General features: G+C 48.7%; 1 long non-coding RNA gene across 1 annotated transcript; it reads right to left on the minus strand.

Moving 5' to 3' along the window:
* Positions 1–3,502: 3,502 nt before the first annotated feature.
* LOC109488393 lies at positions 3,503–30,224 on the minus strand. The gene is made up of 3 exons (XR_002141366.2): positions 29,897–30,224; positions 5,327–5,593; positions 3,503–4,658 (listed from the first exon to the last, which is right to left on the minus strand). It is a non-coding gene; the product is annotated as an uncharacterized LOC109488393 (long non-coding RNA).
* Positions 30,225–72,089: the final 41,865 nt, after the last annotated feature.

The raw sequence follows: 72,089 nt of genomic DNA on the forward strand, positions 1-72,089 counted from the left end.
GTGTGTGTAGCCCTCTGCATCTTTGGTACTATATCTGGCAAACTCTGGCCACTGCGGTCTTCTTGGACTCTCAGCTCCACCCCCTGAACTCAGGGAGTTTTCTGGGCTCTATCTGGGTTCCCCTTTACACTATAGCCTGGAGAACTTCTCACGTCAATAAGAGTGAAAATTGTAGGACTCACCTCATCTGTTTCCCATCTCAGGGATCACTGTCCTTCATCGCCTGGTGTCTAGTATTTTGAAAACCATCATTTTATATATTTTGTATTTTTTTTGTTTATTTCTTTCAGGTAAATCTAGTCCCTGTTCCTCTGTCTTGAATGGAAGTGGAGTCCTCCTCAATGGAGTCTGAAGGACACAAACATCTATATGATACCATTACGGAGTGATTCAAGATTGCAGAACATGAATTTTCTGAACCCAGACTGTCAAGGGATGTTTTTCTTCTGATTTAAAAAACTACAATTCATGAAGACTCACAAAGTAATACAAACTATAAGGCAACTCAAAAAAAAAAAAAAGCAATGAAATCCCTGGAAACTGGAAATGTCACTGAGTATCCAGGATGGAGGGACCTGTGGCTAGAGAATTTCCTCTAGTGCACAATCAGTGTGGGCTGGAGGATGTGAGGCAGGCTGCAGAGAGGGGAGCCCCCAGACTAAGGCAGGATCCCATGACATGCTGTCATAGTATCCCAGTCCTGCCTTCAGAGTGCTTATGAAGACTGTCATCAAATACTTGTTCATTTACTTGGTTATTATCTATTTATCTTCCAGACTACAGGCTCTGTGAGGGCAGGGTCTTTTGGCACTGTATCTTTAGTATTTGTCACAGTGCCTGACACATAATAGGAGCTCAACAAATATCCATTAAATAGATGAACGTATAAGCACATGAATAACTATAAGCAGAAGGAGAAGAGTCCAGCCTCCAGGCAGAGATGAGAGGAGCCCACCCTAATCAGAGCCAGAGAATGGCAGTGATGGTGACCTTGAGGGCAGACAGGGGCCATGATTCATGCTGGACTCCTGCAGTGACAGTGACAGGTTCATTATATGTTTGTGGAATACGTGATGTTGATGATGGTGGCAATAGTGATGCCCAGTTTTATATAAGCCATGAAGAGAAAATGGATCTGAATTTGGTAGAAAACTTACTACTGTTTTATGGGGTTTTCTTGTTGCAAATGTTTTTCTTCCACCACAGCAGAGGCTGCTCTAAGACAATGGTGATTAGAGCAAGGGGTCCTCCCAGGAAACCAGGGACCTAAGGGCTTTAGGGTGTGAATCCCAGTTCTGTTTTGTACAGGCAGGGTGAATTTGTATGCCTTACTCCACTTCTTCAAGACTCAGTCTCTCTTCTATAAAATGGGGTTGATAATCCCTGTTACTGTGGGGCTTAGTGAGAATACTCAAAAACTTCTAAGCAGCCTCAGGCACAGAGCAGGTACTCAGTGAGTGACGCTTATTACTTCCGTAAGACATTTTATATTTACCCCTGAAATGACTTGACAGGAGAAGAGCGCAGATAATCATCCAGGAGGCAAGTGAGAAGCAGGGGCAGGGGAAAACAGGTGGTTGTGGGCTAAGGGCACTGGAGAGGGACATGAGGAGCCACTGCTGGAAGCAGCTCTGACTTGGCCCAGCAAGGAACCAAGTTCTTCTAGGGCCACCTACTCTCTCTAAGCCCAGTCTCTTTCTCCCGCCAGGCAGAGCTGGTGGGAGGATTAACAAGGTGAGCTGGCCACTTAATGTGCAGAAGTTCCTGGCCCAGGTTCTGGCCCTTAGGAGGTACTCTGGGCTCCTGCACGGAGCCCCTCTCCACAGGAGGGCACGCATGTTCTTCCTGGATGCCACTAGATGGCGCTGTGGGACCGCCGTTGGGACCCAGACCCTGGTGCATCTGGTCCTCCCCAGCACAAAGCCCTGGGGTGCCTTTCCCCTCCCCTGCCAACCCCTCCATGGTCAGCATCTCTGGAAAGGCAGAGCGTGTCCTCCCCTTTCATGCAGCTTTTTGGTTCCTTCTTCACCAGCCCCGGCCCCGCTGACAGCCAAAGAGGCAGGGGATATCACAGGATGCAGGGGCTGTGGGGAGCAGAAGGCAGACAATAGGGGGAGAGAGAGTGACCTTGCTGCAAAGACCCCATCTACATCCTAAAAGCCAACAGCCCACGTCCAGGCATGCAAACTCCTCTTTCTAATTCTGGAATTGATGATAAAGCTCTGCAAACCCTGTCTTTGATGGGGTTTTTCTAAAAGGGTTTAACAGAGTCAGAAAGCCGAGTCGCCGTCCCATCTGGTACTTAGGAACCCCACTTTTGCCTGCAGGCCTTTACTGTGGAATTTTCAATGTGGGTAGAGGAGAGAGCATGAGTCAGGAAATGTCAGACCTGGAAGCAAGCCCAGCTTTCACAAATGGGGATTTAGAATCAGTCTGCAGGTAACTTCTCTGAGGCTTATCTGCAAAGCGGGGCAAGTGACCCCTGCTTTGTAGGGTTCCATAAGGAATACGTGAGTGTATATTGTGAATATGCTTTGTCTGTTGGAAAGTTCTAGGCACCTGTGAGATGTGATTATCACAAAAAGATAACAAACTTGGACAGTCTTGGGACATCTACAAAATGGCAGATGTGGGCAGGGCCGGGGAGCCTAGAGGAGGGTGGAAGGGAGAGACAGACCTTGAGCCAGGCCAACAGGATTATGGGTGGAGGGGGAGTGGGTTCACAGGAGCACGGGGGCTGGAAAGCGTGAGGTCAGAGGAGCCTGGGGCACAAGCTGGAAGGAAAGGACAGAGGCAGATGGGGGAGGAGGACTTAAGTGGCTGGCTGCTGAATCTGAACCCAGTACCACAGCCATCAGGGAACTGCTACCCACCAGGGGCAGCCCTGGGAGAGATCCTTCTGGCAGCAGTGGGAATGGCACAGTGAGAAGTCAGCCTGGAGGCTGTCGTAATCCGTATGCATTTTAGCCTGTTGCTGTTTTGTTTTGTTTTGTTTTTTTTAAGATGTTTAAACAGCAACTATTTAATTACTTCTCACAATTTTGTGAGTTAGGCATTCAAGTAGGGCTCATCTGGGTGATCCTTCTATTCTGTATGGCATCAATGGAGATTCCTTGTGGTATTCAGCTGGCGCATAAGCTGGGTCTCATGGATACAAGACGACTTCACTTACATGCTGGCACCCTGGAGGGGATGGCCAGGCAGCTGGGCTTAGCTGTTGATCAACACACGTACATGTAGCCTTGTCATGGTGGCGGTTCACCTGTTCTTAACCGTGAGTCTGGAAGGCTATTCTTTCTCTCACTTGTCCTGACTGTTGAAATGGGCTTGAGAGTGGAGGCTCTCTTGTCCTTTCTGTTTCAGGAGGACAGGACCGTCTAGCTCACAGCACATGTGCACGTGTGCATGCACACACACACATACAATGTGTTCCCATCTGTGCTGATACCACAAACTGTGTCTCTGAGGCTTCACCCCCCCTTCCCCCCCGCCCCGCCCCGGCTTCCCAGCAAGGCAAGGAGCCCAGCCGAGGTCCGTCTGAGCTGTCTCAAGGAGAGAAGCTGGTTACGGCACCCAGCGCAGCACGACCCCCCAACACACACACCCACAGATACACTTGAGGAATGGAATGCGTGGGGGCCAGGACCACCTCTGCTCTGAAGGAAAGCTGCGCAAACCACATGGCAACATGGTGTGCTGATGGGACTGAACCCCACTGCCACACACCAGAAGAGTGGTTGCTGCGGCTGGAGGCCCCTCCCACGCAGTGTGGCATCTCCCCCAACAGTGACCTGATCGCCAAGCCTTGGGACTGTCGGCCAGGAGACTTTGGCTGGCCAGAGGAATGGGGCAGGGGCTCTTCCGTTAGGGAGTAAAGCAGGACCCCAAATTGCTTCCTCTTCTCTGCCCGTGGCCGATAATCTTTCTGCAATATCAGTGGACACAGTTCGCATCATTGCTGGTGGTTCTGAATGTTAACGCTGCACCCCAGCGACAGAAAGCCCACAGAAGGAGGAGGAGAGCAAGACGTGAGGAGGCGCTGACCAGTCCTAAAGACGTATGTGGGGACCACTTCTTCGGAGGAAAAGTTCAAATCTTAGTTTACTTCCATGCCTTCTGAAACTGCCTCCTTCACAGAAAAGGCAAAGGACGAAGGCAGAATCTGGGAGGACTTGGTTTGCTGGGCTCTGGCTTGGTGAGATTTATATTCTGGAATCTGGGAGCCACTCCCCGTATCACATAATTTTCCCCTCACTGTGGTGGCCCAGCGAGACCTTTGAAGCAGAGCCAGCCCTGTTCTGTGCTCCCTGGACAGCTCCCAGAATGCCTCAGGTTCAATGATTCCATCTGTAATATGGGGACAAGAGTACATGAAGGCATTTCATGGGGTTGATGTGAGGATGAATGGATCCATGTAAAGGAATTTGGAAAATGGCCACACACCATTTAGCGAAGGTGGCATTTTCCCCCCAGTGGAAAAAAGCAGCAGTATCTTCTCCGTACATACAAGTAAAACCTCAGTTCCCAGAGCCAAGTGAGTCCAAGAAATGAAGCCAAAAGCAAACCTGGAAGGCTGTAGCTGGAATTCTCAGTGACATGGCCTTTGAAGTTACGGCTCTCCCTCCCTCCGAGGGCTCCGGCAGCTCCCCCGGCTGGGCCTGATGAAAGGGAAGACAGGCTCTGTTGTGGTCTGACACATGCCCCAGATGTCAGGTTGCAACTCCGTGCAGCAATTAGCTCTCAGAGGTGGCAGCTGTGTGGAGTGGAAAGGGCCCAGGCTTGGGATCGGGGTGCAGTGCCGGTGTCGGCCACGCCCCACACAACTTCTCTGTGCCTCTGTTCCTTTCCAGGTAAAATGGGGACACCAGTCCAGGCCTCCTCTTAGGGTTGCCAAATTTAGCAAAATGAAAATAAAGGTTGCCCAGATCGATTTGATTTTCAGATAATCAACAAATAATCTTTTCCTACAAGTATATTCTAGGCAGTACTTGGGACATACTTCTACTAAAACATTATTTGATGTTTATCTGAAATTCAAATTTAACTGGGCATCTTGTGTTTTATCCGGCAACTCTATTCCCTCAGACTTTATGAGGGGTCATCTGGGTGAAAGGGTTTCAAAACTGTCCACACTTTGAAAATGCACACTGGGAGATACTCTAGAAAGATGGTAGACAGTAACCTTAGCAACCAAAATGGTCCTTCACTTTAAACCACTGAATGCCCCCCCAGTGGAATCTCTTCATCTCTCAAGGGCTCCCCTGCTCTTCCAAACCGCCCCCCGCCAGGCCTGCTCTCACACGTACCCCCTCCCCCCCACACCTACCTCCAGACTCTGGAGAGGTTCGCTTGGTTCTCAGGGGCTGCTGAAGTCACTCTCTGCTCTGGGTGCTGCCCTCCGTGGTTCATGTGGCTAAGGTTTGTTGTGGCTTTGCCTCCAACGAGCATGAACATAGTGGGAGGGTCCTGAGTCCACTCAACAGCCCTGGCTGGAGTGTGTGCCTGCTGCAGAAGCACAGCCCGCAGACAAGCTGCTCCTAGTCTCCGAGCCTTGGGCTCCTCATCTGTATAATGGCCATGATGCCGACCCTCGCTGTAAGACAGGAAAACAGCACGATACCCATAAAGTACCTAATAGGCTGCCAGGCATACAGGGGGCCCTGAGCAAGTGCACCTGCTGGTTACCACCACCATCTGTTGGGCCCGTCCTCCACCAGGCCAGGCTGGCCCACTGGCCATCACCCACGCACTATGTCTGTGGGGAAGGCACTCCCTCACTGCTGCCTCTCCGTGTTCCCACACTCTCAGGATTCCAGGCTACTGGCCTCTATAGCTTCTGGCTCCCTAGTGCCCTTCTGTCTGCCCTCCCCAAGTCTTCCTGGATGGGAAATGACAGTCAATGTCACTGTTCCCCAAATGCAGCTGAGAAACAAACAGCCCGCACTGCAGCGGTGCCCCAGTCACAGCACTGGCATATGTCCTCTCCCCAGCCGAGACCTTCCGGAAATCCAGCCACCGTGGGAAGTGCGGCAGGTCCCCCCAACATGCCTGCTGTCTCCCTTTTGGGATCCCAAGTGGCTTTCAGGAAAAAGTGTATTTGGGAGTGGGGGTGGGTAGGGAACAATAAGAAGGAGGAGGACTCTAAGGTCTTTTTGTTCTTTCAGCCCAAGAGGCAGCTGGGGGTGGGAGACGGCTGGGGCTTGGGTCCCACTGGGAAACACAGGTTAAGAGTCCAAAGCCTCTGCCTGCCTCCCCTTGGAGCTATGGGCCCCATTTCTCCTCTTGTCGAAGGAGAGGCTAACATATATGCAGATCTCCCCCCTCAAAAGAATTATTCATTCATTCATCCAACACAGGGTCTGCAAGGGGACTGGGGGACACAGACACATCCCTGCTTTTGTGAGGCTCCCAGGCAAGAGAAACAGGGGACTGAAATGAGGCAGCTACAATGCGGGCAGACACAGCAAAGTCAGAGGAAAGCTCCAATCACTTGGGATAGCATGGGGCGGGGGGCAGGCTCCCAACGGTGTGCAGACAAATAGGGTGTGAAGAACATAACATGTACGCATGCATCAGTTGATGAATGTTTGAAAAATGGTCATCTCAACTGTTGGCAATGATGTGAAACAACAGGAATGTTCACACCCTGCCAGTGGGCGGCTGATTTAATACGACTACTCAAAACACAATGTCCATTCCCTGTGACCCCTAGGAGAAATTCCACTCCCAGGTATACGCTCTGGAGAAGCACACACACGTGTGCACCAGGAGAGCGGCAGGCACGCATGCCCAGCGGCCCCGCTCTGCACAGCCCCAGCGAAGCAGCCCAGGGCTGGCGGTGCTAGCGTGCAGGACAGCACAGGGAGGCGTGTTCACACGACAAAATGCTGCACAGCAATGAAAACGCACAGCAGGCGATTACACACAGCGGCAGGACGCAGCCTGTTCAGACTCGAGAGCATGTACGTGTGAGTCCATGTCTACCAAATTTTAGAACGAGCAAAACAAAACCATGTTGCTTTAGGGATGTGTGCATGGGTGTTACAACTCTAAAAATCAAAGTCCTGACTGTCACCAAGTCACAATGGTGGTCTTCTCCACGGGCGAGCTTCGCCACTGGGGTGATTTTGCCCCCCACCAAGAGATATTTGACAGTGTCTGGAGAAGAATTTGATTGTTGCAAATATGGTGGGTAGGAGTGTGCTACTGGCCGGGGATGCTGTTGAATACCCACAAAGCACAAGACAGCCCCCCACACACTGCCCTGAGAATTATCCTGCCCCAAGTGACCCAGCGCTGCTCTTAAGACACCCTAGTCCAAGGGATAAGGGGTGTCTGCTCACACAGGGTTCCTCAGATCCTGGCGATGTACAAGGGTGGTCACTTTGTAGATATCCTATAAACTCCACATGAATGTTTTATACACTCCAAAAACAAGCATAGAGTGTGCAGTTGGGTGTTTGGGGGATCAGCAGGGAGGCCCAGGAGACGAGGTCAGCCTTGGCCACCAGCCACAAAGGGAGCCCGGGGACCAGTGCTGTTGCTGGGACAGCTCACAAGGTGTTTCAGAGACCTGGGCAGCCCGACACGTGACGTCAACAACGCCCCCCCCCATGACATTGGAACACAAAGGAGCTCCCACTGCCAAGGACGAGTGCCCTGTGCAGTGAGGTGAGTCCCCTGGGCTCTGTTCCATTGTGGATTTTTTTTTTAAAGATTTTATTTATTAATTTGACAGAGATAGAGACAGCCAGCGAGAGAGGGAACACAAGCAGGGGGAGTGGGAGAGGAAGAAGCAGGCTCATAGCGGAGGAGCCTGATGTGGGGCTCGATCCCAGAACGCCGGGATCACGCCCTGAGCTGAAGGCAGACGCTTAACTGCTGTGCCACCCAGGTGCCCCCCATTGTGGATTCTGACGGGGCCCGGGGGGTGGGGGGCAGATAGACAGATGGCCTGGCCAACTGCCTCCCCTCCTCTCTGCTCAGCAAGGCCTGGGGTCTGGGGTTTCGCTGAGGCATTTTGGAGGGTGCCAGAAAACCGATCCTTTTGGTCCTTGGGTTTTATAGGTGGGGGTAACACCGAACAAGCTGTGAGCTTTTCAACCCCAAGATGAGTAAGGAAGGGCAGCAGCAAGGTGTACTGGGAGTCAGACCAAGAAGGAGAGCTGGGTTCGAAGCCGGGCTTGCCAGCTGTAAGCGGTATGACCTCAGACGGGTTACCTGATTTTGTTGAACGTCCTTTCATCTTGTGTAGAGAATGGAAACGGTAGTGTCTCAGCCACGGTGCGGGCATGAGGAGAAGAGGCGGTCACGCAGTAAAGGCGGCCCTGCCGAGAGCGAGCCCAATACAGCAGCTGCTGAGTGACACCCGCGCGGCGGCTCCACCCACGGGCGCCGGACTCAGCCACGCAGGGCTCCGGGCAGTGGCGGCTGTGTGCCACCTGCGTGCTGCGGGACCCTTGTGTCCGTCCCCTCTGTGTGCCTACTACTGTCCCTTGGAATGCACTAATTTAAAAAAGTCTTAACCCCTGTAGGGAACCAAGGGAAGGAATTTGCCCAGGCCTGGGCTAGGCTTTGGACGAGGACTGCGCCCCCGGCGGCCAGCTCTCCTAGGCGATAGCGTGAAAGCTCGCGCATTGATGGGAAATGCGGGGCTCCTTGGCCCTGCTTCGGCCACCCGCACCTGCACCCCAGATTCTTCTGCCAGGGTCAGAGCCTCTGTTTTGTTTCACCAGATTGTGTGCTCTGTCCACTGGGATCCCCTCAAGCAAGAGGTGGCACATTCGAATTAGGAGAATTTGAAGGGGGTTTAACCAACGGACGGCTCAGACATTGTGGGCAGGTGTAGGGCGCTTTGGGACAATGCAGACTCAGAAACGGTGGGACGATGGGAGGGCTACCAGAACCCAGAAGGGAAAGCCATCCAGACAGGGCTGCCTTCAGGGGGTTATGTCCTTCAGTCCAGGGGCATGGGCGGCCTGCAGCAACACCCCGTCCTCTGCCCTCGGATCTCCTGCTGGTGCCTGCTGCTGGTGATTCTGATGGGAAGATCACAGGGCACCATCCACACAGTCCACTCCAGCCAGCCTCCCAGACACAGAGCAGGAAGGAGGGTGGGGGAGCAAACAGAGATACCCAGCACAGGCGGCTGTGAAGGGGGTATAATCCGAAGGGTGCTCCTTGTGGGGGCTCTCTCTGGTGATGGGTCCCTGCCTCATATCTGAGGGTCTTGTCAAGACTGCCTCATGTCTGAGTAATATCCCTGCAGTCAACTTTATTGAGGTATAAAGCCACTCAGTAAAAGACATCCATATTAAGTCTGTGTTTTGATGAGTCTTGACAATGTATATAACCCATGTAACCATCGCCACGATCAAGGTAAAGAACATTCTCACCTCTCTGAAGGACTCCAGGCCCCTTCCTAGTCGAGACTCCCTTCCACCTCAGGCTCTAAGCAACCACCAGTCTGTTTTCCATCATTATATATTCCACTTGGCTTTTCTAGAGATTCATATACATGGGAAATAGAATAGGCACTCTTTTGCGCCTGATTTCCTTCCCTCTGCAGGATTTTGATGTTTATCCATGCTACTGTGCTCACCAGGTGTTTGCTGACTTCAATGCTGAGTTAGTATCCCATTGCACTAATATGTCACAATGTATTCGTTCCTTCACTTGCTGATGGGCTTTGAGGTTGTTTTAGGCTTTTGCTATTATGAATAAAGCTTCTCTGAGGATTTGCATACAAGTCTTTGTGGAGATATCTGTTTTCCTTTGTCTCAGGGCAACACCTGTGGGTGGCGTCGCTGGACCACTGTGCGGGTGTTGTTTCCCTCTAGAAAGACCTGACACACAGTTTTCTAAAGTGGCTCTATGTTTTCGCAGCCCACCAGCAAAGCAGCAGTGCTCTGGTTACCCCACACCCTCACCAGCACTTGGTATTGTCAGTCTCTTTAACTTCAGCCATCCTAGTGGGGGTGCAGTGATAGCTCACGTGATTTAATCTGAATTTCTGACAAATGACACTCAGCGTTCTTCCATGTGCCTGGCTGGCCATTCAGATGTCTTCTTTTGTGAAGGAGCTACTCAAATCTTTTGCCCCTTTTTAGTTGTTAGTATCCTTTTTATTGAATATAGTACCTGCCAGTCTGTGGCTTGCCTTTCTGCTCCTTTCTTTTTATTATGTTTGGTTAGCCAACATATAGTAATTAGTTTTCGATGTAGTGTTCACCGATTCATTAGTTGCGTATAACACAACTTTCTTTCTGCTTAACAACACATTTGCGAGGTCAGAAGTTTTTGATTTCTCATTAAGGCCCTCTTAAACTCAACTACTCTGCTTCTCCCCTCAGCTTAAAACAGACACACACAAGGTGCTGCACTGGGGGCCCCTGGCTGGGCCCCCCTGCCCCAGTCCTCCTGGGTGCCAGGTCTCAGACCACGATGCTCTTCATGAGCATCTCCTCACTGAGACCTCGCAACCACCTGGGCATGGAGTCATTCTCCCCACTGGACAGGTGGGGAGGCAGGTATGAACAGGTGTCTCCCTCAGGAGAGGGAAAGCATCTTCTCGGCAGAGCCCATTTCACAGAAGCACTGAAAACCAGGAATTATAGAACTGAAAAGAGGTAGTGACACCAGGAATATGTGAAGAATTCTTACACCTCAATACTAAGAAAGCAATCCAGTTCTTTAAAATAGGCAAATGGTTTCAATAGACACTTTCAGAAAATATAGGATGAGAGTGGCCTGGTGTCCTGAGACAGCCGGGCTGTCTGAGCCAGGGAACCAGAAAAGCCGAGTCCAGGAAGCTATGCAATCTTGCTTCTCTCCTAGACACAGTGCCTCTTCTTCACCTGAAGTCTTCCCAAGGCAAGGCCTTCAAGATCCTAGATGGTTCATCTTCTAAGATGATTAGCAGCTTTCTTCTGAAACCAGCCTCTTCGTTGTAATGACCATAAGCCAGCCACCACTCACTTTACCTCTGAGTCCCTTTTTCTCAGAAGTTTGCAGAGAATGGGACCGCACCCCAGACTCAAGGGTGTCAGGAAGAGTGATGAGATGGAGAATATGGGTCGCTCTTCCCTGGCCCTGCCAACCCCCCCAGCCATCTCCAGGCAGATCCAGGCTGGGACCTATGACCCTGCCGCTCCCCCCAAATCGCTCTAATCCTCCTCTTCTGATCTTCCCCTGGGTGTACAACTGCTGAGCTGGGGTTCTCCACACATGGAATTCCTCCATGCCAGCCTCCCACTGGGAAGCCCTTGTACCCCCAAGCTCTCAGTCCCCCTGACCATCACCTTTCCTCTGTGATGAGGCTATGTCCAGTCTGATCTCTGGGCAGTGATACAGTGGGGGATTAGGGGCTCCAACTTTGGTCTCACGCAGCCATGGGTTCAAATCCTAACTGTGCCATGAGCTAGCTGGGTGAAGTTGGTCATGGCACTCAGTCTCTGTGCTTCATTGTGCTGTCAAACTGGGAGGCACTAGTATGCCCACCCCCAAGGCCTGGTAGGAGGCTGCGTGAGGCTTAGCATGACAGCTCTGGCATGATGCCAGGCGTATGGCGGGTGCTCAAGGAAGGTTCCTGTTGTAGAGTTAGCTTCAGATTTGGGGCTTCCAGGATCTCCTCTGGTCCTCTGCCCACCTCCAGGGAACAAGCACCATCTGTTTTTTTTCTACCTAGCTCTTGTAGGGATGGCCCTCCCCATCCAGCCCTGCCAGACTCTGATTCCCTGGTCTAGCCCAAGTGGCTGTGCTCTGGCTTTGGACATGAGTAGTCACTAATCCATCTCAGATACCTTGGGTCCAGGGCTCGTCCAGGTGCCTAACTGGTCAGCAGCAAATGGACAGCAGCCCCCACCCCCAAATCCATGACTAGTGAGGCTGTCAGCCTGCAGTCCCAGCTGGCTCCCCCCACATTCTGCTCCAGCATCCATGGGCAGCGGGACGTCTGCCTTTTCTGCTTTGATCAGGACGGGGGGGTGCTCAGTGGTTGGTTTGGGACCATCTCTGTGATGCATTTTGACAGCCTTGGCCAAGCAAGCATATGCTTTAAATCCTCACGAGAAAGGGTCTTTTTAAGTGGAGAGGGCGCCCACAGCAGCCTTCAAAGGGCTCTCTGGACAAATTAGGGTGTATGAAGAAGACCCCTGGCTCTGGATCACCCTGGTGCCCCATATGCAAGTTCAATGTGGCTCAAAGGAGAAGACTCTTGACCTGTCCTTCAATCTGAATGGTGACAGTGGAGTCCAGTCACAGCCTAGCTCCGTCTTCCCTCCACAGAGTTGAACATCCTGAACCATTTCTCCAGGTTTCCCAGGCCTGGCCTCCTGACAGTCCCTCTGCCCTGGCCCCCTTGGCTCTCTATTGTAAACTGCCTCAAGCAGAAGCTGCATTCCTTCTAATGGCTGCAGAAGGAAGTAGATAATTTGTACCTGACGCACCTGGAAAAACTTAATGAGACTTTAGTTCGGTACTTCTGAAAGATCAATGATATCCCGCCACGAGGACTTAGAAAGTAGACAGCACATTCCAAACAAAAAGATTTCTGCCTTTTACTCGTCTTTTGTGACTAGCCTCCCTGTTCCAGTCAATAGGAACACGTCATCTCAATGCAACTGCCACCACGGGGTCACAGCTCTCTGGCTGACAGCAGGGTCAGCCTTTCCCCTGAAAGGTGCTCACAGTCAGGCTAAGCCTACAGGAAGGCGGGGAAGGAACCTTCTCTGGAGCTGGCGTGTCCTTCTGTGTTTAATTTTCCCATAAGTCAGCTCTGATTAAGGGGGACGGCCTCATGTTTCGTGTATTCAGAGTCGAGTTCTGAGAGCACCTTGCGAGGGCGGGGGAGGCCCCCTGGCTGGCGGGTGGGGGCGGAGGGGTAGCCGCTCACCAGGTCACCCCCAGCACACGTCTGCTACCTATCAGAGCTCATTGTGGGAATGATCTGCCGGACGCTGACATCATCTGACAGTCTCCTCCTAATGAGACCCAGGGCTGCCTCCAAGCTCGCGTGGGGAGGCCGGATCGAGAAGAACCCCCAACCCCCTGGAGAAACGTCTCTCAGGGAAGAAAGATATTCCCTTCCAAGCCTGCTGTGCTGTGCGAAATGGGCGAGCCCAGCACTTGAGAGAAGCAGATAACTTCACGTGCACTCTCCACCTAGGACAGCTGACGTCAGGTCCCTTAGGGTGAAGACAGGAACTTCCAGTATGCACTCATGCCACCGGCTTCTCTGTCACTGGTTCACTGCTGATGGCTTCACACAGGTGCAGGAGGAGGCACCGTTCTGTTCTCACCTCCAAGAACTTGCAGACCTCCGAGGGAGACATGACCAGTGCCCACTGGACAAGGAGGGTCAGTGTGCCCCACAGCAAAGGGAGAGCTCTGTGCGCAGGAGTACACGTCCAACAGCATACCTCAGATGAGGCATTCCCCTGCTGAGGACTCTCTAGTGTGTCCCGTATCACCTGGGAAAATGCCCAGACTCCTCTCCAGGCACTCTCATCCCTGCCCAGCCAGGCTCCAGCCAGGGCGATTTTCTTTTGTTCTTCAAATGCTACGGACAACCCCTAAGCCTGGCCCTTGCTGTTCCTGTGCCTGGAATTCCCTTCCCCTGGATCGTCAGGCGGCTGCAACATCTCACACTGAAGTTTCAACCCAACCACCTTCCCCTCAGAGAGCCCTTACCAAACCACCGGACGCACGGGGCTCTCTCTCCAGGCACCCCTGGTGGCACCCACTTGTTACCATGACCTTACCACAGTGTCCTTCTTGTTGACTGACCGACTGAGACTCTCCCATGCTTCCCACTGGAATGTAGCTCCATGAGACCAGGGACCTCGTCAGTCTTGTTCTCCAGTGCCTCCCAGAACGTGAGGACCTTTGAGCAGTCTGGCGGAGGAGACTCATCGAGTATTTTTAAACAGGTGGTGGGAGAAGGAAGAAGGAATCTACGCACAGCAGCCGCTTTGAAATGCTGCTGGCATCCCACACCAGCAGCCACGGTGGGGCGCAATAATGACACCCCCCACTGCTAGCACGCAGAGTGGGCCTCAACTCCCCTACGGGTAAAACAACAGCACTGCGGTGAGGACGAACTGTGCACTGCTCAGTGCACAGCAAGTGTGACACGTGGTAAGCGCCCCAGCACATGCAGCTCCATCCCTATCACCATCATCGTCATCATCTACAGGGCAGCTCGGCAGTGATCCACTCTAATCCTCTTTTTTGTCTCCTCTTAGCTTTTGCCTCATGAGGCTTCCTGCCCTGGCTCTGCTCCTTGCCTGGCCTTACTTGAACCACTGGCAAACGTTGTTGGCTTTCTGGCCTAAACACATCACAACCTTTCTAAGAGACCCTCGATTACCTGATACTAGATGTCTTGATCCAGGGCAGGTGGGTGTAGAACCTAGTCTGGGGTGTGGGCATATGAGCCCCCTACCCTGGTCAGGAAGTCTTCCTACCAGAAAAGAGAGGCATATGAGCTAAATTTGAATATACTTGTATGAGAAAGTGATGTCTGGAGTTACGGCAGCTATATCGTGACTGTGAGGCAACATGCATGGGGGCTAAAATGCTGATGTGCTAAGGATAGGAAAATAACTGGAAAGAGCCTTGGCACTTGATGACATCTTAAAGCCACTGCACTAACTCTGGAGCCACTTTTCTTCAGTCTTCCTGTTAAGTATCTGTCTTTTCTAAGTCACCCTTAGTTGAGTTGCTACTTGCAGCCAAAAGCTAAGATAGTAAATGTGGTTTCAGGCTACAAAGCTTAGATCTGTCACTCCTTCTGGCAATGTGCACTCCAGCTGGCCAGGTCCCCTCCCTGTGGGATACCAGCTAAGCTGGGCTGCTGGAGAGCACATCTCCACCCTGGCTTCTCTCCCCCACAAAAGGGTTGCACACTGGAGAATACACAGGAACTGGGATGGAAGAGGAAGGGAGTACAGCAAGAACTTTCCCATTTGAGGGGAGGAAGAAGTGGGGTATAACGGTCTTCAAAGGCCGGTGGTTCTGGGTATTTCAAATAATAAATGATAATAGTACTTAAGATGATAAATGGTACATTATCTGAGAAAGAGAAAAGATTTCTCACATGTGAGGTACTGTGCCCTCAGCATAAAGTTACAGCCAAACTTGACATTCATCTTGTTTTCACGATCAAAAATTTCATACACTGGACTAAACCCCAAACTGAAACTTCCTTTAGTTTTTTTAAAATTTTATCTTATTATGCTATGTTAGTCACCATACAGTATTTTCTATAAATTATCTCCTCTATCAGGATAGCGGAGGGAAGCAGATGGCCACTGAGTTTAACGATGAAAGGAATCCCAGTCCCTTTCAGGTAAATATTCCGTCTTTCTCCTGCTTTCCTCTTTTTCTTACCAAAACATCTTCTAAGAGTAGGGGAACCTTATGTGGCCCTTTTATGGTGGGGGAGGGGTCTCAGGAAAGTGAGAGACAAGCTTTGGAATCGTTCCCTCAACTCCTGACGTCCTCTGATTGTGTTCAGGGCTGAGAACTCATGGACTTTCCTTCAGCATGGCCTGTGCCCACTGGGACCCCCCACCACAGCACCCAGTCCCATCCTCAGTGATACTGCATGCCCTGTGTCCCAGCCTCCCCCGTCCTGGTCTCTACTCTGGGTCCCCAGTCGTTCTGCTCCCTTCTTCCTATATCTCCCAGTGGGAACTTGTGGACAATTCGAGATTCCTCTAGAGAAAGACCAAAGAAGACCGTCCACTATTCACAGAGTTCCCTGTCCAGCCATTGCTGACTCTGTCCTCTGGGCAGTGGCACCATGTTGGAGGCAGGACTTCTCTAACAGGGATCAAAATGTTCCGTCTACCTCTATGTGAACCATAAATACACCCTGAAATCGGAAATACCCCCAGACTTCTCTGCATCTTCTCATACCACATCTCTCTTGGGTTTCATGGTGGGGAGCGCTTGTAGGGGAAGCTGGAAGACACACTCAGGGCCACTTCCCCTGCCTTCTTTCTCTTTCCTTCTTCCTTCCAAGACTAAGAGAGGTTTCCCCTCTTGGAGCATGACAGACTCCTCTGGGCATCTCCTCCTTCCCTGCCCTAGGGAGCACCGTCTTCTAGGCTTCTGCCCGAGAACGCAAACGCCATGGCTTTGCCTGCGTGGGTAGGTGGGATTTCGGAGCAAAAAGCCAGCTTATTCACTTTAGAATGTATGTTCAGAGGCATTTTAAAAATAGTGTGCCGGTTATATTCACATCTGCACTCTGCGAGGACCTGCTCAGTTGCAGCTCTTTGACTAGGATTTATTTCCACACGAGAGGCCACTGATAGCTCCCCACCACTGCGTTTGTTCAGCAGATGACAATGGCTCATTGCCTCACTTCCCTCTCCGTTTTGGCCAGCCAGCCTTCTGCTGGGCCTCCGGGCTGTGGTGTTTCCACCACGTTGGAGCACCCAGGTTGGGTCCAGCCATTGTGCACACAGGCCAGGGTGGGGCTGCCCTGGGGGTATGATCAACATGGCTGGACTAGATAAGCAAGGCTTCCTGGAGGAGGTAGGCCTGGAACTCAGCCTCTACAAGTGGATACGAACCAGACGGAGGAAAGGAAGGGGAAGACCAGCTGAATGACTCAGAGGCAGGATGAGCTTGGTGAGAACATGTACTTGCCATGGGGTCTCCCTAGTGAAGCCTTACTTGACCTTCGAGACTCAGATACAAAGCTCTCCAAAGTTCTGTCAACATTGCTGACACATACTCTGTGCCAACAGTGGGAAACACATGGGTCCTCCTTGATCAGAGGCACTGCCCCCCACCAGCTTAGACCTGGCATTCCCCCAGGAGGACTCTCAGCTTCAGTCACTGGAAATCAGACCCAACCTTGTCCTGATTCATGTTTCCACATTCAGCAGTGTGCTGCACAAACTTGCCAAGCCTCTTAACCTCTCTGGGCCAGTTTCCTTATTCATAATGTACCCCTTGCAAGGGTATAAGGATTGCATACATTCACGAACATAACACATTAAGCATATAAGATGTGCTCAGCTAATGGCAGCTATTACTCTATTTCTTCACACCTCATCATTAAGCAGGTCCTGCTTTTGTGGGAAGCTTGTCTTTTTTCCTGTGGGTCTATACGAGTCTGTGCCAGGCTGCCTGGAAGCCATGGCCAAGTAGGTCATAAAGGAGTGTGTCTACCTCACAGAGGCCTTGTGCATCCCAGGGCTCCAGGCTCCGCACCCCTATTAGGGCTCCCCAGGCTCGCTCTGCTCTGGTCCCCTGCGATGTACAGCAGAGAGCCCTGGGAACACAAGGCCCCCTCTCATCTCCTGGAAACCTCTTCTGTCCTAAGTTCCTTCCCACTCCTCTCTGTCTTGTTTCCCATCCCTGCCCACCAACACACTCACATGCACACATAGGCTCACACCCACAGTCACATGCACATGTGGTCTCATACACATGCACAGATGCACATGGCCACAGGCTCACCCCTGCAAAGAACGACCCTCCAGAACTTGCTGAGGTCTGATCATGCTACAATGCCTAACAGAGTGAAAAGCTAGGTTTAAATGGCACTGGGAGAGGAAGGGGCCAGTCCCCTCACCTGATGAGATGGGCCCAAGCCAGTGGCAGCCCAGAGGAGGGCAGTGACCCTGTGTGAGGTGGCCTGCAGACAGAAGAGCACAGACACTGGGGACGCCGGCTCCCCAGACATACAGATGCGACATTCAGATGGCTGCCATCACTTCCTAGCTGGGTGACCTCTGGCCAGTTCCTTAACCTCCCGGAGTTTCCACTGTCTCATCAGAGAAACGAAGACAGTGGGACCCACCTCTTGGAGGGGTTGGGGAATTAGCCCAGAAGCACTGAGTAAGCAGGACAGCTTTTTATTATCATGGTCAGGCGCTTGGAGACCAGGACATAAACGGAGGCCAGAGGAGCCCAGGCGGGCTGTGCGCGGGTTGGGGGGGATGCCGCACTGGCCTCGCAGGGGGTCAGGCAGTTGGTGGAAACAGCGTGGGCATGGGGAATGGAACTTACACATGCGCAGTCCTGGTTGGCAGAGGGTCCGTTCTGCAGGTTGGAGGGCATTCAGAGGACACCCTAAGCCCTAATAGGGTGAATCCTATTTGAAATCCACTTAGCCCAAACTCCGTTGGAACTAGTTTGAGAGCCTCGGTAACAGTGAGCGTCCTTGGGCATGTTTCAACGAGCAGCAATCTGCCGGTGAGACAGTACAGGCCCAGGCCCCGGGACCCAGCCCTACCGAAAGGCCCAACACTGCCCAAATCACAGTGGAATACGGAACAACAGGCTCTTTGGAATCAACAAACCCAGTTTTGATCCCAGCTCCCTGCTAACAGGCCACAAGACCTCAGACAAGACAATCCACCTTCTCTGTGAGATGGGCAAACAGCAGGTGCTCAATGCTGGTTGTCAGCAACTGCGACTCGGGCACCGGCCCACCTCCCAGTTCTGTTTCCTGCCCGAGCTTACACCCCCTCTCTCAGGATCCAGGCCCACGTGGTCACTGTCCATGATGTTCCTCCCCTCCATGTGAATGCTAACGTTCCTCTCCTCTCCGGAAGAATTCAAAGAGCCCTGGAAACTTGTTTATTAGGAAAAGCTGTGGGAGTCTGTCCTGCTTGGTGGAGGCGCTGACCTCTCCCATCCTTCCTGCATATTTCTCCCCAGCGACATCTTTTCATGTTCCCTGGCTCACTTGGGTGAGTCACAGATCTGTAAATCCCGACCACAGAAAGCTTGGCAAAGTATGTTAGGTGTTTATTGGAAAGGGAAGGAGGCAAATGATCAAAACACTGGCTGTGGCTCTGGTCTCTGAGATTTGCAAGAGTGAGTTTTAAAATCTATGTTTGAAGCATCTAAACAGATTCATGGAGCACTCTTTTTTTTTTTTTTTAAACCACAATGAAAATAAGATTGTATATACTCCTCGGTTGCAGCCAAATCTCTAGGCTGTCTTTGTAGGGTACCAGACAACCGAATAAAAACTGAGAAATGCAAACCAGTGTTCAGTTTCCCTACTGATACAGGACGCTGTGTGGACACAGCCCTGCCGATGTAAACACAGGCTGTAGTTTTCTTATACCCCCACGTTGATTCCTGCCTGCCTCTGTGCCTTTGTACACGCTGTTCCCACTGTCTGCAACTCTGTTCCACTCACTTCAGGGAGCATTTGTTGTTACTCTATGCCAGGCCCTGGGCTAGGCACTAGGACACAGAGATGAGTCAGACATAGGACACAGAGATGAGTCAGACATAGTTTCCAACCTCCAGAATTAGTGAGGCAAAGAGGCGAAGAGAGGAGGAGGCCCAGCTGGGTCTTGAAGGATGAGGAGAAGTTCTCCAAACTGACAAAGAAGGGAAGATCCTTCCCATGTGAGCACATCTACCCATCTCTGAAGACCCAGCTTCTGTTTCCTCCTTTGGGAATATCCCCACCTTGTCGAGCTGGTGATCCCGTCTCTGTCCACACTGCACCAGGGACCCTCCCTCTCTTCCCCACCCCCATCTCAAGACTCATTTCCTGGGTTACGTATCTGCCTGGCGGTCTAGGCTGGGTGTTTCTGACAGTGGACATGACTTCCTCTCTGCGTCTCCAGTGCCAGCTCTGGACTGCTGCACGGTGGCTTCAGCGGGGGCCGAGGTTCCCCGACAGCAGCAGGCAGGGACCGAAGCAACCCCAGGGCACTAGGAGAATGCTGACTGCTGCTCTGTCAGGGAGCCCACACCTGAACCCCACCTGCCAGCCCCTGTTGCTCCAAGCATCTGAGCCCTGGAGGGGTCTGGGTGGGATTAACCCCTGGATCCCAGCCTCATTCCAGCAACATGGTTTGGTGGTGGTAGTGGGGGGGGCCCTATTCAATCAAGGAAGAAATATGCTTTGAAATGAAAACGCTTCTCTTTCTGATCTGCCTGGCTCTTGGTTCTCCTGCCTTCTTAGTATGCATGAATTCAGCCCCCATTTCAAGACTTCCCCTCAGCATCTTCTCCAGGCTGATGGAGCTGGAGCGGGCTCCCTCTCCACACCCCCCCTCCAGTCCTCTCCCAAGACAAATTGCTTACATCTGTCAAGGCTTTTCTGATTAATAGAGGAATACGCCATGGGGTGTCATCAGGGGTTCAGAGGCTTTTGATCAAAGGGGAGGGGGGCCAGGCCACACATCCCTGTTGGTTCATTTATCAGGTCAGTTCGGCACCTTTCCTCCTGAGTGCCCCTGGCAAAGGCGTGCCCAACAGCCCACCATCAGCTCCCATGCCCCCACCCCCCCAGGAAGGGGAGCAGGGAGGAAATGCCAGTAAGGGGACAGTGGGGAGCCAGGAGCAAGGATCCAGGAAGAGAAGCAAGTTCAGGAGCCTGGCCAGACACAGGTCCTTGAGGCAAGAGGCCTCAAGTGCTTTTCATTTCTGGCCAGCCGCTGGGATAAGCATCTCCCAGGCAATTCCTCAAGGTAGGAATACAAGGAGGGAGTAAGGGAAGAAAGAAGGGAAGCAGGGAAGGAGGGAGGGAGGGAAGGAGGATAGGAAGAGCTGGTGAATGAATGAGTACATCAGAGAGAATGGGGGAGGGAGAAGGTCTAAGAAAAAACAAATAACGGAGGGGAGCAATGGTTGAATTAATGAGTCCCTAAGTATCTGAATGGGCGAAGGAATTAATGCTTCACAATAGTCATTACAAAAGCTGTATTTTATAGCACGGATTCATCTTGCATTCTTCCTTCCACTCAGCCATAGGTTGGTGTTGACAAGGCACAGCTCTCAGCTCAGAGGAGCAAAACTAAGGGAACTTTGAGGGAATTCGGCCTCAGCCCCACACCAGCCCCTCCCTGTTCATGTTGCTAATGGCCCCTGTGAGCTGGGCCAGCTCAGATGAGGCCTGGGGTGGCTGGGCCCTGGCGCAGGGCAGGGCCAGCACAGGAACCCCGCCCGCTCCCCAGCCCAGGCCTCCTCCTGCACAGCCAGGTCCCCGAGGAGCAGCTGGTGTCCATCTTAGCTTTGTGTGTCCTCAGGCCATGAGGTCACTGCCCACTGTACTCCCCGAAGCTCCCCTCTGCCGGGGACACTGCAGTGGGAACTCCAGAAAGCCATGTAGGGTAAGGCTTCGGTTGGTCTTGGAGGCTGCTAAATTAGGCTCTGAGGATTTAGATTAGCCTAATTTAATGACATGGATGGCTGGCTGGATTGAAGTTCCTTGCTACGATTTTTTTCTTTCAACTCGCTCAACAATTATTTCCCTCAAGTTGGTTGCAGATGCAGCCTGCCCAGGAATTATAATCCGTTCCTTACTGAGCAGCACGGAGACCAGGGAGATGCTGGCCATGTCTACACGCACACCACCCAGGCAGGGGGGATGGAGGGTGGGCAGGGCCATGGCTGTGTCTGTGTCACATGTCCTAACTTGGAAGAGAGGGCGCAGAGTGTCTTGCTCGGCTGGGCTGGGCGGGCTGGCTGTCCTGGGAGGCTGGCAGGCAAAAGACTCCATGAAGACATAGCTGGCTGGTTCCTGACGGGTGACTGTCTCTACCCCCCACTCTCAGCCCAGAGGGAGCATCCCCACACAGGCACGCAACACACACAGGCACGCAGTCACAGAAGATACATCCGGGATTAGACACACATGGACACGCAGAGACATATGCCAGTACACGTACCTAGAGAGGACACATGGACCAAACCACAGGACACTTACAGACACCCCAAGCCCACCTACTCTAATTCCCCACTGTCCTAAACCTAGTCAGGGAAGCCCACGGGTGAGCAGGTCAGGGCATCACCACATCTCAGGGCTGTGACAGAGGGGGCTGTGCAGTCCTAAGAAGACTGGGAGCATCTCCAAGGTCCTCCCAGAGGGGGGACACCTGAGGTGAGGGATGAGGTGAAAATAGCAGGAAGGACAAACCCAAGAAAATTGGGGAGAAGCAATGTTCAGAGAAGGGTAGTTCATGCAGTGTGGCTGGACCATGAGGAGCGGCTGGGAGCATCTGAAGGAAGTCAGATCATTGATGCTGCTGTGATTCAAATTAAGAACGCCTCCCCCGCCCCCCAGAGCAGGGCACCATTTTGAAACTTCCCAATGCTAGCCCACTGCATTGGCTGTGGTTGCTGTCCCCCCCCACCACCGCCGGTCTCCAGTCCCTTCAGAAACTGGCCCTTCAGAATCCGGAAGGAGTCTCCACTGTTGTGGGGGACCACTGCCTGGCACCTTGCCAGGGTCCAGAGCCTGGCTTGGGACCGGGTTTTGGAGCTGCCATCCTGATGCGCCCTGCCAGATACCAGGGTTGTGCCAGGTGCCAGGCCCCACGCTATGGGCAGTTCTTCAAGAGACCAGTCATGCATGCACCAACTGAGAAAAGCCAGATCACTCCCTGACAGCCATTTCCCAGGGATTCTCCGCACACTCTTCCCCATTTTCCATCCTCCCCCCTGGCAAACTCTTACTTGCCCTTCCAGGCCAAGATCAAGTGTCACCTCTTCCAAAAAGCCTTTCTGAGCCCTCATCCCCACAGCCCCAGCAGAGATTGACAAACGTCTTCAGTGCTTCTCTCTATCCTGCCTTATCAAGCAAGAGGATGGCTGTCTGCTAACTTAGAGATCTCCCCAGACACCCTGAGAGCGCTTCCACTCTGTGGGCCCTGCCTCCCCACAGAGCCTACGTATTAGCAATCTCCTGCTGCGTAACAAACTATCCTGACAACCAGTGACTCAAAACAGCAACAGTTTCTTATTGTGTCCAGCACTGCCACAGGTCGGAAACTTACCACAGCACGGACATCGTACCCACAGCATGTGGGGCCTTAACTAGAGTCTAGAACCATCTGAAGGACCATTCATAATGGCTGGTGGTTGATGCTGCGTGCTGGCCAAACACTAGCTGGGCCCCTCCACTTGGCCCAGGCTCCCTCTGGGTGGCTGGGTGCTCAGGGCGAGCATCCAAGAGGAGACAGAGAGTCAAACCAACAAACACAAGAGGAATCTGTATCGTTCTATGACCTAAAGTTGTAAGTCATATAGCATGACTTCCACTGCACTCTGTTGATCAAGGTAGCCACACACACCCTTCCAGACTGAAAGGGAATAAACATATGTACTCACTTCTCAGTGGAAAGAGTGACAGTCACACTGTAAGAAAAGCACGTAGGGTGGAATAAATATGATGTGCGGCTATCCTTGGACAAGACAGTCTGCCAGTTACCAGCAGCTACTCAATGAAGGGCTGGTGAATGAATGAATGAATGAATGGCTCTTGTTCTACTGTCCATCTCTCCTCTGTCCTCACACAATTCTTCTCAGTTAAGGCTCCAACCAACTCCAATAAACACAAGTGGCGAGTCACTTGGACTCCTTGCCTGCCCACTCCCACCTGGAATTTCTTTCTGGCGGCCCCTCTTGTTCTGGAGGCCAAGGGGTCCTGAATCCCTTCCAGCTCCAGAGCTCCCTGAATTGCCCTGGAATTTCAGCAGTGTTCACTGTGGTTTTGGGGACAAGGACTGGCAAAGGGAACTAGAAAGGCTGCTGGAGCTGGCCGGGGGAGAGGATTTCCCTTGCTGATCCACAGACACCATTTCAGGAAGCAGATCGATGGAACTAAAACATCAGGGGCATTACTTTACAAAAGTTTCAAGATTTAAATAATGGTGTTCAGTTATTTAATATTTTTAGAAGAAAAAATACTATTTGTATTAGCTGATTACATTTTTGAATTCCAATTTTTGAACAATTACTATGTGCTTCCGTAGTGTTTCCTTTATTTTTTTTTTTAAGATTGAATTTATTTATTTGACAGAGGGGGAGAGAAGGAGCACACAAGCAGGAGGAGTGGCAGGAAGAGGGAGAGGGAGAAGCAGGCTCCCCACTGGGCAGGGGCTCCATCCCAGGACCCTGGGATCATGACCTGAGCAGAAGGCAGGAGCTTAACGGACTGAGCCACCCAGGCTCCCCCACAGTGTTTCCTATTAAGAGCAGAATGCATTGAGGTCTTAAATAGCCAGGCTCTGTGCTAAGTGCTTTGTAAACAAACAAACAAACAACGTATGAACACTCACATCCTCCCTCCACTTGCCACGTCATGCTGCAGCTCAGCTAATCATTAGGGAAAGAACAGAAAAGCCCTTTGGTAAGTGAGGATTTCTGCAGCAGATACAGGAGAATTGAGGGAAAAGGAGAGTGGCTTTGGGAATCACTCTGGAGAGTTACAGAACGGCTCTCCTATAAGGTTCTTCGAGAACTGACAAACTTTTTAAGTTACTTCTGGCTCTCGGACTGGGCTTTCTTGAATGTGACTCTGCACGGTCTGAGCCACAGAGACACTGGAACTTCTAGCATTATATCTCAATCTTCACAACAAAAAAACGCAAGTTCTCATCATCTCCTTTAGACAGCTGAGTAAAATATGACACTGAGAGTCTAAACGGTATGCCTAAGGTACAGCACTGAGAAGTGGCTCAGCCAGGACTAGAATCCACGTCTCTCTGCTCTGCAGGCTGACCTCATAGCCACTATGTCGTCCTACCTCTTGTTTTGTTTTGTTTGAAAGATTTTATTTATTTATTTGAGAGAGAGTGAGACAGAAAGAGAGAGCACAAATAGGGAGAGAGGGAAAGGGAGAAGCAGGCTGCCCACTGAGCAGGGAGCCCGATGTCGGGCTTGATCCCAGGACACTGAGATCATGACCTGAGCTGAAGGTAGATGCTTAACTGACTGAGCCACCCAGGCAGCCCTGTCATACGGCCTCTTAATCTTTGCCAGTGATTGGAAGAGCATGGGCAGTTCACCAGAAAGGGATTCCAGGTATGATTTTCCAGGTGGGAGTGGGTGGCAAGAAATTCAAGACAGATTTTTTTCTACTCTTCAGATGAGACCTGGGACTCTGCTTTTCCTTCTCAGCAGGAACATCTTAGATTAAAACTTTCAAAGAACATATACCCCAAATAATCAAATTTTTAAAAGGGGAAAGAACTAAATAGATAATTTCCCCCCTAAAAAAATATATGAATGGCCAAGAGGTACATGAAAAGGTGCTCAATACCACTAATAATTAGGAAAATGATCGTCCCTGTGAGAATGGCTGCCAAGAAAAAGACAAGATACAAGTGATAGCAAGAATGTAGGAAGAAGAGAACCCTCATGCACTACTGGTGGGAGTGCAAACTGGTGCAGCCACTACGGAAAACAGGATGGTGGTTCCTCAAAAATTTACAAATAGAACTACCAATATGATCCAGCAATTCCACTTCTGGAAACATAGCCAAAGGAAATGAAATCACTATGTCGAAGAGATATCTGCACCCCCGTGCTCACGGCAGCATTATTTACAACAGCCAAGCTACGGAAACCACTAGCGTCCGTGGACAAGTGGACAGTGAAACTGAGGTAGGTACATACAACAGAATATTTTTCAGCCACAAACAAGAAGGAAATCCTACCGTTTGCAAAAACAGAATGGACTTTGAGGGCATTATGCTCAGTGAAATAAGACAGAAAAAGATAAATACTGTATGATCTCACATATGGAATCTTAAAAAAGGAAAAATCAAAGTCATAGAAAAGGAGATCGGACTTAGAAGGAGGCAGGAGCGCTGGGTGGGGCACTGCAGGGACGTGGGCACAAGGGGAAAACTTCTAGTTAGAAGATAAGTTGTGGTAATGCACAACAAGACGACTGTAGATGGCTGTATGCTGTACGGTATACTGGAGAGTTGTTAAGAGTTCTCATCACAAAGAAAAAAGAATTTTTTCTTTTACTTCTTTTTTTTGTATCTATATGAGATGATGAACATTAAATTTATTGTAATAATTTCACAGTCTATGTAAGTCAACTCATTAGGCTGTACACCTTAAACTTATTCGGGGCTATATGCCACTTACATCTCAGTAATGAGAAAGGAAAAAAGAACACACACCCTCCCCCACTCCATTCAAGCTAGACCCCGGCCTGCAACAATTATGCTTAAAAAGGTCTCCTCTGTTACTCATGCTGTGCTTTCTCCCTGCGTGTCCTTACCTCTGTCTCACCAATCTAGCTCCTACCCCACTTTTTAAAAAAGGCCCAACTCAGGGGCAACTCCTCCATGGAGTGGACTATGAGCTCTCCAGCCTGCGGCGCATGGAAACACACGTTGGTCTAGTTACCTCCACTTGGGCTGTATCTCTTTGCATGCAGGCTCCACACTTGCTCTCTCCCTCTCCCTCCCTCCCCAGAGTGGCAGGCCCAAGCCCAAGTACCTGGTACGTGTCCACTCAGAACTTTGGATCAAAATGGGCACTGGAAGTAATCTGAGCCTTACAGGGAGCTCTTTAGAGAGTCAGATCTAATAAAACAAATTTCATGGTTTCAAATTCAATCTCAGTTGTTCTGATGTTCTCAGCTCTTCCTTCCGTGTTTATTCTGTTCAACGAAAGTCTGGGGAACGTGTAAAATGAACTGGGCACATCTCCAGCAGACCCCAAGCTTGTCCATCAGTGCTTGTGTCCTCTTCCAGAGCCACACCCCTTCTCAATAAGTCATCTCTCACTCACACACACACACACACACACACACACACACACACACACACACACCCTGCTGGTTCTAAGTCATGTTCCTCAGGGTTCCATTCTCAGCAGCAATCCTCCAATTCCAGCCTTACACACACAGGCCTCCCTGACCTCCCTTCATTCCTTGCCTTGAGTGCTTCAGCAAGTTACTGAGCCTCTCTGAGCGTGGATCGCTGCACCTTACAATAGGGGTGGTAAGAATGCCTGACGAACAGCAAAGCCTAGTCCAAGAGTTGTGGCGTGAATGAGTGATCCAAAAACACCTACTCTGTAGGGCTGTTCTAGGGGAAGCACGATGATGTCTATGTGGAGCAGACAGTAAGCACTCAACAAATAGTAGCTACTATCATCAAGTAGGTGGAAGGACCGAAGCCCTGCACTGGTGAATTTCCTTGCCACCGATGGCCAAAAGTTCTCACTCTTTTTACATAACCACATCTCTGTCTCATCTAAGCAGTATTAAGAAACAGTAATGAACGAAACGCAAAAGCAAAATAACCAGCACCAAGTAACTCCGTAACTGTCCCGTGACCACACACATGCCAGGCATAGCTGAGCGGACCAGTCCAGCCACCACGGAGAGAGAAGTCCCAACGAGATCCAGCAAAGGAAACCTGAGACTGCCCTGGGTGGGGGGGAGTCAGACTCCAGCGTGGAGACCGAGGCAGCCAGGGTGAGCGGGGGGCAGCGTGGGGCCCATGTGCACATCTGCACAGTGCCAGAGCCGGAGGCACTGCTCTGGCCGTGAGTCTGCGGTGGGTGGAGAAGAGGCTCGGGAACGAGCATGAACAGGGATCACATGAACAGAGGAGAGCCATGGAGAGCTCAGGTTTCCACCCAGCGGAGCCTCACTGTCAACACTGCCACGTGGAGAGTCGCTGCCCTGGCTCCTCAGTCCTCAGCACCCTGCGGCTCTTCTGGGGGCCAGCTCCTCCTCCCCACCCAACTCCTCCGGCCCTGCTGTTCAGGGTCGATTCCCCCAGGCAGCAGACCAAGGGTGGGGGCGGGTCCCAGGCTGCTCCAGCTGTTCATCCAACCGACCCCCGACCCCCGTGCAGACATCAGAGTAGTTTCCAGGGCAGGGCGCGCCACAGCAAGGCAAGCACTCAAAAGACAGAAGAGGCAGCAGGACCTTGTGGAGTGCACTCTGCTGAGGCCCACAGTCTCCTATATGGAGGCTCCGTCCACTCATTCCCCAAGCCAGCGGCCTGTCTGGGGGGCAAGCCATTCGGACCCTCAGTTCCACAGGAGGTTGGTAACCAGGGGGAGTTGTGGCTTGGATTTGGTGGACCCACCCCAGCCTGGAGCTTGGGACCCTGCTGGGCGTCCTGCACCACCTGGAAGGTTTCCCCGGCCTGCCCAGCTTTCTCTCTGGACTTCAAACCAGACCTGATTCAGACTGCTTCTGGCCTGAAGGCTCTGCTCCTCCACACCCACACAACGTGCAATGCTTTCCACGGCAACATGGATTTTGTTTGGCTTTGCAGAAGGGATGAGAGGAAGCCCAAGTACAGGTCTGCTCCTTCCTGGGCCCTCCCCAAGCAACAGGCAAAGTTGGCCGAGCCAGCTGCAGGAAGGAGCCACCCCAGGTGCGCACACTCCTCCCTCCAGGAGAGTGAACTGGAGCACTCCTCCCTCCCCTCACCTTGGGGCAGCAAGTCTTCCGGGTCAGTTCAGCATGGTGCTTCTGAGGGTCCCTGAGCCCGCCCCTCCCTTGGGCCCTGTGGGAGCAGAGAAGGCTGGGGCTGCCCCTGCCCTTCACTGGAAGGTCTGGAGAGGCACCAACCCCCCGGAATGTTCACGTCTATATATTGTTACGGCTGGTTGGTTGATTATTTTTTCCAACTATACGGGCAGAGCTAAATCTACCAAAAACCATACAGACAGAAAATTGCCAAGAGGAGCAATCAATATCATAGTATTTTCCTTCCAGTCCTTTTTCCCTTCATTCATTTTTGTCTTTCCAAATAACTGAGATGCTAAAGTATTTATCATTCTGTCATTCTGTGCTCACCTTCCCCTGCCTCCACCTTTGGCTTAAACTTAAATCAGCAGGATTTCTCTTGTTCCATCAAACTCTCTTCGTAAACACCATTTTTAAAGGCTATGTGGTCTTCCTTTCCTGGACTGAACCAGGGTTCATATGAGTATTCCCCTGGTTTGTTTGATTTGTGGTATTGCAAAAGTAATGACACGAAAAGCTTTGCCTGTATTTCAAAAGATTTCCCTGGGACAGATTCCTAGAAATGGCCCTGTGGGGTAAAATGTAGGAACATTTTTAGGGTTCTTGGTCTCTATTACCCAATCTTCTCTGGGAGGCCTGAGCCAGTTTACACTTGATAAACGGAGAATTCACCACCATGTGCTCCGTGCCAGTGGGAGAGGAGCCCTCAACCACAGACCTTGCTGTTCTGAATCCAGTTATCTTGCCACCACTATCGATTCTGGGGTTTCTAAGCACCAAACATTCCCCCGTCTCCCCCGCCCCTCAAAGGCCATCTTCCCCACCAAAAAAAAGAAAAAACTTAAACATCTTTGGAAAGAGCTCTGAGCCCAGAAGATTAGAAAGGCAGGTCTCAGAATCTCTGCTACCAGTGAGCTGGGTGAACACAGGTCTTCCCCGGGCAGGCAGGCCCTAGAACTGGATACAAAGGCCCCCAGCCTGGGGCAAAGGCTGGCAGTATAGGAGGCAGGGATCTGGAGGAGGGTGTCAGACGGCCTCAGCTCCTATCCTAACTTTCCCACGTGCCAACAGCACGTTCTTGGGAAGTTATTTAGCCGTCTCAATCCTATATTCTGTAAAATGGGAATGAAGGAAATTAAATTACCTCTATCAAGTTATGATGAGGATTAAATAGAATTATAAGTTGCAACACCGGAAAAAGGTTGCCTGACACCAAGTCAACAGTACCCAAGAGGTCTGACGGATGGATCACTTTTGCTTGCTGTAGAGCATAAACACCGACACAATCAGAGGAGGTCCTCGGAGGCTGACACTGCCTGCTTGGAGAGAGAGCAGATGCTCCCGGCCCGCGGGTGTGCGAGTCATCCGGCCGTTCGTGGCCCTACCCTGTCTCTGTCTGGCCCAGGTGGTGACCAGCACTCGCTCATCTGACATCTGACCCCCAGCTCTGGCCGTGCACCACCCCTCAGGCAGGCAGCTCCGAAACATGACACGAAGCTTCCCCAGGAGGCGAGGTGAAGGCCGCTTCACCAGGTGGTTATCAAAGCCCCAGGCTGCACGGAGGCTTGGGAACATAATCTCCGGAAAGAGATTGTCTGAACTCACTCGCTGGGGGAACAAGGACACTGCACTCTGATAAGCCTGAGTAGCAGCCAAGAGAAACTGTACCTGCGGGCCTCGCTGACTCAGCATGCAGACATTTCCTCCGGGGCTCTGGTGAGCCAGGAGCCCGATCCTTGGCTCCAGGTGGCGGAGGCTGGCAGTGAGATCAGGACAGAATCCTCTCTCTGGGCTGAGGATGGAGAGAAGAGGCCATGATCAGAAATGTGCCCTGTGACCCGGGGTGAGCCACTGGGCCAAGCCAGAACTGCCCAGGATGAATGGGTGGTTGGCTCAGGGGACATCTAGGCTCTCAGGAGGAAGGGGTCATGGCTCTAGTCAACAGGTGTCCTCAGCAACCCAGTTAGCCCCACGGTGAGAGGAACCATTGATTCCAGGGCAGGATGTCATCCTAGAGGAGACTGCGTGGGAGAGCCCGGCAGCATCTCATAGACATCAACCAGAAACCGAGGTTGAGAGTGGTCAGAAAATGTGCCTAGAAATGACAAAGTGAATTAGGGGCCAAGCAGTACGTGAACGTAAGTCTACTCCATCTCATTCTTCTGGGAAGGGCTCAGAGGCTTCATCAGCCTGTCACAAAAGAGGCGAACAATCCCCGAGCCAGTTACTGACGCGCTGAACAGAGTCACCTATGGAAACCAATGATGCTATGAAATGACGCTATGTAACAGGAATGAAGCAACCACAGTGGGGAGCATCAGGAAGGAGCTGCTAGAAAGTAGTTCCCTTTCCCTGATGGCTTGAAATTCAACATTCAGGCAATGGTCGTAATGTCCACATTCTGTTACCTATCCGGCACCCACTCCCTCTCTTTCTCTTTCAAAACAGAACCCTAATTCTGTTCAGATATTGATCCCCCTCGGGCCAGCTTCAGGGAGGCACAATAATCACCCTAAGCCCGTGGTCTCAAACCACACACCGAGGTGCCCCAAGGTGCGTCAGTGAATTCACTGTAGCACCAAGTGATATTTTGGTTTTTCAAGAGAAACACAGTGACATCTGTCAGAGTCACAAAAACTCTGGGTACTTCGTGGTTTTAACACTAATGACCCCATATCTTTGTAAAGTCAGGTTTTCAGTGTTGCTATCATAAAAATCAAGAATTGCACAAAAATCAATGGAAGTAGGAAAAAAAGAATGGTGGGGTCCAGTCTACCTCCCACTCTGGAGAAGTTGTGTAGTGCCCAACAGACACACACATCCCTTTGATAAATAGCTATAGTTAATTAAGGATACTATTAAAAGATGATTTTTTTTCAGTTTATGTGCATTACTTTTTTAATTACTACTAATTTTGTGCCTAATTAGTTTGTACCTAAATACTTAATAAGGACAGCTGTTAGATATTTCTTTTGGCCTAGGATGCCCTGAAAATTTCTCAGGCACTAAGGGTGCTGTCACCGAGGCAGTTTGGAAACCTCTGGCCTAAGCTAATAAGAACAAGGAACTTCCCTGATCCCTGTCCATGGTCCAGAGTGTGCCACTGTCCCTGTGAGACTGAGGATAGGGACAAATGTGCCATGGTTGGTCGATTCTCTCTCCTGCTGGCTGACAACAGAGCGGCACACAGACCCAAGGGCCACTGGTGGCCACCTTGACCTCAGGGAACCGCCCCTAGCATGGCGCCCACACTGAGGACAACAGAGCAGAGGGACAGGGAGACCCGGGTCCCTGCAGCCAACAGTGAGTGGCTGGATCTGTGCACCCTGCCTCTGGGATGCCTTGTAGTGTGAAACAAGACATTTCCTTATTGACTTAAGTAGTCTGAGTCATACATTCTGTCACTTGCAGCCCAAAGCATTCTAAGTTATAAACCAACTCGCCGGTGATTCGGGCCGTTAGGAAGAGCTGGGGGGATGGGAGGAGCCAGTAGGAAGTCCGCCCTCAAGGAGGTGGGCAGGGGAGTCAGCAGGAGGCCACCTGGCTGGGGTCTATACAAAGCTCTCCCAGGACAGGGCCAGGAGGACTGGCTCTTCCCAGGGCGAGGGTGAAGGCGGTGGTCAGCACAGGAGTGTCCCAGGAGGAGACTCCCCTGACGACATATCACCCAGGCCATCAGCTCTGCACTTAGCCCACTGCACCAGAGCTCACTGTCCCCATGTGTTCCCTTCACTCACGCGAGCTCCCTGTGGGCAAGAAGTGAGCTCCCAAGGACCCATCTAGTTCGGCTCAGACACACTTAGTCTCATCAGTAACACCGAATCAACCAAATTAAAAGGACAATTAGAACAGATGGAGAACAGGGGAAGGAGAGAGAGAGCGCTTCCAGAGGAGGGCCCGACATGGGTACAAGCAGAGCTATTTACTGACATAGCAAGGGTCTTGGGCCTGGCGGCTGCTGGCACTGGACATCACCCCTTCCCCGGGGAGCTCACAGCCCAGGTTGGAAGGCAGGCTTAATGAAGGCTATACACGTGACTCCAAATCATGGGGAGAGCAGAGGATGCTCTGAAGCGGAGGAAGAGGGAGTCCTGCTGTAGACTGGTGGTCAGGGAAGGCATCCTGGAGGAGGTGACACCCAAGCTGACACGTGAAGGACACAGAGGAGCCTGCTAGGCAGAGTGAGGGAAGAGCACTGCAGGCAGAGGGAAAAGTGAGCAAAGGTCCCTGGGGGGCACCCACTCAGCAACTGGAGGAATGGAAAAAGCCAAAGCCAGAGCTTCAAGAGGTAATGGCACATGTGCATACACTCACACACACATACACACACAAGGGCTAAATTTGAATTTCAGAGAGCAACAAATACTTCTTTAGTATGAATATGTCCCAAATCCATCATGAGACATACCTCTACTGAAAAAGTACTCATGGTTTCTCTGAAGTCCAAATTCAACCGGGCATACTCTGTTTTATCCAGGAACCCTCTTCCAGGCTCACTAGAGCAGAATGAACGAGATGGAAATGGCCTGAGAGAGATCAAAGGTGGGCCCCCGGGCAGATCCTGCAGGGCCTGACAAGGGACGGCTGTTATTCTAAGCACAATGGGAAGCCAGAGATCAGCTTTAAGCAGAGCTGAGGCACCCGCAGAACCAGCAGGACACGGGCGTGGACTCCGGACCCAGAGGAGCTGGGGTCTGGTCCCGGCTCTTCCACGGATAGCTGTGCAGTCTTGAGTGAGCTATTAAACACTCATGCTTGTTTCCTTCTCTATAGAACAGGCATGAGGAAAGTGATAATGCCACCCTCCCCGGGTTACTGCCTGAAAAGCACCTAGAACACCATCCAATCAGCCTCTCCTATCACTAGCACTGCTCTTTAACGACCAGCCCGGCTGCTGTCTGAAATGGTGGAGCAGAGAGGCAGGAGACCAAGACACGAGGCAGACAGACCACTGAGGAGGACGTTCCAGTCTTCCAGGAGAAGACAGTGACCACGGAGGTGAAGAGAGTGGCTGCAGCGTGGCTGGAGATGCCACGCTCAGGGAGGAGTGAAACCAGCCATCACACTCCCCAGGCTGCTCAAGGCTTCTCTAGATAGCAGAAGGCAACTGCCCTTCCCTTCTGAAGGGGCCGGGTAGAATGCAGCAGCCCCACACAGATGCCGGACCGGGGCAGGGGGGAGGTGGGGAGAGCGGGTTGGGGGGTCCGAGGCCCTGGCTGAAGGAGAAGGGTGGCCTCTCCTCTCCAGCAGCCTCCACACATCTCCTGTGTGTGGCTTGGCTCTGGGAGCTGCCATCTCCATAGATCAAAATTGGCTCGAAATGCAAATCAAGAAGGAAATTACAACAATGTGAAGCAGACTTGCCTTCTATTTCTGGCACCTTGGTAACTGTAGAAAGTCCTGAAAGATTTAAATGGTTTGTCATTTTGGGAAAATTCCACCCCCTTCCAAAGTAGGGCAAGCCTGCCAAGCTCCTGCCCAAATAGTCAGACTTTTCAGATGGGTGTTGCTGCCAAAGAGGGTGCAGACGGGAAACCACAACTCACCACTTACTGCTGAACCTCGGACCCAGGGGTGCTTGGGCCGGGCTGCTAGCCCCAGCCCCTCTCCCTGCTGGCCAGGGCTCTGTGGCTGGACGCCGGCTGCAGCTGCTGCTGTCAGACTCTGATCTGGGATCCAACAGGGGGCACCAGAGACTGCTCAGGACGGTGAACGCTGAGCAGCCAGGAAACTGGTGAGAAGGTTCCAGACCCGGAGTCAGGTCCCAAGAGCAGCAGAGAAGACCATCGTACACTCCCAGTGAGCCCTTTCTCCCATGCTCTCAAGTAACTGAACGAATTCACGCAGGGCACACCTCCATCCCCACATCCATTACAGCGTCACAGCAGCTCCCAAATTGTTTCCTGGCCTCCAGGCTGAGATGGATTAGCAATGTTTGCTATGGACACAGGAGAGAGGGGAGGGTGCCAGGTTTCCCCCATTCATGAACTAGACGCATCTTGGAATACAAATGTTATTAATGTCCATTAGTTCAAAGAGCCACAGTGGTCCCAGCTGCCTCAGAAAAAGCCAAGCTTGGCATTCAAAGCCCTTCCCAATCTGTACCCCACATCCCTAGCAAACTTAATTCCCACCTGTAATCCATCGAACCACATGCTTCCGCCAGACTAGCTGCCTCACTGTGGGCCTCCAACATGCCTTCAGGGTTCTCAGCGTACCTGTACTCGCCTGACTGACATGCCCTGTCTTCTCCTTTCCACAGTCTACCGGCCCCAGCTCAAGGCCTATGCCTCCAGGGACCCCTCCCTGGTCCCCCAGTCCAAGTGGCCTGCCTTCTGCTCAGCTTCTAAAGCACTGGCATTAAGGCCCAGCAGAATCAATGCCTTGTGTGCACCTGGAGTTTGTCTGCCCATCTACGCTATAAGCTCCCTGAAGACAGGATGCTGCCCAGCTCTTCCTTGAGAGGGGAAGTGAAACTTCCACTCTGTTCCAGGCACCATACTGGGAATTTTCATCCATTTCTTTCACTCAAGCCTGACAATAATCTTGTGACATGAATATGACCACTTCAATTTCATAAATGGGATATATAGGCTCAGAGAGGTTAAGCAACTTGCCCGAGGTCACACAGCTAATAAAGGCCAGGACTAGGATTCAGCCTCTGATCTGAATTCAAATCCAGTCTTCTCTCGCTCTGCTCCAAGACTTCTCCCAGGGAGAACCCCATTTCCACGGAGGACCCTGCAGGGGTTGATGCTGAACCCCGGTGAAGGTGCCTGATGCTTAGCAGGCACTCAAAAACTATCTGTGGTCAGACTGATACAGCTCTCGTGACGGAGTGTGACATGTGGAGGCAGCCCCGGGGACAGGATTCGCCCAGCTCCCCACCAACCTCGCCTCCCGGGTGACTGTGGAGTCCACCTGCGGAAGGCTAGCAAGGCCTGGAAGCCACGCAGACCATGAATTTTCTGCCTTTTAATGTTATGCCTGCCCCCCCCACCCCACCCCCAAGCTTCAGACCCTGACCATTCCCGACAATTCAGCCTTGAGTTGCTGAGGCTGCCACACGGACTGCCTTTACCACCCGGAGAAGCCAGAAATGTCCATCACTTGTGCCCTCAGTTCATCTTTAGAAGAAGAATGACTGAAAGGACCTCCACTGCCCAGAATGATTGTTTTGACAGGTTTTTATTGTGCATAAAATTGCGTCATTGTTTTGTTTAACATTGAAAGGAGTTAAACTGCTATGAACTTAATGCGCCCCCCCCCAGTAAACCATTAGGTCCCTTCTGTGTTCCTGACTTTATAAGTCTGTTTCCCTCAGAGGAACATCTGTTGTATACTTAAATGACCTTAGTTCAAAGGCACGATCAACAAAAAATTCTTAACTCCGCTAGGAAGCATTTGAGGGTATCCGTTACTCTGCACTGGCCGCAGTATTAGGGGCTTCTCCATTAACAGCTGCGCACATCTGCCCATGCAGGCAGAGGCCCCTCTTTCTGCACGTCATTAAAGATGCTTAGCCTGCTTTCCAGCCTCACTGTCACTTTGCCCCATGCAAGTGAGTCTCGCCAAAGTCTCCGTTTTACGGGCATCGATAGCCAGGGTTCTACTCCAGTAGAATTCTTACCCCACGTGCGGAGGGAGTGTGGTGAAGGATGAGCAAGGGCTGTTCTGCTAATCCTTGCAAAGAACATGAATGAGCATTAGGAATCTTGAGCAACTTGACAAATGTAGGAAAAACACATTGTTCTTAGCCAAACATGGAGGAATTTGAGAAGAAAAAGGAGCCTGTGGCAGAGAAAGAATACAAGGAGACACCATCTTGGAGGCCATAAAAATCATATTGGAAACAGAGACGGCAAGACAGTGAGCGGGCTTTCTGGCTTTCACATGGATGAGCTCATCCTGACGTTATCCCCATTTTCCAGAGCAGTCGACAGGCACTGAGTGCTCCTGACTTGACCAAAGGAGGGCCCAGGCACTTCCCTCCGGCCATCCTGGTGCTAGGTGGCCCCTGCTCGGGTTTCAGGGAACCAGGCCAGTCTGTGGAGAGGAGGACAGTGAGGGTATGGATAGTAACACTGAGGTCTTTAACTTCCTCCAGCTCCTCTCCGGGGGGCTGGGCTCTCCAGGAAGTTAACGGACAGTCTCTTAGTGTTCGGTCACATCATCCAGAAAATGGGAATTTTCAAGGATGTTCTGGTGTCAGGCCCACCAAACCTCAGGGAAACGCAACACTGAATCTCTCCAGGAGTTTGAGGAGAGGTGGGCTGTCCCAGTGCTGCAAAGCCAGGCTTGCTCAGGGGGCCTCACTGGCCAGTGTGGCTGGGGCAGGGTGACTAGGCCCCAACGCATGTTTCAGGCTCTGTCTGGGGGCCCCATCTCTCAAACGGGTGACTAGGTTATCGTAGACATTCGAATCTTTATGAGTTGTTGAAACTTTTCTGGAAGTTGGTGGGTTTGTTGGACCAAAATGCAAGGCTGGTTCATGGAACCGTGCCTCCTTGCAGATGAGAAAACCATTGCTAAAAATAAAGGAAAGTTGAGTTTTGCCTTATTTGGAGAGGACTGGACAGCACAGTCTCCCTCTTCCTATGTTATCTTTTAGTGGAAGAGCTTTATTCACACACAAAAAAAGTGTTTTTAAAAAGTATAGGTCAAATTCCATTGTCAAGAGTTTCAGAGACTGCTAGAATCTCTTCATTGGGCCAAAACACGGCAGCAGTTACTCTACGGTGCTGCCAGCGTCGATGTGGACCCATCCGGGTCTGAGGAACTTCAGGGGTTTTGTTTGGTTTTGGTTATTAAAGTTTTAGTCGAAATGGCATATGACCTAGAGCCCTGTTACTCTCTCATTTGTCCATTCGTTCATCCGTCAGCCAGAGCCGATCAAAGCCTAATTTGCGTCAGCCCCATGATGGGCTTTAAGAATGCAGAGATGAACGAGTCCACATTCCACTCTGAAGGAGCAGAGGCCAAATGACAGGCAGTGCAGGTGGGGGCGGGGGAGACACGGAAGGTCTCCTCACCTGGCCTGGGGTTGGAGAGGGACTGCCTGAGCTGAGTTTCAGAGGCATTCTAAAGGATCAACAGAAAAGGAAGCCGGGAGAGAATTCCAGGAGGAGGGACAGCACTGGAAAGCAGTGCTCGGGGGATGCTGAGCAGTTACTCAGGCCCAGCTGGATGGCAGAGAACGAGGTGGGCACATCCAAACACAGGGCCAGCGCAAGACCCACATAAAGGCAGCATCTGACCCTGCCTTGCACAACTCACCGCTTCCCTCACCAACAGGGCCAGGTCTTCATTCAAACTTTTTTTTTTTTTTAAAGGTTTTATTTATTTATTTGACAGAGAGACAGCCAGCCAGTGAGAGAGAGAACACAAGCAGGGGGAGTGGGAGAGGAAGAAGCAGGCTCATAGCGGAGGAGCCTGACGTGGGACTCGATCCCAGGACTCCGGGATCACGCCCTGGGCCAAAGGCAGACGCTGAACCGCTGTGCCACCCAGGCGTCCCCATTCAAACTTTTGATATTATATCATGGATTTTTTTGCATTAACTTTGATTCCAAAACAGGCTGCATTAAAATATTACTTATCTTGGGGCACCTGGGTGGCCTAGTCGATGAAGCGTCTGACTCTTGATCTCAGCTTGGGTCTTAATCTCAGGGTTTTGAGTTCGAGCCCTGCATTGGGCTCCACGCTGCACATGGAGCCTACTTAAACAGACAAAAAATATTATTTATCTCAATTACTGGGCTTTGGGGCACCCCCTTATATTTTGGACTGAAGATGAATGAATCACTCCTCATGCTAGTCCCAACTCATTCGAGAGGGGAGACTTGGGAAGTGGGCAAGACAGGGACCCCAGGAGTGGGTCTCTCAGCTCAGAACTTTGTCTTTCCCCCTGAAGGCAGTAGGGAGCCATGGAGGACGGTTAAGCAGGGAAGTGATGCCATCAAATGTATTTTAGAAAATCTCCCAACAACAGCAGAGTGGAAGGGAGCCAGGAGGCAGAGGGATCAGAAGCAGGAAGAGGGGCGCCTGGGTGGCTCAGTTGTTAAGCGTCTGCCTTCGGCTCAGGGCGTGATCCCAGGGTCCTGGGATCAGAGCCCTGCTTCGGACTCCCTGCTCTCCGCTGGGAAGCCTGCTTCTTCCTCTCCCACTCCCCCTGCTTGTGTTCCCTCTCTTGCTGACTGTCTCTCTGTCAAATATAAAATCTTAAAAAAAAAAAAAAGCAGAAAGAGGGATGAAGAGTGAGTTTAAGAACCCCAGGTGAGGGCTGATAAGAACTCAAATCAAGTCTAGGGAGATGGGGTCTGAGAAGAGGACCTGGACGGGAGCAACACACACTGCACAGTCTCTCCAGCACCCTAGCACCCACTTTCTCTGGGTTCCCTTTAGTAAAGAGTGGGGAGAGCGTTCCTGGACCCCCCGCTGGGCAGAAGAAGGCCTGGGGGTTAGAGTTGCCAGGGGACCTGGTTACAACTGCCTGAGGCGGAGCTGAGCCCTGCCATGCCCACCCCACTGGCTGCAGCTGCCCTGATCCCTGCAGAGTGGGGGCCACTTGCAGGGCTCCAACCCCTTCCTTCCCCCACCCCATTCTGGCCCAGTAAGGGTGAGGGGACATGGGGCCTGCAGGCAGGACAGGGGGCCCCCCCAGGGCAGCTTTCTCAGCTCCATGCATAGGCATGCCGACACACAAGCAGGCAGGTGGGAAGGTAGAGGAGGTCTGGTCCCCATTAGAGGCCATTTGCTCATGGTATTGGGCTAGCGGGGCTGCAGGCTGGTTAACAGGCGTGGCCACGGGCTGCTGAGAAGGAAGCTGTTGCCTTGAAATCGCCTTGATTGGCTCTAATTTCCCTACTCCATGCAGGGGGCCCCGAGGCAGCCTAATGCAGGGTGGCAGCCGTGGCAGCGGGAGACAGGACATCTCTCCCGACTAAGAAAACACAGGGCGTTTCTTCTCTCCAACGGGTTCTTACAGATAATGCAATTTACTGTCGCTGAAGTCTCAGCCGATCAAATTGCACCTCCTCCAAGAAGCTTTCCTGCCCTGTCCTGACCCCTGGGCTCTGGCATCAGGCACATCTGGGTCCCTTCCTTCCCAATCTCTGCCGGCTCTCCCCTACTACGAACCTCTTAGCCTCTGTCAGACTCAGTTTCTTTAGCTGCAGAATGGACAGAGCCTCCAGAACAGACGTGTGGTGACCATGATGAGGTGACAAAGTGATGGGGCACCTCGTTCGGGAAAGCACTTCCAAGAGCAAGCACGGCCTTCACATCCAGCTGGCCGCTCCGCCCCATGTCCCACGTCACCCTCAGCCCACCAGGGCTGATTCTGATGCCCTTCTCTGCAGCTACAGAGGACAAACCTGCACCTCCTCCCCCGCAAAAAGAATCCAGACCTCCAGACCAGCCTTGACGTTCCCACCACCTGTTCTCAAGCCACCCACTGCTGAGGGAAAGCAGAGATAAAACCTGCTGGTCGGAGGGGATCTTGCTGGCGCTGGAACCTGGGCATGCGTGGGGTGGGCCTGGGTTCCCAGGCTTTTGCAGCTGGGGAACGTGGGGGCCGATCTTCCCTCCCCACCCTCACTGCCGGCTGCTTCCTTTACCCCTCCCCCCTTCTCTCCCTCTCTCCTTTCTCATCACTGACCTCCCTGGATGGCACCTCACAGCTAGCTGGGCTCCCTACTTCTCTCTCTGTCTCTGGCCGCTTCTTCATCTTCCTCTTCTCTACCAACCCTGACCCCCAAGCTTCTGGCTCTTTCCCTCCTCATTCAGCAATACTTACGAAATAGTCCATAAACATTCTGTAAGTGTCTGCTATGTACCAAGGGCTATTGCAGGCACTGGGCATGAAAGGGTGGGCAGACATAGGGGTGCTCTAGTGGATGTCCTCCTACTCTGTCTGTCTTCCTTTAGGGGTCTTTCTTGGGCTAAGAGGGAAATCGGGGCTTCCTCATAACCACAGAGGGGAGCAGACAAAGCCAGGCCTTTGAAAGACCATCCTTTCCTCCCTCTCATGCCTTGCCCTGGGATGCAGAGGCCCTCCCTGCCCCTCTCCATCCTCCAGCAGCAAGTCCTTCCCCCAGACGTTGGGGAATGAATGGGGAGGAGGGAAGCCCCTTTCTCAGGCAGCTGCATCGTAGGGATAGAAAGTTGAATGGCCAGAGAAGAGCAATGAGGAGCAAGAGGCCAGGTCACCACCAAGGCAGGCCCAGAAAGCAGTGCTATACCCCCCACCCTCCACCCCCAGCTGCTGGCCTGGCCGGCAGCCCCCAGCCATTTCAAAGGGCTTGATAAATAGCTTGGCGGCCTTGTCTCCCCCGCACCATGCGCAGCCGCTCAGGCTGAGAGAGGCAGTCTCCTGGCCAGCAGCAGAACCAAGGGTGAGGTGTTCCTCTGCTGGGTCAAGGTGCTCCAGGCTCCTTCCTAGGCCCCCAGAACTAGCCGCCTTCTGGCAGCCAAACAGCTGCGATCCCTGCCTGGCCCAGCGAGGCACATCTGCTCACAGTTAGGAGCCAGTGCCCATCCGGGAAGCACAGAGACACAGCATGCGCTCAGACCCTCACGCGTGTACACCCAGGCACACCACAACACCGCCCTCCCCTGCAGAGGCAGTCACCCACGTGCATCCACAGGTCCCTGCGCACACCCAGATAAGCACACATACGCCCACCTCATTGAGAACGTGTTCACTGCAGGCATTATACAGCCAAGGAGATTGGAGGAGGCAGGAGGAGTGCTTTCAACTGAAAATAAAATACAGGCTAAGGAGGTTCAGAAACAGCTTTAAAAGAAAAAAAAAAAAAAAGGAAGGAGCTAAGCCAACATCTTAGCACTCCTGATGCTATCAGATAGGACTGAGCTAACAAGGGGCTCAGCCCTGTTCCTCAGAGAGTTGTTCTCTCCAGAGGGACACTGGCCCTCTTCTCTGGCAGGGCCCAGCCATGTGGGATGCAGGGGGCAGGCTGGGAAAGTCAGGGCCTGGTCTCTGTCCCCACTTCCTGTAAGGCACGGGGACCCCTGAGCATGAGCGGAGTGGACCTGACTTCAGAAGGAGACCCATGGGGGACCACGGACCTGGCCAGGTTTAACGTGGTTACCCTCTGTGTGAAGCCCCTTAGGTATTAGGGGAAGACGGGGCCCTCTCCAGTCCCCTCATTATACAAATGCAGAGGCTGGTCCAGGGAGGGTCAGGGCTTGTCAGCAGAGCCCAGCAGAGCCCAGCAGGCCAGCAGCAGTTCTGAGGGTAACCCACGCCTCCTCACTGCTCACCCCTTATTTTCCCCTACTAGTCTAACCCCCATTTCAGGCCACTTTGCTGGGTCAACAGCATCGGGGGGCAGAGGAAGCACTGTGCCGGGGCATGCCTAAGCCTACTCTGACCCCTCCATGAACAGAGTTTCTCTAGGCTCCAAACTGATCCCACGGTCTTGGCTGTTGCCCTGTCTTGAGGGGCCAAAGTATTAGAACACAGCACATGGCCTCTGGGGCCAGACTGCCTGTTTTCAAATCCTAATTCTGCTGCTGGGCAGAGGTGACTCAACTCTGGCTCAGTTTATCCTTCTCTAAAATGGGAGTGCTAATCCCATTTGGCAAGGTCCTTGTAAAGATTCAATAAGATAATGTAGGTGGACTGAGACCAAAAAAAACCTCAACAAATGTCACTACTCCTATGGTTAACTATGATCGAACGAATCCCAAGGCCCCCTTGTTTCCTTTCGTGTATGCAGCCTGGCTCCAGCTCTTCCTACCCCCAAAGGGCGGGGAGGCCGGGGACTGCAGGAATAGTTCTAGAGTATGTCAGTCACCGGGAACTGTTAGAAATGCAAATCCTGGGCCCCACCGAAACTGATACTCTGGGGTGGGTTCCAGGCCTTCCAGGTGATTGTGATGCAGGCTGAGTCTGAGAACCCCTGCTGAAGGCCAGTACATGCTACTTAGGCAGTCAATCCAACCCCTTACGGTAACGTTTTATGACTGCTGCCCAGAAATACCCACCACTTGGCTCCGGGGGTAGGCCCTGAGCACCAGCTCCTGGTCTTCACACCTTGCAGCCCTCCGACCCACCCCATCACCACGCCTGCCCCCATCCTGCTGGCCCAGCCCTGCTCCCCTCTCCCCTAGCACCTCCCTTCCCCACCCACCTCCACAGCCCACATCCCTGCTCTTGCTTCCAGCCATGTGTACCCCAACCTCTGCCCTGAGCTCAGCCTGTGTCCAGCTGGGCGAGGCCCAGCCTCAGAGGGAGAGATCAGGCACTTGACTTCAAAGCCTTGTCAGACTGAGCCTGGTTTGCAGTGGAGGTCAGAGATAAACCAAGGAACAATTTGGCCAGAAAATGTGTGTGTGGGGAGGCTGCCTGGAGCGCCAGGGGAGGAGAGGGGACTGGGGCTTGTTTCTGCAGACATTTTTGGAGGCACCCTTCCCATCGCTCAGCCCCACGCTTTGGTTAGGCAACCTGAGCAGGGTATGGCCCCAGCTGATCTCATCCCGCCCCACCTCTGCAGAGCTTGCTCTGCGTCTGTTCTGTCTGATCCCTTGCATTTCCTCTCAATAGTCACCTGCAGTCAGAGCTGGGCCGGTGTTGAACTTGACCCACGGGCAGCTTGGTGGAGGTAACACAGACGGATGGGAGTAGAACAGAGTCCACCGGGCCCCAGGTGTCCAGCCCAGGTGTTGCTGTCCATAAAGTGGGGGGCTGCCTGTGCCACTGCCCACCCTCCCGGGCTTTAGAAGAGGTCTGCGTTTGCACTTCCTGAGCATTCCACAAGTCTCTGAGCGGTTGTGGCCATGCCTAGACTCTGGCCCCCCTTCCATTTATGCCACAGGGGTGCCCTTCAGGAGCACATGAGTGTGGGGGGGTGAAGCTGGTGAGCTCCATTCTATACTAAAGCAGGGGCATGGTGGGTGCATGGGGGAAGAACACATTAGCGCTCTCCCCCAAAGCCAGCATGTGTGGCAATGGCTGGTGGGCCTGCGGAATGGGACTACCAGGAGAAACAGGCCTGCCCCTCAACCATCAAACAACCATGTATTGACGCCACTGTGTGCCAAGCACGTCTAATATATGATCTTGCTTAACCCACAGAGCCTTCTTTCGACATAGGTGTTGCCTTCCCCATTCATAAAGAGGAACGTGAGGCTGTGTGGGGCCCAAATTGCTGTGACTGGGGAGCGACAGTGCCAGGAACGGAAGCCAGATCTGGCCCCAAAGCCCCAGTCCCCCACCAGCCTCTGTTGTGGTCCCACGGTGACAGAAGAGCCTCCACGGGCAGCAGCATGCTCTTTGTCCTTGGCGTGTCACATGGGAGCCCTGGATCTCTGGTCACCCACAAAGCCCACATGTGACCTCGTGTCCAAGATGAGCCAGTGAGGAGAGCCTGTCGTCACTATTGCTCCCATGTTCAGACAGAGGAGGCGGCTCAGGGAGCTGCCCTCCGTCGCTCAGCCCCACTGGCCTGGGTTAGCTGGGCGGGGAGCCCGGCTCCAGGGGACAGTGCCCTGGGTTTGCACGTGCCGAGACGTGAGAAGGCAGGGTGGGGAGCATGCTTCGGTCCTAAGGGTGTTAGCCAATGTTATTTTAANTTGTTCTTCTATGACTTGTTTTTTTCACTTAACATTTCTTAGAGTTTCATGTCAGTACATAAAGCTCCCAGAAAATTCTTTTTCAAGGTTGCAGGGGCTATCTAGGAATCCAAGTCCTGTGGTCTGTTCTCTCACAGAGGCCAACTTTAAGTGGTACTGCACTGGGGACCTGCGTTCCTGCTTGTCCAGCCCGGACTCCTGCTCCGTATGAAGGTGCCTACTATCCCCTGGGTAGGGCTTAAACTTGTTGGATGGAGATACTCAAAGAACCCCCAGTCTGGCCCAGAATCCTGGCAGGCATGTTAGCCTTTCTGGCCCATGCTCCCCTCCACAGAGGACAGTCTGGATGTAAGGGTCCCTCCAGCTCTGGCAGCTGCAGACGCCAGGCTAACGTCTTTCTCCCTCTCCCCCTCAGTTCTGAGATCTAGCTGGGCTCTCCCATACACAACTTCCCTGACCTTAACGTGCCCTGCAGGCTCCCACTTCTCTGCCTCTGTCCCTGCTGTTCCCTCCACTTAGACTACCCCTACCTTTCATCAAGCCTGCTGAAACTCTACTAATGCCCCTTCCTCTGGAACACAGGCCCAACAGCCACCACCAGCTCTCCCTACTCAGGCTGCTCTGACATTTAGAACCATCTGTGATGGTCACCAGCCACCGTCTGGTGGCCCTGTCAGACCAGCTCCTATCCACCCCACTAGACTGCATGTTCCCTAAGGTTGGGAACTGGACCATACTCACTTCCTGCCCCAAAGCCCAGGTGGGTCTGGCACAGAGCATGCTCCCTGTGGCTCCTCGGCCAGGTGACCTCAGCCACAGGGTCATTCCCACTCCTTCACCAACAGGAAGCCCCTCCTTGAAACACAGGGAGTGTGCCTTGCGTTATAGTTTCAGACTGTCCAGATCATGGTGGGGAAAAGTCAGAGTAGCTACTCAGTGTTGCTTCCCTCTTTGGCTCCCACATATTTGTTCAACAAACATTTCCTAAGTAGCTACATGTCACAGACATCACACTGGTCAATTGACCATTCACTTCAAGGGGCTCAAAGTCTAGCCAGGAGGCACACAGTATGACCTGACAGAGGGAAGCCAGTGAGCGGGCAGGTGTGTGTATATATGCATGCATGTTGAGATGGGGCAATGAGGACACAGCAGAAAGAGAAGGAAGGAAGGCTTCCCAGAGGAGGTGGTGAAGCTAGAGCTGAGTTCTGTAGAAGAGATGTGGGCTTTGTGGGTGACCAAGCAGAAGTTCTCCAGGAAGAGAAGGGATGGAGTGAGGGAACAACATGTGCAAAGTCACAGAGACAAAACAGAGCCACATAGGGCTCTTCCCCCTGCCACAGCACTGCCCACTCTGCTGTAACCGTCTCCCCTGCCCAATCAGAGTCCTCTGAGGACAGGTTGCACCTGGGACCTGCAACAGGCCTGGCCCATGCATATCGCTCAGGAATATTTGCAGCAGTGAGCTGAACAGAGGCTTCCCGACTGCTTCACTACTGCCAGTTCTTCTTGGTGGGGCAGAAGGCACATTTCCAGGCTAGGGTGTTCACAGCTTTGCTCCACCTAGAAACTTAGGCCTTCAGAGAAGAGGGGCAGCAGCTGGGAAGACCGGTGGAAACAGCCAGGGCTGGGTTTCTCAAGCCCTTTGGTCTATGTTCAGCTCTTCTTCTAGTTTTCTCGGTGGCAATGTATATGTTTTTCCCTCTGTGAATCCTATTTCTGAAAAATCACAATAAAGTCCTTTCTGATCAAAGACTCTGCCAGATATAATTGGTACCATGACCTGGTACCTTGAGAGAACATTTCTAGTTCCAACATTCTGCATTCTGTGATTCTAACTCCATGGGCCATTCTTGGAATCCCGTGCCACCTGCTTCCCTGGAAGATGTTCTGCCCTCTTCCCTCCTTGTCTCTGCAAGGCAGGGCTGGGCAGGTAGGCAGAGGGCTAAAGGGTCACAAGCCAGGGACTGGGCTCCCTCTCCTCTCTTCCATGCTGCTCAAAGTCATTCACTTGGATCTAACCTCTTCTGACCATGCCCCTTCCAAGAATGCACTTCCACTCCCAGCACCTCTTCGTGAGCTAGGCGACCTCTGAGGACTCTGCCATCTCTCACTCCTCTGACCAGTGGACAGAGAAAGGAGACCGGCTAATTGGGTCAGAGGCTGAGGTGGGGAGAAAACCTGTCCAAAGTCCTAAACCAGCTGGGCCCAGGTACCCAGCCAAGTGCCTCTCCCAGACTTGCCTGCAACAGGCACTGCCCTTAAAATGCCCGCAACCCAGGGGGAGAGCTGGGCCCACACACACATCTCCTATCCTGGCAGCCAGAGGTGCTGGCAGGAAAGCCATCCAGAGCGGATGGTGCACACTCAGAGCGGCAGCATCTGCCAGTGGCGTGACCTGGCCCACATTTCCCCCAGAGTGAAGAAAAGAGAAAGCAGACTCCATCCTCACCCACTCTAATTGCCTTCCTGCAGCCTGGGAGAGAGAAATGGCCTCGTTCTGCCAGAATCCTGCCTCCTGGAGGCTCTAAGGATCTTCCTCCAGGGGGGAATGGCTTCTTCTGGCAGGACCTGTGGGGTGAGGGTGTGCAGTGCACATCGGAGGCAGAGTGGGTGCCGGTGGGAGAGGGGCTGAGTGGAGACAGCTGCCGCCCCTCTGTTGTGGGGCCGGCGTTGAAGAGCCATCGCACACATAATTGGGGTGACGTCCTGGTACATTGACGAGACCCACTTCCAGATGGCACTGAGGGACCACTTAGAACAATTAGCCAGGGGAGATGACTCTACCTGCTATTTTTAGAGGGCACCACATCTGGAGGTGGTATCTTTGGGCTGGAGATGTCTACACCAAAGGCTGGGGGATTTGCATCATCTTCCGTGATCGGCTCATCAAGATTTCTCCACCATGTTTTCAGGTCTTCAGATGACAAATCATTCGGGTGTTTTGTGCACGGGGCCTGGCCCTTGAGCAGCCTCCAGAAATATTCTCCAATCAGGGCTCAGTGCTATGCTAAAAGGGGAGGAAAGGGCTCAGGCATTCTTGCTTCCTGTAGCCATGTCATCCAGCTCTGTCTACAGGGCATGGTGCTGAGCAGCTGTGGAACCAGGCCTCAGGCATGGCCAGGGGTGCTTCTCTGGGTCTGGGGGTCTTTTGCTGGGGATACAGTGGATATGCTGTCCCAGGATCCCCAAGGAGCAGACCACAGACAATGAGACCAAGGGAATAAACGGGGACTTTGAAATCAGAGAGACGTGAGCTCAAGTCCAAGCCCAGCCACTTGCTGGGCCCTGGGTAAGCAACTTCACCCCCTGCGCCTCATCTCCCTCTCTGTAGTAGGGAGGAGACCTACCATGGAGCAGTAAAGCTGAACACACTGCAGAGAAGAGTGTGAATTTACACACCCAGACCCCAATGGACAAACTTGTGCCTTTCTTTATTTCCCCACCTTGTTTAGCTCTTGAACCCTTTGTCCACTGCTGGCATTAATTTCACAGAAGACCCAGTCTCTACCAGATTTTCTCAGTCAATTCCCAGTCAATCCAGCACTCCTTCCCTTTCTCCACCTTCTTTGTCCCCAGAGGGGAAATGGAAGCTGCAGGTGTTTAAGGAAGGGACCCCTACCTCTCCCTCTACTGGCCTCTGACCAGTGCCGGTACTGGTCCTGGATGCCCCTTATCTAGCCTTTGTCCATCAGTCTCTGGCCACACTGTGACTACTGTTGCCATGTGTGTGTGCTTCCCGTTCTCTGTTCACCAAGTGCATGTAGTCACTTGGTGTTCTTCCTGTTCTGGTGCAAGACATCTCTGGATCTGCCTGCCCTGCTCTCAGCCTCTCCCTCACCGCCATGGGACCCAGCAAATTCATAGTCACTACCCTGTACCACACCAGGAGGTTTTTGGTTTCCCCTGCCCAACATTTCTTCCCTTTTGTCCTTACTACCCTGACAACCTTCATCCCACACATCCTCTCTCTAAGTTTACTCCAATCAATGTCCCTACTCTGTAGCATCCCCAGCAGCAGGCCCCACTTGGAAAATGCATCAAGCACAGGACTTGGGTCATCTGAACATGTCTTATGTCTCACACTGATGGAGCCTGGCCTCTGCTGGGAAGTCCCCAATGGTAACCACACTGCTCTCCTATAACCTGTGAGGGTTATCCCCAGTCAGGCTTCCCTTATCCCAGGCTGTGCTCCCATGTGATGAGGCAAGCATCATTTCTATGACCTTTTTCATGCTTTCTGGGGTTCTCTGAGGTTTATATAATCAACACAGAAAACTCTCAGTTTTAAAAAAAAGTCTTTCTGATTTTTCTTAAAGATAATGAAATCAGTCCTTGATAAATAGCTGCCCTCCTGCCTCCTGGCTAGAAAGGTAGGATTGAGGAGTGGTTAAAAGTGGGGCTTTTACCAAGTTAGTAGGAGGAAGGAAATAACGAAGATTAGAGCAGAAATAAATGACATAAAGATTAAAAATATAACAGAAAATATCAATGAAACTAAGGGCTTATATTTGAAAGGATAAATAAAATAGACAAGCCTTAGCTACACTCACCAAGAAAAAAAGAGAGAACTCAAAATCAGAAATCAAAGAGGAGACATTACAACCAATACCACAGATATACAAAAGATCATGAGACTACTATGAACAATACACCAATAAATTGGACAATCTAGAAGAAATGGGTAAATTCCCAGAAACATACAACCTACCAAGAAATAGAAAATCTGAACAGTCTGACTACTAGCAGTGAGATTGAATCAGTAATCAATAAACTCCCAATAAACAAAAGTCCAGGACCTTATGGCTTCACTGGTGGATTTTACCAAATATTTAAAGAAGAATACCAATCTTTCTCAAACTCTTCCAAAAAAACAGAAGGGGAGGAAATACTTCCAAACTCTAAAATTTTACGAGGCCGATAGTACCCTAACACCAAAATGAGACGAGAACATTGCAAGAAAAGAAAATTGCAGGCCAACATCCTTGATGAATATCAATGCAACATCCTCAACAAAATATTAGCAAACTGCATTCAACAACACATTGAAAGTATCCTACACCATGATCAAGTGGGATTTACTTTAGGGATGCAAGGATGGTTCACCATCTACAAATCAGTCAATGGTATACACCACACTGACAAAATGAAGGATGAAAATCATAAGATCATCTCAATAGATGCAGAAAAAGCATTTGACAAAACTCAACATCCATTCATGATAGACTCTCAACAAATTGAGTATAGAGGGAATATACCTCAACATAATAAGAGCCATATATGACAAGGCCACAGCTAACATCATACTCAATGGTGGAAAGCTAAAAGCTTTTCCTTTAAGGTCAGAAACAACACAAGGATGTCCATTCTTGCCACTTTTACTCAACATAGTCTAGAAGTCCTAGCCAGAGTAATTAGTCAAAAAAAAAAATTAAAGGCATCCAAACTGGAAAGGAAGAATAAAACTATCTGTAATTATAGATAACACATTATATATAAAAACCCCTAAAGACCCCACCAAAAACTGTTAGAATAAATAAATTCAGTGAAGTTGCATGATATAAAATCAATACACAAAAAATCAGTTGAATTTCTATCCACTAACAATGAACTTCAAAAAGAGAAATTATGAAAACAATTCCATTTATAACTGCATCAAAAAAAATACCTAGGAAGGTATAAACTTGTCAAATCACTGAGTTGTATACCTGAAACCAATGTAACATTGTGTGCCAACTATACTTAAAAAAAATACCTAGGAATAAATTTAACCAAGGTGTGAAATACCTGTACACTGAAAATTATAAGATAATGATGAAAGGAACTGATGAAGACACAAATAAATGGAAATATAGTCCATGCTCATACACTGGAAGAATTAATAATGTTAAAATGTCCATATCACCGAAAGCAATCTACAGATTCAACAGTACTGAAATTCAAATTCCAATGGCATTTTACAGGAATAGAACAAAAAAATCCCTAAATTTGTATGGAATTAAAAAAGACCCCAAATAGCCAAAACAATATTGCAAAAGAAGAACAAAGCTGGAGACATCACATTTCCTGATTTCAAACCATATTACAAATCTACAGTAATCAAAATAGTATGGTATCAGCATAAAAAGACACATAATTCAATGGACCAGAACTGAAAGCCCAGAAATAAACTTACACTTACATGATTGATTAACTTATGACAAAGGTGCCAAGAATATACAATAGAGAAAGGATAGTTTCTATTCCACACCATGTAAAAAAAAAAATCAAAATGGATTAAAGACGGACCTAAGACCTGAAGCCATAAAACTCCTAGAGGAAAACATAGGTAGTAAGCTCCTTGACATCAGTCTTTGTGATCATTTTTTTATAATGATTTTTTATTATGTTATGTTAGTCACCATACAGTATATCCTTAGTTTTTTATGTAATGTTCCATGATTCATTATTTGCGTATAACACCCAGGTGCACCATGCAATATGTGCCCTCCTTAATACCCATCACCACCTATCCCAATCCCCCAACCCCCTCCCCTCTGAAGCCCTCAGTTTGTTTCCCAGAGTCCACAGTCTCTCATGGTTCATTCCCCCTTCTGTTTACCCCTCCTTCATTCTTCCCTTCCTTCTCCTACCGATCTTCCTACTTCTTATATTCCATAAATGAGTGAAACCACATGATAATTGTCTTTCTCTGCTTGACTTATTTCACTTAGCATAATCTCCTTCAGTCCCGTCCATGTTGCTGCAAATGTTGAGAAATCGTTCTTTCTTTTTTTTTTTCATAATAATATTTTTATTACATTATGTTATTCACCATACAGTACATCCCTGGTTTTTGATGTGAAGTTCGATGATTCATTAGTTGCGTATGACACCCAGTGCACCATGCAATATGTGCCCTCCTTACTACCCATCACCAGCCTATCCCATTCCTCAACCCCCCTCCCCTCTGAAGCCCTCAGTTTGTTTCCCAGAGTCCATAGTCTCTCATGCTTCATTCCCCCTTCTGTTTACCCCCCCTTCTTCTTCCCTTTCTTCCCCTACCGATCTTCCTAGTTCTTATGTTCCATAGATGAGAGAAACCATGTGATAATTGTCTTTCTCTGCTTGACTTAATTCACTTACCATAATCTCCTCCAGTCCCGTCCATGTTGCTGCAAATGTTGGGTAATCGTTCTTTCTGATGGCTGAGTAATATTCCATTGTACATATGGACCACATCTTCTTAATCCAGTCATCTGTTGAAGGGCATCTCGGCTCCTTCCACAATTTAACTATTGCGGACAATGCTGCTATGAACATTGGGGTGCATATGGCTCTTCTCTTCACTACGTCTGTATCTTTGGGGTAAATACCCAGTAGTGCAATGGCTGGATCATAGGGCATTTAAATCAATGATTCATAACTTAATGGCCTATGATTTCAGATTTCTTAAAGTGAAGAGATTAAGGCAACTCCAACTTTGGAGTTGAGAAATCGTTCTTTCTGATGGCTGAGTAATATTCCATTGTATATATGGACCACATCTTCTTAATCCAGTCATCTGTTGAAGGGCATCTCGGCTCCTTCCACAATTTAGCTATTGTGGACAATGCTGCTATGAACATTCGGGTGCATATGGCCCTTCTCTTCACTATGTATGTATCTTTGGGGTTAATACCCAGTAGTATAATTGCTTGTGATCATTTTTTTTTACACTAAATGAAAGCAAAAAAAGCAAAAATAAACGAGGACTACATCAAACTAAAAAGTTTCTGAACAGCAAAGGAAACCATCAGCAAAATGAAAAAGTAATCTGCCAAATGAGAGAAAATATTCATAAATTATATATCTCAATAGAGGTTAATATCCAAAATATAGAAAGAACTCATACAACTCAATAGCAAAAAAAAAAAATCTGATTAAAAAATGGTCAAAGTAAATGAGTAGATATTTTTCCAAAGATGATATTGGACATTTCCAATGGCCAAACAGGTACATGAAAAGGTGCTCAGCATCACTAATTATTAGGGAAATACAAGTCAAACCCATCATGAGGTATCACCTCACACCTGTTAGAATGGCTACTATCAAAAAGACAAGAAATAATGAGTGTTGGTGAAGACGTGGAGAGAAGGGGACCCTTGTACACTGTTGGTGGGAATGGAAATTGGTACAGTCACTGTGGAAAACAGTATGGCAGTTCCTGAAAAATTAAAAATGGAAATACCATATGACCCAGAAATTCCACTTCTGAGTGGAAATGAAAGAAATGAAATCACCACCTCAGAGGTATCTATACTCCCATGTTCATTATAGCATTAGCCAAGGCAATGAAATAACCTAAATGTCCATCAACAGACAAATGGATAAAGATGATGTGGTATTATACACGTACAATGGAATATTATTCAGCCATAAAAGAAGGAGGAAGTCCTGTCATTTGTGGCAATATGGATGGGCCTTGAAGGCATTAGGGTAAGTGAAATAAGTCCAACAGAGAAAGACAAATACTGTATTATCTCATTTAGATGTGGAACCTAAAAAACAAAGCAAAACAAAACAAACCCCTCATAGATAAAGGGAACAGAGATAGTTAGTTGCCAGAGGCAGGAGGCAGGGGTGGGGTAAATGGGTGACAGTGGTCAAAAGGCACAAACTTCCAGTTGCAAGATTAATAAGTTCTGGGGCTGTAATGTACAGCATGGTGACTATAGTTAACAATACTATACTAAATATTTGAAAATTAAGAGAGTAAATCTTAAAAGTTCCCATAAGAAAAGTATGTTTGTAACTATGAGATGATGGATATACTGTGGTGATCATTTTGCAATGTAAACACATATCAAATCATTCCATGGTATATTTGAAACTGATACACTGTTACACGCCAGTTATAGCCAGTGCTACAGAGCTGTATTCACATTTCTAGCCACTTTCCTTTAACCACATCTGTTCTTTTCAGAAGCTGAGAGCCACTGAAAAAAATTTTATTCTGAAATACACAGTTGGCCCTTGAACAATACAACACACGGGATTAGGGGTACCAACCCCACACACAGCCAAAACTCTGCATTTAACTTTTGACTCTCCAAAAACTTTACTAATAGCCTACTGTTGACCAGAAGACTTACCAATAACATAAACAGTCAAAAAACATTGTTTTGTATATTATATATTGTATTCTTACAATAAAGTAAGCTAAAGAAAAGAAAATAGTATTAAGAAAATCAGAAAAAGAGAAAATACATTTATAGTACTCTGTATTAATAAAAAAAAAGAATCTGTGTATATGGGGACCTGTGCAGTTTGAAATCATGTTGTTCGAGAGTCAACTCAACATACAGAAGAGTGTGTTATATACACACTTAAAAGTAAAGTGTCTTTGATGTTCTATAGTTTCACCAAAATATATATGTGGCTGTGAATTTCTATTTATTTACCTTAGTTGAAATTTGTTGTACTTCTTTAAATTTAAGTTTTGGGGTCTTTAAGAAATTCTTGTAAGTGCCAGCCACTATTTTTTTTTTTTGAAGACTGCCTCTTCCCCATTATTTCTACAATCATCTCCTTCTGGAACACCAAGTAAATATATATTAGACCTTCATGCCCTATTCTTCATGTCTCTTAACCTTCCTTTTTTGTTGTCCATAACTTTGGATACTAGATAACTTTTTGAGAATTATCTTATCCAAAAAAAACAAAAACCCAAAAACAAAAACCGAACAAAAAAAGAATTATATCATTTGATTAATTTTTCTCTTCAGCTATATCTAACCTAGTATGATGGGGAAAGGAATAAAAGATGGGTTCAAACTTAAGTGACCATCAATTTAACATAGACTGCTAAATACTCAAGATATTATATATAAAGCTAATGGTAATCAAAAACCAGTAATAGATATGCAAAGAATAAAGAGAAAGAAATCCAAGTATATCACTAACAAAAGTCAGAAAACCATGAAAGAGAGCAAAAGGATCAGAGAAAAACTATAAAACAAGTACCAAAATAGCAATAAATACATATCTATCAATAATTACTTGAATATAAATGGATTAAACACTCCAATCAAAAGACATAAGGTGACAGAGTGGATTTAAAAAAAAAAAACAATACCTGGGGCACCTGAGTGACTTGGTCAGTTAAGCATCTGACTCTTGATTTTGGCTCAGGTCCCGATCTCAGGGCTAGACATGGAGCCTGATTGGGAGTCTCTCTCTCCCTCTCCCTCTGCCCCTTCCCCCCAACACCCACTCTCTCTCTCAAAACAAAACAAAAACCAAGATCATTTATATGTGCTGCCTGTAAGAGACTCATTTCAGAACTAAAGACACATGCAGATTGAAAGTGAGGGGATGGAGAAACATTTATGATGCAAATCAATGTCAAAACAAACCCAGGGTAGCAATACTTATATCGGACAAAATACTTTAAAACAAAGACTGTTTAAAACAAACGACACTATATAATCATAAAAGGGACAATTCAATAAGAAGATACAACAATTTTAAATATTTATGCACTCAACATGTGAACACCCAAATACATAAAGCAGCTAATAATAATATAAAGAAGGTAATCAATAGTAATATAATAACAGTAGAGGGCTTCAACACTCCACTTACATCAGTGGATAGATCATCCAAACAGAAGATCAACAAGGAAACAGTGGCTTTGAATGACACACTGGACCAGATGGGCTTAACAGATATATTTAGAACATTCCATCATAAAACAGCAGAATACACATTCTTTTCAAGTGCACATGGAACATTCCCCAGAATGAATCAAATATTAGGCCACAAAACGAGCCTCAACAAATTCAAAGATCGAAGTCATACCATGCATCTTTTCCAACCACAATGCTATGAAACTAGAAAGCAACCACAAGAAAAAATCTGGAAAGAAAACAATACATGTAGGTTAAATGATGTGCTACTAAACAATGAATGGGTCAACCAAGAAATCAAAGAGGAAATTAAAAAATACATGGAGACAAATGAAAATGAAAACACAACATTACAAAATCTTTGGAATGCAGCAAAAGCAGTTCTAAAAGGTAAGTTTATAGCAAAATAGGCCTACCTCAAGAAGCAAGAAAAATATCAAATAAAAAACCTAATCTTAGTCCTGAAGGAGCTAGAAAAAGAAGAACAAACAAAACCCAAAAATAGTAGAAAGAAGGAAATAATAAAGATACGAGTGGAAATAAACAAAACAGAAACAAAAAAAAAACACAATAGAACAGATCAATGAAATTAGGAGCTGGTTCTTTGAAAAGATCAATAAAATTGACAAACCTTTAGCCAGACTCATCCAAAAATCTTAAAAAAGAGAGAAATCAAATAAAATTAGAAGAGAAAGAGGAGAAATAACCAGCACCACAGAAATACAAATAATTGTTAAGAGAATATTGTGAAAAATTATATCCCAACAAACTGGACAACTTAGAAGAAACGGATAAATTTCCAGAAACATAAAACCTCCCAAAAGCGGATCAGGAAGAAACAGAAAATCTCAAGAGACCAATTACCAGCACTGAAATTGATTCAGTAATCAAAAAACTTCCAACAAACAAAAGTCCAGGACCAGACGGCTTCACAAGAGACTTCTACCAAACATTCACCTATTCTTCTCAAACTATTCCAAAAAATAGAAAAGGGAGGAAAGGGGCGCCTGGGTGGCACAGCGGTTAAGCGTCTGCCTTCGGCTCAGGGCGTGATCCCGGCGTTCTGGGATCGAGCCCCACATCAGGCTCTTCTGCTATGAGCCTGCTTCTTCCTCTCCCACTCCCCCTGCTTGTGTTCCCTCTCTCGCTGGCTGTCTCTATCTCTGTCAAATAAATAAAAAATCTTAAAAAAAAAAAAAAGAAAGAAAGAAAAGGAAGGAAAACTTCCCAATCATTCCATGAGGGCAGCATTACCCTTATAACAAAACCAGATAAAGGCACTACAACAAAAGAAAGAGAAGAAGAACTACAGGCCAATATCTCCAATGAACGTAGATGCAAAAACCCTCAAAAACTAGCAAACTGAATCCAACCATACATTAGAAAAGTCATTCACAACGATTTATTCCTGGGTTGCAAGGGTGATTCAATATTTGCAAATTAATCAACACGATACATCACATCAACAAGAGAAAAGATAAAAAACATATGATCATTTCAGAAGATGCAGAAAAAGCATTATGACAGAGTACAACATCCATTCATGATAAAAACCCTCAACAAAGTAGGTTTTGAGGGAACATATCTAAACATAATAAAGGCCATATATGAAAAACCCACAGTTAACATCACACTCAATGGTGAAAAACCGAGAGGTTTTCCCCTAAGGTCAGATGTTCACTCTCCCCACTTATATTCAACATGGCACTAGAAGTCCTAGCCACAGCAATCAGAAAACAAAAGGAAATAAAAGACATCCAAATTGGTCAGGGAGAAGTAAAACCTTCACTATTGGCAGATAACATGATAGGATATGTGGAAAACCCTAAAGACTCCACCAAAAAACTGCTAGAACTGATAAATGAATTCAGTAAGTCTGCAGGATACGAGGTCAATATACAGAAATCTATTACATTTCTATACACTAATAAGTAGCAGAAAGAGAAATTAAGAAAACAATCCCATTTATAATCATACCAAAAATAATAAATATATAGGAATAAACTTAATCCAGGATGTGAAAGACCTGTACACTCTGAAAACTATAAACCATTGATGAAAGAAATTGAAGATGACAGAAATGAAAAGACATTCCATGCTCATGGATTGAAGAACATATATTGTTAAAATATCTATACAGTCCAAAGCAATCTACACATTTAATGCAATCCCTACCAAAATACCAACAACACTTTTCACAGAACTAGAACAAATAATCCTAGAACTTTCATGGAACCACAAAAGACCTCAAATAGCCAAAGCAATCTTGAAAAAGAAGAACAGAACTGAAGGCATCACAATCGTAGATTTCAAGATATATTACAAGTTGTAGTAATCAAACAGTATGATATTGGCACAAAACAGACACATGGATCAATGGAACCCAATAGAAAATCCAGAAATAAACCCATAATTATATGATCATCAATTAATCTTCAACAAAAGAGGTGAGACTATGCAATGGGAAAAGAGAATCTCTTCAACAAAGGGTCCTGGGAAAACTGGACCACTTTTTTACACCATACGCAAAAATAAACTCAAAATGGATTAAGGACCTAAATGTGAGACCTGAAGCCCTAAAAATCCTAGAAGAGAGCACAGGCTATAATTAATGGAAATACTACTCAGCCATGAAAAAGAGTGAAATCTTGCCATTTGAAACAACATGAATGGAGCTAGGCAGTACGATGCTAAGCAAAATAAGTCAGAGAAAGACAAATACCACATGACTTCACTCATATGTGGAATTTAAAAAAACAAAACAAAGGGATAAAGAGTAAAAGAGACAAACCAAAAAAACAGACTCTTAACTACAGAGAAAAAACTGATGGTTACCAGAGAGGAGGTGGGTGGAGGGATGGGTGAAATAGGTAAAGGGGAATAAGAGTACACTTTTCATGATGAGCACTGAGCCACATATAGACTTACTGAATATTGTACACCTGAAACTAATATAACGCTGTATGTTAACTCTACCAGAATTAAATTTTTTAAAAAATTAAAAATAATTAATTTAAAAACAGTGTCCTTTGCTGTGCTCATATTATCAAACCTTTCTTTTATTTCTGAAAACACGTTAGGCATAGCTATTTCCCATGTCTGATCATTTCAGTATCTGAAGTTATTGGTCTGAGTCTGCAGCCCACTGTTTCTGCTAATTCTCATTCATGGTGTCTTATGTCCTGTTACGATTTTATGATTTTTGACTTGAACTGAAATGTTCCTTGGAACTCTACATCTATGAAAAATCTCTGAACCTGTGCTGACCTTGGCTTCCTGCAGAAACAATGTGTCTTTGTTCCTGCCAGTCACCTATAGGAAGCACCGACCAGGGACCATTTTTAATTAGACTCTCTGCTTAAGGATTTCAGGTTACACATGAATTTGGACATGTATCCATGTCAGAATCAACTTTTGGTTAAGTATTCTCAGAAGAGGCATTCTTTTCCCCATCCACACAGGGTCAAGTTGTCCTTATTCTCTCTTCCGTGGAGTGGGGTTCATTTCTTGGTTACTCTTCTATTAAAGGTGTACCTCTTAGAGTCCCAGTTTTATGCAGGGGTCCTTTACTAAACTGCACACGAGGGGCACCTGGGTGGCTCAGTTGGTTAAGCATCTTTTTTTTTAAGACTTTATTTATTTATTTTTAAGAGAGCACAAGCCAGGGGAGCAGCAGGCAGAGGAAGAAGCAGGTTCCCCGCTGAGCAGGGAACTCAATGCGGGACTGGCATGGGACTTGATCCCAGGACCCTGGGATCATGACTTCAGCCAAAGGTAGAGACTTAACCAACTAAACCACCCAGGTGTCCCAAGTGTCTGACTCTTGATTTCAGCGTAGGTCATGGTCTCAGGATCCTGGGATGCAGCCCCGTGTCAGGCTCTACACTCAGTGGGGAGTCTGCTTGGGATTCTCGCTCTCTCTCTCCCTCTCAATCAATCAACAAAATAAACTGCTCACATGGGCAGGCCCCAGGATTTATCTGTTTTCTCCCACTCCCAGCCCAGCACCGACATGGAGGTTTCTGGTCACCAGTGTTTGGCAAATCCTGGATTAAAGCTATCACTGTGCTCTGTTCCAGCATCCAGTTTCAGGTTCTGGGATTCCCTACTTTCTTGTCAACTCAGTGGCGTATTATAATTTTAGAAATATTTTATCTGCCCTAACACTGTTTTCACTTAGAAGGTTGTCCAGGATATTGAAGGCATCCTTGCTTCAGAAATGGGAGTCCTTCCACAGACATTTGGGGCAAAAATATTAGGCATTTCCTGTCTCAAAGCTAGACTTAAGCAAATCTGGGCTCCTGGTAAATATTCTTCTAAAATATCACTTTCCTTTCTCTTTCTTCTTTTCAGTAATTCTCCCCCATCCATGAATGTACTTAACTCTCATTGTTGCACTCTGCCCTCAATTCAAAGAAATTAGTATACTAATTCATGTTAAAGTATTAATAACTAACAACAGCTTACCCCCTTCCCCTGGTAGATTATGTACAATACTTAGTATATTACATATTGGGAAACTTCTTAGGTTTTCTCTTCCTTAAAAATTCACATTCTGAAAGGATCCTGGAAATGACGGAGTTTGACTGAAGGAGTGACTCTTTGATTTTAAATTCTGGGAATCTCTGTCAGTCAGAGATCCCTCCCATTGCCCCCAGGCCAGAAGCATCTGTGAGAGCCTCTCTGTATTCTAGAGAGCTTGGAGTAGAAGGTGGGCCAAGGAGTCCGTAAGGAGCTGGCCAACCACACCACATGTGCGGACCCAGACCCCTCACCATCATGGACTTGTACACATTAGCACATTAGATCTGGCCCAAACTGCCAGTATGGAGGGTGCTGGGCTCACATCAGATGGCTCTTTACAAGCCCCATGGCTTACTGTCCTCCAGTTCTCGCCACCATCTCTTATCCTCTTGCTCCAGGCAAGCGTGGGGGGGCTTTGAGGAGGAGGAGTCACTGACCTACACAGGAAAATAAGTGGATTCTAGGTTCTTAGAACAGACAGCTTCTAACACCAGCTTCTGAGTAATGCTTCAAGTACATGTGTGTATGTGAAATCCTTAGAGGGTATACAAGATCCTCATACAGCCGCTGGCCCAGACAGTGATGAGAGCCCCAAATACCTTTTGCCTATCCTTTGGGGTGCTGCCCTCTCTTCCATCCTGCCCATCCCAAGCAGACTCAGAGTCCTGGACAGCTGCCCTATCTGCTCCTTCCCCTGAGAAGGGGTCCAGGGATGTAACCTGGGCAGACTGACAGCCATCCCTTGAAAGACCTCAGGCAGCCCTTCCTCTCACACATACATGTGACTAGATGGTGTTCTAGTTATATACTGCTGCATAATGAGCCACCCCAAAACGTAGTAGCTTATAACAATCACTGTTAATTTTGTTTATGAATATGCACCTTGGGTAGAGCTTAATGGGCAGGGGGAGCTCATCTTTGCTTATCAGCTGAGGCAATATGCCAAGATAATGACACGGCCGGAAAGTTGGTGTCATCTGTTAGCTTGGGCTTCCTCATAGCATGGCACTTGGGTCCTAAGAGTAAATATTTCAACATGCCCAAGCAGAGGCTGCAAGACTTCTTATGATCTAGCTTCAGAAGCCTAGGACATCATTTCTGCCTCACTCCAAAGTTTATTTTTTTATTTATTTTTAAGTAATCTCTACATCCAACATGGGGTTCAAACTCAAAACCCCAAGATCAAGAGCCACAAGCTCTTCTGACTGAGCAAGCCAGGTACCCCATTTCTGCTGCATTCTAAGTCACTAATGCCAACCCAGATGTAAGGAAAAGGTGATGAGATGACACTTTCAATTGGAATAGTAAGAAAAAAGGTAGGGCCATCTTTAATTTACTACACAGGAGTTTGAGTGAACAGGAAGGTTTCAGAATTTCTGTGTGTGTGTGTGTGTGTGTGTGTGTGTGTGTGTGTGTGTTGGGCATTTATCCACTCCTTTAGCCATTCAACAAGCACTCTTGAACACCTTTACAGAGACATTCAAGATAAGACCCCATTCTCAAGGATCTCCCAGTCACATGGGAGAAACAGACACAGAAGGATGAATGTGTATATTTATGTATCCATTCAACACACATTATTTAAGCACCTACTAAGTGCCAGGTCCAGTGCTGGGGTACAGGGTGGCCAAGCTGGACAGATCCTGCCCTTATGAAGTTCACAGTTTATCAGAAAAGACATCAAAGCTATTATTACGAACAGTGTGGTAAAGGCTCAGAGTAGAGCTGCATGGGGCTTGGGAGGGTCTCTGGCAGACAGATGTGACAAAGCCTCCCTGGAAAAGAGGTATTTAAGCAGAAACCTGTAGTAAGAGTTTGTGCAGATGAAGGGGAGGAAGCAAGTGGACTCCTAGATGTTCAGTGTGGTGAGTGCTTGCATATACGTATGTGTGCATGCATCTGTGTGTGTACAACCATGTGTGTGCCTGCTGGAAGTATGTGCAAGCCTGTATGTGTGCATGCACATGTGAGTGTATATATGCATGCGTTTATAGAAACACCAGGACCTCCTCTCCTTCACCAGGCCTAAGCTGATGGAGTGTCCCTACTCTACAATCCAGAGATTGGGGGAACAGCACCCTCACCCCTGCTGCCTCATTTCTCAAGGGCACCCCATGACCCATCCCTTCTTGCACTCCAGCCTGAAGCAGACACACAGCATGAGCTCCCCATGCAGGCACATGTTGGCATGCCCCGTGACTGGCGTAGCACTGAAAAAAGGAGGCAAGCTCCAGGCCCAGCTTCAAGGCAGTCAGTCCACTTACACCTCAGGCCTGCTGGGCATCCTTGGGACCTCCTATCTCCCCTGTTGGAGCTGCATATAACCAGAGGTCAGGGTAACACAGGGGGAAGGGCACTGGAGGGGGCCCTGCCACCAATGGGACTAGACTGCTAAATGCAGCCTGGACCAGCCCCTGCCCATCTCTGGGCTTCAGAATTCTCCACTGTGAGAGGGGAACTCACCCTGTGAGGAAGAGACACCTCCCCCCCCCCCCGCCCGTGAGTCAGGCAACTCCACCCCAAAGATATGTGCATAAAGCTGTCTAAGGGCCACTCTAGTTTCCGGTCCATTTTTCCGTGATGGGGGTTTAGAGGTAGAAGGAGTAGGCAGAAGAGGTGGGGAGGTAAGGAATAAAGCGAGGCCTGCCCTGAGTTCAGTCTGTCAGATGGCCCCAGGGGAAAGTTGTCCCAGCGCCATGTCTCCACCTCACCTGCCATCTGCTGGTGCACTCCTCAGCAGCATACCAGGGAGAGAAAGAAGAGACAAATAATAATCACAGTAGTAATACTAGGCTCAGGACTATTCTAATCATTCTCTCTTGGCCTTCCTGTTGCCCTACAGTCATCTTCCTTCTGTCAGGACTTGGTTCAACTGCACATAAGCAAGAGCAATAGCAATGGCTAACAATGGCTTCAACAAGATAAAATGTTTCTCTCTCACATAAAGAAATCCAGAGACAGGCAGTCTAGGCCTGGTATGGTGACTCCACAAAGTCTATAGGGACCCAGGCTCCCTCTAGTTCACTGCTCTTCAATTAGTGGGGCCTAATCCTCATTTTCATGTCCAAGATGGCTGCTAGAGCTCCAGCCATCACATCTGTGGACACAGAAGCTCTTCATCATTTTTTTTAGTTAAAAATTTTTTTTATTGAGGTACAATTTACTTAAAATAAAATACACACATTTTAAGTATAGAGCCTGATGAATTTTTGACAAATTTAAACACCCACATTTGAGATACAGCACATTCCCATCTCCCTAGAAAGTTCTCTCATATTCCTTTGCCATCGATGCCCCCCTTTGACATTACTATAGATTAGTTTTCCTATTCTAGAACGTCACATAAAATGCAATAATTTAGAATTTACTCTTCTATGTCTGGATTCTGTCACTCAGCATAACTTCTGAGATATACCCATGTTGTGTGTATCAGCAGAATCTCATTGCTTGGCCATTGTTTATTCACATATTGATAGACATTCACTTATTTCTTCTCCCTCTTTTAGAAGACTTTCTAGAAGTTCCACATAACATTTCTTCTTGGATTTCAATGGCCAAAAGTAGTCACCTGGCATACCTAACTATAAGGAAGCTGAGAAATGCAACTCTTTAGTTGGGTGGCGTTGGGATTTTTCTCTAGGAGGAAGGTGAAAGTGGATGATGGGCACAAAGAGAGGTCTCATGTGGTAGACCAAGAAACCAAATCCAAAGAAGTAGTGATTTCCCTAAAGTCACCTAGGTCCTCATAACAGAGATGGATCAAGACTCCAGATTAGGGCCTTTCCAATCTGCGCCCAGCAGACCATTTCACAATGAGTGGGAATCAGCCACTGGCCGATGCCCACAGAGTCCAGGGTACTAGGAGAGAGCACCATGAAGTTGCTGGCTGGCATCAGGAAAGAGGGATAATGCTGATGCCATGGAGTGTATGACTGAGCATTTGCTAATCAGTACCATGCCTTCATCCAACGTGCCAGTAATCTATGAAGCCATCTAGTGGGCTAGTTACTCCTGTTAGCCCCATCTCTCAGATGAGGAAACTGACATTGAGAGAGGTTAAGTAACTTACCTGAGGTCGCACAGCTAGCACATGGCATCTACAGGGTTCCAGACCCTGACCACAGAGAGAAATGCGCTTTGGAGTTGCTCAACATCCCTTCCGACAGGTAGAGGAGACTGTAGCTTGAGACGCATAAATAAACAGTCCTTCCTGAGCCCCGCCTGTCGGCCTCGGGGGCCTGCCACAGACCCCTACTCTCCTAATTCACTCAGGACTTCTTCTCATAACTCCACTCTCCTCCATTTCATGCCTATAACGTATTAACATAAACAACAGTGCTGACAGCCGCTCAGTTCTAACAGGCTCATGCTGGAATCTGACTGATGATTTTCATCAGGGAAAAGACTAAACAGGTTAAGATGATTAAATTTTCTTAAACCTACAGCTAAGCCTAATCAAAGCCATTTGTGCAGAGGTGTGCGTGTGTTTTCCTTTGCTGGAAGGTTGATTGGCAGTTTCAAATAGATGAATATGACTTCTGGGGGAACAGGGTTAAAATAAAGCATTTTCCACAACTTGCACACATTAGCATAGGCCATTTCCACTTTGCTGTCTAGGATGGAACTATCGTTTTCCCTGAGAAACCTCTGATGATGAAAATAAAATTCAGAGAATCTACATTTCATCCTCTCCCTCCCTGCTTCTCCCTCCCCAACTAGTGTCCTTTTACAATGATAGTCATCTGTATTGAATGGATAGGAAAGGGCCACAGCTTCCAGGAGTTGGAGGGCTCAGGAGCCTCTCATACAGCCTGCACGTATTATCTTGGGCAAGGCCTCTCCCCTCTCTAGGCCCTAATTACCCTGTCAGTGCAATGGGAGGCTGGCCTGAGGATCTCCTATTTATCACTCCTGGTCAGTGGCATAGGGCATAGCAAATGAGGCAAGGCAGGAATCAAGCTCCGTGTGCCTGATGTTCTTTGTCACATAGAGCTCCTAAGAGGACTTGCTGATTAGGTCATATAACCTATCTAGATACTGAAGGTAGTGCACATAGGAGAACAGAGTAGGAAACTCCTGATCATAGCTCCCTAAGACATTACCGGCTGGCTGTTTGCCCTCATTGTAACATCAGATGCCAAAATGCTGACCACCCTACCCACCCACTGGGAATGTATTTGTTGGCTCTCATAGACACCTACTTACTGCACAGTACCGCTTCCTACTGATGGTCGTGCACTCTCTGGCTCTTTGACCCCTTTCTCAGCACTTTCCTAAGTGGTCCTCCTCATAGCCTTTTACTGCTCAGGGTCCCTCTTCCCAGTAGGCAGGTCTCGTCAAGAAGCTTGAGCCCTAGTCTGTCCACATAACATATAGGAAATGCTCATGCAAGGCTGCTCTACTGCCCTGGCCTTGCCCCTCCTCCAGTCACCACAGGTCACTCCAGCCAGCCTTCCAAGTCCCTGGAAAAAAGCAGACAGCAGTCTCCATGTTCACAACCACTCCCAAACTCCAGGTGATGTATGCTATAACCACTCTCACTGCCCCTCCCTCTCTCCATGCAGCAAGACAGCCCATGGGTTTCCGAAGCTCAGCAAATATCCTGCCAGGGGGTAGTACCAAACTCCTCTTCTGACAGCCCACTACCAATCTCTGCAAGTACTTCTGAAGTCCTGTCAATGTGTCTGGGGGAAGCATCTCTTTCTTACTCATGAAGTAGGGGATATGGGAGGACACAAAGACAACTGAATTCCTTGCAAAACTCCATTTTCTTCTATGTAGGCTGGAGACAGACGATGGGGGTGAGTAGTCACTGGGCCATTTCTGCTACCTTTCAGTAATCTGCATAGATGTGGTTGGCATCTTTATAATGTTTGTTTTTTTTTTTTTTAATTTTGGGTCTTCAGCCAATTTCCTAAGACATCGATATTGGGTTACACAGTTTTTAGGGTCTTTCCCAGTACTTTCCCCTAGAAAAAGAAGAGCAAACTAAACCCAGAACAAGCAGAAGAAAGGAAATAAAGACTAGAGAAAAATGAAATAAAGACTGGAAAAATAATAGAGAAAATCAACAAAATACAAAGTCATTCTTTGAAAAGATCAACAAAATTGACTAAATTTGACCTAGACTGGTCAAAACAAAAAGAAGGCTCAAATAACTAAAATCAGAAATGAGAGAGAAGACATCATTACCAATCTTATAGAAACAAAAAGGCTTACATGCATACCCCATTTTAGTGGGTTTCATCTTACTGAGATTCATAGACATTGTACTTTTTAATAAATTAAAGGTTTGACAACCCTGCATTGAGCGCCTATAGGCACCATTTTTCTAACAGCATTAGCTCACTTTGTGTCTCTGTGTCACATTTTGGTAATTCTTGTGATATTTCAAACTTCTCATTATTATTATATTTGTTATGGTGACCTGTGATCAGTGATTACAAGTTGCTGAAAGCTCAGATGATGGTTAGCATTTTTTAGTAATAAAGTATTTTTATGTATTCATTTTTTATAATTTTTATTTTGTTATGTTAGTCATAACATAGTATATACTTAGTTTTTGATGTAATGTTACATGATTCATTATTTGCGTATAACACCCAGTGCACCATGCAGTATGTGCCCTCCTTACTACCCATTACCAGCCTATCCCATTCCCCCACCCCCCTCCCCTCTGAAGCCCTCAGTTTGTTTCCTAGAGTCCACAGTCTCTCATCATTCATTCATTTTTTAACTAGTTTTTTTATTATTACCTGTGCATTGGTTTTTTAGACATGCTATTGCACACTTAATATAGAGCATAAATGTAATTTTTATATGCCCTAGGAAACCAAAAAATTCATTTGACTCGCCTGTGATATTCACTTTACTGCAGTAGTCTGGAACAAAACACACAATATCTCGCAGGTAACCCTGTATAAGGGAATACTTCAAACAACCATATCCCAACAAATTAGATAACTTAGTTGAAATGGACAAATTCCTAGAAAGATGCAAACTATCCAAACTGACTCAAGAAGAAATAAAAAATCTGAATGGACCTCTAACAAGAAAAGAGAATTAGTAATTTAAAAACTTCCCACAAATAAAAGCCCAATGTCAGAGGATTTCACTGAATTATACCAAAACATTTAAAGAAAAATTAGTACCAAACCATTACAAACTCTTCCAAAAAACAGAAGGGAATACTTCTCAACTCATTATGTGAGACTGGAATTACCTTGATACTGAAACCAGACAAAGGCATCATAAGAAAGCTAAAGATCAATAATTCTTAGGAACATATATGCAAAAATCCTCAACAAAATACTGGCAAACTGAATTCAGCAAAATATAAAAAGGATTATACACTATGACCAAGTAGGATTTATCCCAGGAATGCAAGGTCAGTTTCACATCTGAAAATCAATGTAATACACCATATTAATATAAAAAAGGACGGACAGACACACACACACACACACACACACACACACACACACACACACACGATCATCTCAATAGATACAGAAAAAGCATTTGGCAAACCCAAAAGTGAGGGGACAGAAAAGGTGATTCAGGCAGAGAAAACAACCTAATCAAAGTCACAAGGGAAACAGTTTTGGGGGGGGGGATAAAGAGGGACTAAAGAAGATATTTTCAGAAGGAGATGGTCAATCTATGGAGATTCCTGAATGCCAGTTTAAGGGCTCAAGGGGAGCCATGAGTGTTTTGAGCAAAGCTCTGGCATAATGAAAGTCGCATTCTAGGAAGTTAATTTGGATCAAAATATCCAGTCATGAATTTATATACACCAATGTGTCTCTAAAGTACAGAGTAACAATAACCAAAATTTTCTGGAGGGTGAGTCGCAATTGAATTTACTCCCAGGATAGATCCATGCTTTGCAGCTTGAAGTATATAAAGGTTTGGAGGCCCTCTTTAAGAAAAAGAAAATAAAATTACAAATCAAAATTAGGTACACAAATATATATTTACAATAAAAAAAAATCACAACAAATTATAATGTGCCCATAGCTACTCCAAGTCCTTCCATACAAGGAGTGGAAAGAAACAAGAATCTTAACCAATGCAGTTAGTACATCTAACTTTTCCAAACTGTGCAAAAATATTATGCCCATGTGAACACATTGTACAGGCCTTGGAAGGAGCCCTACAAATGAGCAGCCCTGAAGTCTGAGCCTCCTCTGTCTCATGGCGAATCTGTGCACAAGCATGCTGGAGCCAGCGTGTATGGGCTCATGAGAAACAATCTTTAACACCTCTCCCCTACTTAATGTTCAGTGATGTCAGGTTGGTAACTTAAGATCAGCTATATGCACCCCAATGTTCATAGCAGCATTGTCCATAATAGCTAAATCGTGGAAGGAGCCGAGATGCCCTTCAAAAGATGACTGGATTAAGAAGATGTGGTCCATATATACAATGGAATATTACTCAGCTATCAAAAAGAACGATTCCACAACATTTGCTGCAACATGGACGGCACTGGAGGAGATAATGCTGAGCGAAATAAGTCAAGCAGAGAAAGACAATTATCATATGGTTTTGCTCATTTATGGAACATAAGAAGTAGGAAGATCAGTAGGAGAAGAAAGGGAAGAAGAAAGGGGGGGTAAACAGAAGGGGGAATGAACCATGAGAGACTATGGACTCTGGGAAACAAACTGAGGGCTTCAGAGGGGAGGGGGTGGGGGAATGGGATAGGCTAGTGATGGGTATTAAGGAGGGCACGTATTGCATGGTGCACTGGGCATTACACGCAAGTAATGAATCATGGAACTTTACATCAAAAACTAGGGATGTACTGTATGGTGACTAACATAATAATAAATATTATTAAAGATATATATTATTTAAAAAAAGTTCAGCAATGGTGGGAATATTTATACCACAGAAATTGTCCAATGCTATAGATCTGGACTTTTTCCAACCCCAGAAAGCTGGTTGTTAACCATTTGTCAGTAGAACACTGAATTCACTTCTACTTATGGCTGAAGTGTAAATCCAGTTCTGGTCCTTGACACAAAGTCCCTGTCGTTGGCTATCACATCTGGACTACTCAGAGGTCAAAATCATTAGACTCAGTATCAAATGAGGAGGGTCTCTCAAAGGCAGTGGTCTCAGAGCCTTCCATCTGTGCATTGACCACTCTCCCCTTCTCTGTCCTTCACCCACCAAAAACCCCAAAGCCTTCCTCTCCGCACTGCCACCCAGATGAGGTGAGGATATTTCAGATCAGGATTGAGTGTGAGCCTTTCTCTAACCTAGCAGGGGCAAGGAGACAGATTCACAGGGGAGGGACACTCTCTAAGCTACATGCCTTGAAGTCCTCTAGGATAACAACCGTAAAGATGAAGCCATGTTCTGAGCCATCTCATTGATCCACTGGCTCCATGCATGAGGTTACCCGAGTCTCCTGGATTACGTGACATTTTTGGCCTTTGGCACTCTCAGAGCAGTGAGACCCTATCTCCTCCCCCATGCCCACATCTCCTCTCATTTCCCCTACATATGCTCACCTCCAGTTCTAAGGAGCCCCTCGTTCCAATATGATGACCTAAGGGGAGGGGTCCATGTTCTTCTCCCTGTGCTCTCCAGAATTCACAGGTTTTGACCCTCTTCTTACTCTCCCTTCTCTCACAGTGAGGCTGCCTCAGGTTTTAGTGGAGAGGCCAGCCTTCTCCACCCATTCTCTGGAACTGCAGGCCCATTGCACAGATAGAGAAACTAAGGCTCAGAAATCAGGAGTCACACTGAGGCCTGCCTGACTCCAATGTCCATGCCCTTTTCATTCCATTGCACTGCCTCTTGAATCAGTGTGGGTTATGTCACCCACCAGCAGGGAGCCCCGTTCCTAGGAAGAATGCATCCCAATCCCCCAACACAGGGTCCAGAATACACAGAATTCCCCAGGTGGCCATCCCCAGCTTCAGGGCTGTGGATTGGACACCTGGGAGAGCAGGCAGGATAAAGATAAGGAACAGAAGGGGTTAGGTGGGGATACAGCAATGTCCCTGGGTTATGGCCTGAGGACATTAAGGGAATGGCACTCAGTGGACCGTATGTGGCTCCTGCCCATCACTGGGGATGCTCACGTCCAGGTGTGCAGCATCCCCCAGCCAGCAGGGCAACCGCCCGTGAGTACACCTGCCTGGGCTCTACACGAGCACCCTCTGGTAACAGGCACTGACACCAGCAGTGGTTTAGGGGCTGCACTTTGAACCAAAAGATGTAGGGTTGAATCTCGGTTCTGGTACTAACTAGACATGGGACCACAGGGGGTCACCTAATCCCTCCGAGGCTGTTTCACTCCCTGCAAAACTGAGGCAGTAAAAGCACCCACTGTACGGGCGATCGGGGGTTGAGAGAGAACGCAGGTCAGGTGTTTAGTGCCCTGCATGTAGGAGCCACACACAGTGGTTATTGCTGTTATTGCTAAGATCGCACTACACCTGACAAATGTTTGCTGAGCGAATGGATGGCAGTCCTTGCCCAGTTTTCCAGTAAACCAGGGATGAGAGGCCAGCTCACTCAAGGCAGGAGGGTAGGTAGTCTGGTCATTAGGCACATATACCTGGAGGTCACAGCACAGAGGTTCAACACCCCAGCTCGGCCTGGACAAATTACCTTACCCCTCCGTGCACTAGTTTCCTCATCTGTAAAATGGGGACAACAATAGCATCTCATTAATAAGATAAATAGGTACAGATAGAAAGGATTTATATTTTTAAGGATTAAACTGATCCTTGTAAAGAACGGAAAACAGCACCTGGCACATTTCGAGTGCTATTCAGCACGAGCTTCTGCCACATCCAGGTGTCAGCCTACGGCTGCTGGCCAAAAAGAGAGCACTGGGCCCCAGGACTGAATTACTCCCTCCAGGAGTTTTTGCCCGGCCACATCGCCCCACACAGAAGGTCTCCCACAGCTGCCAGACCTCTGTCATCTGTACCACTGGCCCCACCACTCACCCTGCTCAGATTTCCAATTATTTGTCCTGTTTTGAATTCAAGTGGGATATTAGCAGTGAGTCTGGCTTTATTAATGGCGGTGTCTTTAGTGTTATCGACTTTCTCACTCACTCCTCACTCTCACTCCAAGAAGCTCTGTTTCCTCTAATTAAGCCCCGTGCTAAGTGCCAAGCAGGTGACGGGAGTCTGGAAAGGCCTTTGTTCTGGGACTTAGGCGCTTTCTCATGGACTGGAGGTTGGAGGGACAGTGCACTGCTCCCTTTGAAGTCTGACATCCATCCCCACAACCAGAGAAGTGGGACAGTGTGGGGAGCCAGGCCTGAGACGCAGGAACCCAGCTCTCCCACCAGGGTGCCTCCCTTATACCTGTGAAGTGGGGGTGGGGTGCACGAGAGTATCTCCACCACCACTCCCAGCACTGTGACATCAGCATCTACTGAGGATTGGATGGTGTCAGCCCAGCAGATGGGAGGTTCCATTCTGCAGACTCAGTGATGGGGTAACAAAAGCCACAGGTACCACAAAGGGAGCAAGGCATAGAGAAAGCTGCCCTAACTTTGCATTACAGAGCTCAGGTTTGAATCCTGGCCCTGCTCTGCCTTGGCAAGTTACTTAGGCATATGAAGCCTCAACAGCCTCCTCTGTAAAATGGGGCAGTGGAATCTACCTCTTCGGAGATGACCTATGGGAGCTATCTTCAATGCCAACCCTGCTATTAGGATCTCACTGCACAAAGCGCTTCCTGTTTGACGGACAATCCTTCCCAGCCTCCAAGTCTTGCTTGGCCGTCAGCACCGCAGTATGCTTTCCTGATCTCCAACCCTGAACTAATCCCACTCTTCTCTGCACGTTTCTGTTACCATCATGGATGGATGCATGCACACATCACTGCATGCATCCCATGCTATGTAAGGATAGCGCAGAGGACAACAGAGGAAGACAGGGGAAACTGAATGGGTGGAAATCACTGAGGGAGACAAACCATATAAGACTCTTGATGATGGGAAACAAACTGGGGAGTGTGGAAAGGGAGGTGGGTGGGGGGATGGGGTAACTGGGTGATAGGAATTAAAGAGGGCACGTGATATGGTTAGCACTGGGTGTTATATTCAACCAATGAATCATTGTACATTATATCAAAAACTAATGATACCTTGGCTAGTTGAATTTAACCAAAAAATAAGAAAAGAAAGGATGGTAGACTTGTATTTCTAGCTACGGTCTGCTTCTTATTCTATTTTTGGCAGCTGAGTGGAGAGGGAGGCAGGCTCAGTAAATGGTAGGCACTTAGCGACTGAAATGATTGAGTTCAGCTCAATTTACTTCATAGTAATAGTATCACCATAGTTGCCAAGCAGACCCAGGTGAGGCAGGCCTGCACTCGGTTCTTTAAGCCTTTCTAAGCATCATTCAGAAAAGTGGGAGCCAAGGCAGGTGGGAGCCAAGCCCCCAGCATAGTATCTACCTACCACAAGGAAATACCCAGCAAATGTCACAGAATGGTTGCTGATGCCACAAAGGCCGTGGATAATGAATGCCATGTTGAACGTGACTGGCTCACCGAGATAAGTGTTGGCACCTGTGTCCCTGTCTCATCATATGGCTGGAAAGCCCCATCTCCCTCAGCTGGCCCCCAACGCCCGCACGTGACCCAAGACAACCACTACACTCTCCTGCTTCATCTCCCAGCCCAGGGGGCTGCTGTGGAGTGGGCAGGAGGAGACATAGCCAGGAGACCTCTGTCAGGTGCCAAACAGCAGTTTAGGGGTCTCTTTTCCAGGGGCCTGGGGCAAGGAGCCTCAGTCCTGGCACTGCCACCAATTTCACAATCAAGCCTCTCCCCCTCCCCTGGTGGACCTTCTCACCTCCCTGGTGAAGCCTTACCCACCCTCCCAATCTCTTGTCTGCTCTTCCATCAAGGTGTTCCCAGAGCCCTTGGAGTGATTCTCCACAGCATACATAGCACTTCCTCCTCTCAGCCCCTGGCTGCAGTTGGCAGCTGCTGCTCTTACCTCCCCTCCAAGCTTGTGGGCTCCTCTGAGAGGCTGGGTCTGCCCTAATTCTTCTCTGTGTCCCCAGTACCTAGAGGAAGAGCCAACATAGAGCAGGCGGTCA

The sequence above is a fragment of the Ailuropoda melanoleuca genome, chromosome 6 (assembly GCF_002007445.2).
Source record: "Ailuropoda melanoleuca isolate Jingjing chromosome 6, ASM200744v2, whole genome shotgun sequence".
NCBI lineage: Eukaryota > Metazoa > Chordata > Mammalia > Carnivora > Ursidae > Ailuropoda > Ailuropoda melanoleuca.